Source organism: Xenopus laevis, chromosome 1L, assembly GCF_017654675.1.
Source record: "Xenopus laevis strain J_2021 chromosome 1L, Xenopus_laevis_v10.1, whole genome shotgun sequence".
Taxonomy (NCBI): Eukaryota; Metazoa; Chordata; class Amphibia; order Anura; family Pipidae; genus Xenopus; species Xenopus laevis.
Genome location: NC_054371.1, coordinates 177455032 through 177527120, shown reverse-complemented (window position 1 = coordinate 177527120; position 72089 = coordinate 177455032). Strand labels below are relative to the sequence as shown.

General features: G+C 40.3%; 1 protein-coding gene across 1 annotated transcript; it reads left to right on the top strand.

Annotated features, from left to right (window-relative positions):
- Positions 1-36535: 36535 nt before the first annotated feature.
- On the top strand, positions 36536-67216 carry LOC108716930 (transmembrane protein 116). Its single transcript, XM_018263523.2, has 11 exons — positions 36536-36947; positions 42477-42523; positions 46255-46318; positions 47759-47890; positions 53215-53307; positions 54518-54567; positions 55913-55996; positions 56303-56435; positions 56882-57026; positions 61843-61919; positions 65068-67216. The coding sequence occupies exons 1-11, from the start codon at positions 36873-36875 to the stop codon at positions 65263-65265; spliced, it is 1098 nt and encodes a 365-aa protein (XP_018119012.1). The 5' UTR covers positions 36536-36872; the 3' UTR covers positions 65266-67216.
- Positions 67217-72089: the final 4873 nt, after the last annotated feature.

Sequence of the window (72089 nt, the reverse complement as noted above, 5' to 3'; positions counted from 1 at the left end):
TAAGTATGCATTTGTTCTCAGATCATTTTCCCTTAACTATTATAGAGGACCCGTCACCCAAAAAAAAACATTCCAAATCCTATTTTATATAAATTAAATTATTTGAATATTGTTTCCTTCAATCTGGGAATTCATAATTATAACAAGCAGGCAGGAGCCATGTTGTGGACACTGTTATTAAGACAAGCCTTGTATCATCTCAGAGTCTTGTTTGTGCACCAGAATGGGGGACCTGATGTCCATCCCCATGCCGTGGCTACATAATTAAATGGTGAAGAGAATGGGGGAATGTGGGGAGAGCAGTGAGATCTAGGAAGTGCTGAATGGAAAGTGAAAGTAATTGTCTGCCCCGCCTCTATGCCACTGGCATAGAGGAGGGGCAGACAATATTTGATTGACAGCTGAGATTTTTAAATGAGCTTACAACAGCTATGAATGCTTTAATAAAAAATAGAAATTGGATTTCATGTTTAATTTGAAAAGGACTTTTATTATACAGATTTTTGTGTCTGGATGACAGGTCCACTTTAAGATGAATATACCTTAAATAATTGAAAGAGAATACACATGGGGATTCAATAATTTATTAATACATAGAAAAGAGGGATAATAATAAATATAATCAGGGATATGTTACAACAGATTATAAGAGAAAATTCGGGTCCTGATGTCAGTCCAGCGACAATGTGGGAAACAAAGAAGTGTGTGCTTAGAGGTCAACAGATGGCCTTCAGTAGCAATCTAAAGAAAGAAAAAGAAATTAATAGTTTAATTAAAGAGATACATGCAATGGAACAATTGCACAAAACAAAAATAACAGAGGACATGACAATACAACTAGAAAATAAAAGATTGCAGCTGAAAGCCATACTTGAACGAACATACAAGCCATATATGAACAGCAAACAGAGGTCTTATGAATTTGGGGATAAATGCAACAAATACTTTGCTCAAAGATTGAAAAAAATGAATCAGGCCACTCATATTACCTCGATAAAAGATAGAGATCAGAAGGTACACCATGATACATAGTATAGCTAAAATATTTCAACAATATTATAAAACATTATATAGATTACAAGAAGGGCTAGTGCAGAAAGGAAAATTAGAGGAAATAGAACAGTTCATAAAAAAAGCACAGCTGCCATCTCTATCAACAATGGAAAGGTCTACATTGGATTCAGCATTTACATTCCAAGAAATAAGTGATACTATAGACTTATTGGCGGCGGAGAAAAGCCCGGGGCCCGATGGGTTCAGTGCTATATATTATAAAACATATAAAAAAGATGTAATCCCCTTGTTAAGTTTATACTTTAATTATAAACACATGGTTTTCATAAACAAGCGAAAGAAGCACATATAACTATCATCCCGAAAGAAGGGAAAGACCTTCAGCTTTGTGCCAGTTATAGGCCAATATCCCTAATAAATATTGATCTAAAAATCTATGCTAAAATAATGACAAACAGATTAAAAAAAATACTTACTGTATATACCCGAGTTTTTCAGCATCCAAAATGTGCTGAAAAAGTCTACCTCGGCTTATACTTGGGTCAGCGGTACCCGACCTGAGTAGCTGAGATTGCAGTCACTTTTAATCATTCCTATACCAACAGTTCACTTGGGGAGAGACTGCAATATCCCACAATGCCCTCTGTTGGTTATATGAAAGAATAACAGTGCGCCCTCTGTTGGTTATATGAAAGAATAACAGTGACTGCAATATCACACAGCGCCATCTGTTGGTTATATGAAAGAATAACAGTGACTGCAATATCACACATCGCCATCTGTTGGTTGTATGAAAGAATAACAGTGCGCCCTCTGTTGGTTATATGAAAGAATAACAGTGACTGCAATATCACACAGCGCCATCTGTTGGTTATATGAAAGAATAACAGTGACTGCAATATCACACAGCGCCATCTGTTGGTTGTATGAAAGAATAACAGTGCGCCCTCTGTTGGTTATATGAAAGATTAACAGTGATTGCAATATCACACAGCGCCATCTGTTGGTTGTATGAAAGAATAACAGTGCACTCTCTGTTGGTTATATGAAAGATTAACAGTGACTGCAATATCACACAGCGCCATCTGTTGGTTATATTAAAGAATAACAGTGACTGCAATATCACACAGCACCCTCTGTTGGTTATATGAAAGAATAACAGTGCGCCCTCTGTTGGTTATATGAAAGAATAACAGTGACTGCAATATCACACAGCGCCATCTGTTGGTTATATGAAAGAATAACAGTGACGGCAATATCACACAGCGCCCTCTGTTGGTTATATGAAAGATTAACAGTGACTGCAATATCACACAGCACCCTCTGTTGGTTATATGAAAGAATAACAGTGACTGCAATATCACACAGCGCCCTCTGTTGGTTATACGAAAGATTAACAGTGATGGCAATATCAAACAGCACCCTCTGCACATGGTAGTGGGACAGTGGGACAATGCACACAGTAATCCGTTTGGCAATTCACTGTCACCATCAACTTTGCAAAGAAGTCCGGTTGATCGCTGGGGGGGTCGCTTTGGCAGAATGTGCGCTGCTGGGAGAAAGGGCTGTAGTTGTGTCTAGGCTTATACTAGAGTCAATACGTTTTCCCAGTTTTCGTAGGTAAAATTAGGTATCTCGGCTTATACTCGGGTCGGCTTATACTCGAGTATATACGGTACCTGACTTAATCCATGAAGATCAGGCAGGCTTTATACCTAAAAGAGAAGGAAAAGATAATATCTATACAATTCTATCAATAACAGCCTTCCCGGACTAGTACCAGTAGAACACCGCTTACACTGGACTCTCTCACCCAGAGTGTGCCTTTGCTATGTGGAAGAGGAAGGAAATGGTGTTGTGCAACTACACCTTTCATGCTGCTTTGCAGAGAAATAAGACAGAGAGCGCCAGAGGTTCTTGAGAGCAATAGAACAATAAAGGTTTATTGAACATCCACAGGGATTACTCACATCACAGTAGTTCAGAGACAAGTGGTACAGGCACATCACATACAGAGTGTTACACAGGCTGACACTCCCTGGGGACAGACTTGGCAGGAATCTCACTTCACCTCTGCGACATATTCCAGTAGTGGTCTGGATCACCTCAGGAAAATCCTCTATCCGGATTCCCTCTCCACTGGGATCCCTACACTACAGGCAATATGGCCTGGGAGAGATACCTCCAAACTGCCACTCCTATGATGGAGCTCAGAACTGCTCTTTTTAGCTCAACCCTAACAGACTTACACTCCTAGAGTGTACTATTACAGGAGCTACACCTGCCACTATCTAATGCCTCATTCACAGGGCCCTGTACCCTGACTTTACTGGACCCATGCCCAGGCTCAGAACACACATCCACCCTGTTCCTCAGGTGGAAGGCAAAAGAGGAAGCTGCCACTCCCTTTCAGCACTATACCAGTGTGAGGCAGGATGTGGTCACAGCACCTCCTGGCAAATAGCAGGGGATATGTAAATCTTTAACTAGGGACACATTTAACCCTTGGGGTCCCTACACTTACAACAGATGGTGAAAAAGCATTTGATAGGGTAACATGGCCGTTTCTGGAAAAAACAATGGAAGGCTTTGGTATAGTGGAAGTAACAATAAACCGCATTTTAGACTTGTACAAAGACCCATATGTGAGGGTTAAAGTGAATGGCACTCTATCTGCCCCCGTGGATATACTAAACGGTACCAGACAAGGGTGTCCGCTGTCGCCGTTGCTCTTTGTATTAGTAATAGAGACTCTACTTTCTCATATAAGGCTTAATTAAAAAATTAAGGGAATAAAGATTAGTGAGAAGGAGTATAAGACATTGTACCTGGACAGTAACCCATAGCAGCCAATCAGTGATTAGCTTTTTTCAGACAGCTGTAGGTTGAACACTGAAAGCAATCATCTGATTGGTTGCCATGGGTTACTGCCCAGATGCAAAATTGGTCAGTGTTTATGAATAACCCCCAGTGGCTTTTGCTGACAATATGTTACTATTTATTTCTAACCCAATGACCACCTTACCCAGTTTGTTAAAACTTATAGATAATTTTGGAACCCTATAAAATTTAAGGTGAATCTAACGAAATCTCAGATTTTAAATATCAATACACCAATAAATATAACAGCAAAACTGAAGCAAAACTTTCCTTTTAAATGGGCAAAGGAGAGTATCAGATATTTAGGAGTATCACCCCTAATACATCAGATCTCTCCCACACAAATTTTGTACCCTTATTGGCATCAGCTCAACAAAAGGTTAATATATGGAATAAATTGAATTTGTCATGGCTAGGAAGAATACAAGCAGTGAAAATTACGCTGATGCCTAAACTGATTTATTATATACAAGTGATGCCAATAATGATACCAGAAGCCTTCTTTAAAAAAATCAAAACATTGATCATAAAATTAGTTTGGAAAGGTAAACCATCTAGGATCCAATACAGACAACTAATATTACCAAAAGAAAAAGGAGGTATTGCCTCCTTTAGTAGATCAACAGCTATACTACATTTCAATACACCTAACAAGAATAAACTATATGGTCTGTGGGGGATAAGAAGAAGGAGTGGGCAGACTTGGAACAGCAAAGTTTAGAGAAACCAATGATAAATTACCTGTGGAATTACTTAAAATGTGTACCCAAAACTGCCATTGAACATCCTTTAACCTTTTCACTGCCAGCCAATTTGGCCAAGTTGAAACTTCTATTGCCAGACCTTTTTTGAACATTTGCTCTTTCACTTTAGGGGACTTGCCTGGGGGGGTCTTTTAGTTTACCCATGAAAACAAGGTATCATTTTTCTCAGGACAACCTAAGCTTTCAAAATATGCTAGTATTTTGTTGTCATTCCACTCCAGTAAAAAGATATGGGCTTCTAAATGTATATAAATAAAAAAAAGTTTCACATGATAAAAACACATATATCAGAAGCATAATTTATTTTATGTACAAGAACATGGCAGATTTGGAAAGTTCTGTGTCTTCTGAACGTGCCAATACCAAATATATATAGTTTTATGGAGATTTCTTACTTCTATAGATCAAAAACTTCGAAGCAGTAAACTACCAAATTTCCAAAGCACTGCTCTACAAAACTGCATACATCTGATTTCAAGGCCAAACATTCCACTAACAGTAGGTTTACCCTAAAAAAAATACACCTTATTGGAAAGAACAGATTCTAACGAGTTCAAAATGGGTAAATATATATTTGTACTCCAAATTACCAAGTTGCAATTCATTCCTAAAGTTAGCATTTTTAATAAAAATGTGTTACATTTTTGAAAAACTACCTCAAAGTGTCCAGTCTACAGCATCGTATCTCCCACATATCATTATAAACCAAGATAAAACACCCTAAATATGAAAGCCCAGGGTCCGCTGAACAGTTTGATGCTCAATATGCATAGGTACGCCTAAGTACGTGGCGTATCGGGGCCCCCAAACGAAGACACCCCATATGAGTTATCAGTTCTGGAATTCCAAATACTGCATAATCAGCACATTTACAGCATTTCTCAAGGGGCAAAAGTACAAAAATGTATGTTCACCCCAGAAAACCATATATTTTTGGAAAGTACACATTCTGACGGATCTAATATGGGTATGCATGTCTTTCTACTCCAAAGTACCAAGCCGTAAAGCGTTCCTACATTTGGCAATTTTTATGACATTACCGAAAATCATCTCAATATTGCAAATCTGAAGCATCGTATCGCCCACATATCATTATATACCAAGATAAAACACACTAAATATGAAAGCCCAGGGTCCGCTGAACAGTTTGATGCCCAATATGCATAGGTACACCTAAGTATGTGGCGTATCGGGGCCCCAAAACGAAGACACCCCATATGAGTTATCAGTTCTGGAATTCCAAATACTGCATAATCAGCACATTTACAGCATTTTTCAAGGGGCAAAAGTACAAAAATGCATGTTCACCCCAGAAAACCATATATTTCTGGAAAGTACACATTCTGACGAATCTAATATGGGTATGCATGTCTTTCTACTCCAAAGTACCAAGCCGTAAAGCGTTCCTAAATTTGGCAATTTTTATGACATTACCGAAAATCATCTCAATATTGCAACTCTGAAGCATCGTATCTCCCACATATCATTATATACCAAGATAAAACACACTAAATATGAAATCCCAGGGTCCGCTGAACAGTTTGATGCCCAATATGCATAAGTACACCTAAGTATGTAGCGTATAGGGGTCCCAGAACGAAGACAGTTCTGTAATTCAAAATACTGCAAAATCAGCACATTTACAGCATTTTATGAGGGGCAAAAGTACAAAAATGCATGTTCACCCCAGAAAACCATATACTTTTGGAAAGTACATATTCTGACGAATCTAAAATGGGAATGCATGTCTTTCTACTCCAAAGTACCAAGCAGCAAAGCTTTCCTACATTTCACAGTTTTTATGACATATACAAAAATCTCCTCAATACTCCCACATCGTATCTCCCACATATCATTATATACCAAGATAAAACATAAATATGAAAGCCCAGGGTCCGCTGAACAGTTTGATACCCAATATGTATAGGTATACTTAAGTATGTAGCGTATAGGGGCCCCAGAAAGAAGACACCCCATACGAGTTCTTAATTCCAGTTACTGCAAAATCAGCACGTATACAGCATTTTGTGACAGGCAAAGGTACAAAAAATTACGTTCACCCCAGAAAACCATATATTTTTGGGAAGTACACATTCTACCGAATAAAAATTTGCTAAAACTGTCTTTTTACTCCAAAGGTACATACTGCAAAGCAACGCTAAAGTCAGCGGTTTTTATGATATTTCTGAAAATCGCCTAAAAATATTGCAGTTGGTCGCACTTATCCCACCTAATTTCTTTCATACAAATGGAAAACACCCTAAATATTGACATCAAGAGTCTACTGAACAGTATGATGCCCAATATGTATAGATATACCAAAGCAGATGGGCACGTGCGGACCCAAAATGAAAACAGTGCATAAGAATTTTCTCAGCTGTCAATTTGCCTTCTGTTAACATAGCGCCCTGACTGCATATAATGTGCCGTAAGACCCCCTAACAGTACAAAGACCCCTCAAAACCATATATTTATGGAAAGTACACATTCTGACGAACACAGAATTGCTAAAAATGTGTTTCTACCCCAAATGATCAAAGTGTAAACGATGCTAAAAAATGACACAAGGAAAAACAATGCAAGCATAAAACTGCAATAAAAATCACAAAAAATCAAATACAATTAGGAAATCAACAAAATAACAAAATATTCAGACAGCGTGGTTAGTGGTCAGAATGCTTGATCCAGTAGTCACGCTATGAAATCTAAAGTTTTTAGGGAAATAACAAGAGGGAAACTTGAAAATGAAAAAGTACAAAAAAGTACAAAAAACCCCTATAAGTGTGTGTTTGTGTATGCATGGATGTACAGCTCTAAAAAGTGTATACATTTGTGCATATGTGTATGTGAGTGTGTAAATAAGTGCAAAAGTGCTTTCAGAGCTGTAGAGTCCAGGATCGATGAGTCAGAGCAGCAGGAAGTGCGTGGACAGCGCTGGAACACGTGAGGTCCGGGTCCTGCGACAAGGAAGCTGTTGCTGCGTCTGTGTCGCTCCTGGAGAAGGGGGTCGGCGAGGATCGGCGATCTGCTGCAGGTAAGCTCGTTGCCTAGGGGGTTGTGGCTCTGATCGCTCCTCTCTGCATGCTGATTTTGCAGTGGGTGCAAAGAGAGCGCTGTTTTAGTAAAGAACGTAGCTCCTACGTTCTTGGCACTTAAAGCCTTTTTTTTAAAAGAATGTAGGAGCTACGTTCTTGGCAGTAAAAAGGTTAATTGCTCCAACATATAGGATCTGGTATAAATATAGAACAAAGCTGAATTTGTTTGAAGAACTCTTTTATTTTAAAAACATTAGTAAATAATCCTTTATTTATTCCTAGTCTAGAGCGGGGGGCATTCAAAAAATGGCAAGAATTATATGGTAGACATACAAGAATCAGAGATTTCATATTAAAAAATAGACCGTTGAAAGAGGTTCAAAAGAAATGGGGAAGACATATAAGGAATATCTGGAACTACTGCCAATTACAACACTATATTAACATAAATAAGGGGGCAAACTGGGATAGAGAGCTAACAAGGCCTATTAGAGAGCAAAGAAAGATGTACTAAAGCAATCTCAAATATATATAAAATAATAATATCAAACATTTCCCTTGAAAATTATACAGTACATAAGGAGTGGGTAAAAGTTTTAAATATTACAATTATCCCCGTAATGTGGAATAAAATCTTGGCTTAAACACATATATCCTCCAGAGCAACAAGAGTGAGAGAAATGAATTACAAACTGGTAACAAGATGGCATCTAACACCAGTTAAATTGAAAAGGATATTCCCAGAGAGTTCAGATATCAGTTGGAGATGTGGCCAAGATAGGGGGACATAAGCCCACATATGGTACGGTTGTGTGGCTTTGAAGGAATATTGGGGAAAGATATTGAAAACAATAGCAGAATTAATCAATAAATAAAATAAATAATGTGATAGAGTTAATTTAAAGAATTTTACACGTAAATGGAAAAAGTCTGACAACTTTTGTGGCTTGATTATGCAGTACTGGGCATTTTTGTGGTGAAAAGTACCAAAACAGGTGTTGTCTGCCATGTCCCATTCATGTGAAAGAAGACCTGCCGCAAGGTTTGTCTAAGGAGCTTCTGCACTGGTTGAAAATATGTCAGCAAAGAAAAAATCCAGTGAGTTTATGGCACACCGACAGTTTGTTTTTTCCCTCAGACATAGAACAGCAGTAGACAAAACATCTCTTTTGTGACTGTCATGGCTTTGAATATGACTAAATGACAAGCACCGTACCGAACACAAACTCAGCAGTGACCAATCGATGTGAGTCAGAAGGAATGATTTCCAAGCAGTATTTGGATCAAAATCATTCCAACCCAGAATATTATTCTATTAAGGGCAGCACAGCCATGTTGTCTCTTGTAAAGGGGTCCTTGCAGCTGCTGCCATGATGCCATTTTTGCTACATGGCCAAATGAGCAGATCTCCCTGTGTATGGCCACCTTTAGAAATATTTTTTTGTTAATATAGCAATATACATGCTCTCATAAATGAATATAATATTTAAGTAATATTTTCCATGGAACTGAATTCTAACAATGCTTTTATAGATGGAGATCATAATAGGACATCACTAAGAGTAGATCTCACATTAGTAAAGTATAGGCACTCCTCCTCTAGAGTGCAAATATTAGTTCAGATATTCTATTTCCTGACAAATTTGCATTCACAAACTTCCCACCCCAGCAATGAGCTCTTTGTGCAATCTGACACCAGTCTTACAGGATTGCCCAGGCTAGAGATATGCCCTGTTATTGTCTCTTCCAATTTGTGCTTATTAGGGAACTGAGTCATAACATTAACCTCTTCAGTACTGCAGTTAAAAGTTAAAAAAAACCCTGATCAACAAGTTTAAAATATTGGTCCCAGAGATTTGGAAAATGGAAAGAATGATAGAAAAGGCACATGACTCTAATGATAAACACCCAAATCTTTATATTTATAACCACCAGTTACACTATTTTTATCTCAAATATAAACCCACAAATGTGTATGAACTTATAGGCAGTTCCTATATAAACAAATATATATATATATATATATATATATATATATATATATATATATATATATATATATATATATATATATATAAAACAAGGTACTGCTCTCAAAAGAGAACCTGTGCAAAGAAACATATTTGGAAATAGCTCATCATGCACAGTGTCAGGTACATTTTACTGTAAAAGTAATATAAGCATTTCTGGAGAAGCACCTAGTGACCCAGTGCACAGGAATCACAAAGCAGCGCCTGTTTTATAAGGAGGAATGGCTAGACTTTTTCTAGAATTCTCCAGAGAAGCTAGGCTAAATACCTAGTACAACAATGGACAGCATGAAAGAGAAAGCAGGCAGTCTGGGGAAATAACAAGTTGTTATGTTTACAGGGTGGCAAGAGGGGGAATAAAACCTTAATATCTCCAGTACCTTGTAGAAGGTGATTTGGTACAAAGCAAGAGAGCCTACAGAGTGCATAGCCCAGCATCGCTGCTAGCCATGGACTGGCAATCGGTGAGTTCTGGCAAATGCCAGATGGGCTGCTGTAAGATGCCTCTCTTTACTTGGAATGACATGGCCTATTTTGACTCCCAGACCTGATCACTGCACAATCAAATGATAATCAGAATAAGTAATACACTGTATCCCACCGCCGCACTCCATCCTCTCGCCATGACTTCAGCACAAGATCAAAGATCAATGAGAAAAGGGCGGTGCGTGGGGATCACATGTGCTGCCCGACCGACTGTCTCGCATCTTGTTAGACACGTGACAAGGCATGCAAACCCAGTGGTTTTGTGAAATAAACGCACAGAGAGGAGATGATCCTTAGTTATATATACATGGTCGTTTATGACAGTATTACATGGCATAGTACAGAAAACACTATGCATAACTTTTTTCTCAGGCACACCTTCCTAAGTCTCAATTCCCCCACCCACTGGTACTTTCACTACCATGTTTCTGTCCAAGCTACTATTTAAATTTACATTCCTACAGCCCTTTATTTCTTTGAATTTGTAGAGCAAGTACAGGGTTAATCTATGTGGGTGATTATACGCCCTAACCTCACACTGGACTGAAGCTCCTCATAACAGAAAAACATACCTGCCCAGAATATAATTCTATTGAGTACAGCACAGCCATCTTGTCTCTTGTCCAAGGTTTCCTTGCAGCTGCTGCCATGATGCTATTTTGCTATTAATTGGATTTGTGGAGGCAGTTAATTCAATTTATTGAATACCCCACACCTGCACATGGTGCAACAGTCAAAGGGTAGTTTACTGAATTATGTAACAAAGGTTTATGTCACACATATTTTTCACCTGGCAGAAAGCGGTGGGGAAAGTACTCAGAGCCAGAGGTGGAGGCAGCCATTGCTTTTAATTTCATCTGACTGTCAGTGTGCACACATGGTAGATTTGGCCTGAGAATATATGCTTGAATGTTTTTAAACTGAGGTCAACAACAACAAAGAATTTTTCCCCATAGTTGGGATTCTGCTATGGATGCTTTATTAACAGCTGTGCCAATAACAAGGCTTACTGGCTTCTAGGCAACCATAACGATGTTGTTAGCAGTGTCAGATTTCCAATGTGGACTCCCCTAGCTTTGCCTCCCACTGTGCCCCCCACACGAGCACACTGTCAATCAGTTTATTCCTACCAACATCTGGAGGCATGGGAAATTCAAACAACTCCTTTGTGCTCAGTGATCTAGGCAGGCCTGGACTGGCAATCTTTGGATTCTGCCAAAAGTCAGAGGCACTGCTATAAGATACCATAGAGAGCCATTATCTTTGGGCCTGTGAGGGGAGGCTGTTTGGGCCTCTGTGTTCTTGAAATGCTAGTGCCTATTTTCGATACCAGTCCACACCTGGCTCCAGATGTCAGAACACATGAGCGATCAAACATGAATGCAGATGCAGCTGGGCTAAAATTGCTCCTCCATAGGCCCGGGCCTTTGTGTCCATCACACAAATCCAAGCCTGGTAATTAGCAACTGTAACTGTTGTAGATTTTGGTGGTCATCAGCAAATGGATCTGTGGAGAGAACCTGTTGCAGTTGTTGTTGCTTACATGGTTCCAATTGAGTTTCCATAGTGAAGGGAGCATAAGCTCTTCCAATTTTGCTGCACATATTATGAGCTGACCCTGCCATTAAGCTTACCTGTGGTGGAAGGATGGTTCAGATCATAGCACAGTGGGACATGCTAGCACATAAAAATGCTTATGCAGTGTGGGTTGCAGTCACAGGGTGGGCAGCCTTCCTGGTCCTGGCAGTTTTTTAAGCCTGTTAAGCAGCCAAAGAGAGCCGAAGTAATGTTGTTGAAGGGAGCCAAAGCTGCAGAGGAGAACAAAGAGGCTGCTTTCTCCAACTCCAAAGAGGAAGAAGACCACCCACCAAGGTAACACCAATTTTGTTTTTGTTTTTTTAAAAAAAAACTTTTATGGGGAGCCCTGACCACCAATTTGTTTTTACTTTTTTGGGGGACCCTGGCCACCAAAGTTTTTTTTTTAATTTGTCGGAGGACAATGGCCAGGCCCTGACCACCAAAATCTGACTGTTTTTACTGTTTTAACTCATGCCTGTGTGACCTTTTTACTGTGGTGTGGGTGTATGTGGGGGGCAGAAAATGTTGTTGTATGGTATGTGGCCCTCTGATTTCTGATGGTGGCCCTGGCGGTTTTGCCCAAAACCTGTGCAGAGATTAGACTTGGGTGTTGGTCAGACTAGGGAGCTCCCAAATATTCCCTGTCTTGGAACCATAGGTGTACAGAAGTAGCATACAGAGCAGGAAGATGCAGGTACAAGTTGGGTGAGGTCCAACCATGGCAAGATTTTATGGGTTAATGTAACTTAGGTTAGGGTGCCAGTTAAGGTTTGTGGGACAGTGTTCAGTGCGGGCTGAGCTTTTTTCTGACCCACACATCACCAAAATACATAATGTGAAGCTTACTAACTACACACTCCTCTACTGGATTCATATACCTCTACCAGCAGAGAATATGTCCTACGTACCAAACGTCCTACGTACCAAAAACATTATTATTGGAGATTTTTTAATTACATTGAAGTGAGCTGATGAGCATTTTGGCTAAGAGCAGTGCATTGTAATGGGTCAGGCAGAGAACTAAAGAATGGCTATGTCTGTTTGTCAGCTGAAACATGCAAAAAATGTATTGTGAAAGTTTCCCTTCTGAGTTTACCTCATGCGACTTATCCGTGACTTTTCAAGGTGTTTTTTTTTTTTAAATAAAATGCTGGAAAACGTGTTGCTGTTTTGCAATGAGTGAATTATACCAGCCCAGAGCAGCTGGGCACAATAGGTGAAAATTTTAAAAATGTTGTAGCTTATGTCAACAAAGCAAATTGTGGGGAATAATATAGTTGCATGAAAAACTATGATAAAGGAGACTTTGTCCCAAACGCAATTTTTTTAAAAATGATTTGAAAAAAATATTTTAGAAAATCAGCCCCTTTGCGTTTACTACTTTGATTCTATTTTGCTGCTAATTGAATTTGTGGAAGCAGTTGATTGAATCTATGGAATACCCCACATGTGGTCACGGTACAGCAATCATAGGGTTCTTACTGAATGACTAATGTCACAGGGAAAGTGTTTTCCACCAATGGCTCCATTATGCACTGGTGGTATGTAGCAGTATTGAATTTCCCCCTTTGGGGTTTTCACTGGAGGAGAAAAAATGCTTTGTGACGTTAGCCTAGGGTAATTGGTGTGAAAGGCTGTATTATGAAATTGCGTAAATTCATGTAAAAAGGTGATTTTTTTAACAAAATCAGGTTGACAGTTCAATTATTCATATTTCCCAAGTCTCCTCACACTAAATTTGAGATATTTTATCTGCAATGCTAGTGACATAGGCTTTACCAGAGCTATAGCCCTTACTGTCCCAAATTTTTTGGGAATTTTCACCCTAATTTTACTTACCCACCACTAATAAAATGCATCAAGATGCACTTAAAGGGGAACTCCGGTTTCCAAAAAAATCTCCAAAGTTTGTAGTGAAACACATATTTTATCAATTGCAATGCATTATTTTTTTCCTACCATTTAGAGACAATTTAACTCTGAAAACGCTTCTAACACTCACTCAGCCTTTTTCTTCCTCACCGTTCCCGACTCCAGTTAGAGACAGCTTCAGTGAGACTTCAGCTAAAACATTGGTTTATAATACAACTGGGTTGGTGTCTCTGGAACATCCTGTTGTAGAGAACTATGGATTGTACTGCATGGGTTATTATTGGTGGGGATTTGGGTAGCTTATTGGCAGGGCCCACCATCATGCGGGGTGTTGGGGGCAGCTGACTTGTGGGCACTTGTGGGCTTACAATTGTGGTGCCCTGGGGGTGGCCTGCTAACTGAGTAGTATGGGCAGGGCCGCCATCAGGGGGGGACAGGGGGGGCAAGTGTCCCGGGCCCGGCAGTGCTGCAGTTTAGAAAGAGCCGGGCCCCCCTTGCCAGTGCTGAAGATCTTGTGGCCAGCCGAAAATGCGGAAGTGCTGAAAACCCCAATTTTTTTTAACATGTAATTGGCTGGGTGCGCCAATATTTTTTTCTTTAATATTTTTTTGGGGCCCCAATTTTTTTAACTTGTAAGGGGGGCCCTGACGCCAATGTTTTTTTTAAAAAATATTTTTTTGGGGCCCCAATGCTTTTTAAAGTAAACTTTTATGGTGGTCCCTGGCGCCAATGTTTGTTTTTTTAAACTTATAAGGGGGTCCTGACCATCAATAGCTTTTTATAACTTGTGTGCCTGGGGGGGTTACTTTTTTAGCGCTGATGTCTGTGTGATCTTTTAACTGTGATGTGGAGTGGGCGGGGTCTGGGGTGGGGCTTGGGCTCCAGGGTAGGTGCAGGGGGGTGGAGCCCAGGGGGCCCCCGAAATTGTTGTGGGTGGAGCCAAGGGGGCCCCGAAATTGTTGATGTACGGGCCCAGGGGGCCCAGAAAATGTTGTTGTACGGGGCCCCATGATTTCTAATGGCAGCTCTGAGTATGGGTATGAGTATTAGTTCCTTGACAACTCAAGTTCTGTAGATTCTTTATGTGCATTGTCCTTTCTAATCTATTCAGAAAGATGTCAGATATGCAGTGCTCTAAAGTCAAAATGTTGGGAACTAAAGCAAGTAGTTTTTTTCACAAATATGGAGAAAGCTGCACAACAAATCAGCACCAATCTGTAAAGACAAGGCATTTTATGTTCATACTAAAGAACTTTAGAAGATAAGGTGGCAAATGGGGTGAGACAAAAAGGTTGGCCTATAAGAATGGGATCAGCGGGTTCTTGGGTGACTAATAATCCTTTGTTTTCACAGAGATGGAGGGAACAAGGGACAGTGTGTGGCTATTCAGAAGCAATTAGAGTGAAATGAGTGCCTTGCTGTCCAAATGTGCAACCTTATAATAACAGTGCTGGACATTGCTAATGAGTTGTAACCATTGAATAAGCAAAATACTCAAAGGCTTAGTAATTAATTATCCTCTAATGAACAGAGAGATACCATCATCTCAATACATTACATGTCCCTGACTTGTCATGAACATTATTTCCACATTGTGCACTTGGAGTAGAAATCAGAAAAACTATATGTAGTTAAAATAAATTCTTAGAATCACTATGTATATTCTATCTCAATAAGCTTTATTAATATGCCTAAATTAGTAATTATACTTCTGAAACAATATATACAGTGCTACGTACCTAAGTAGCGCTATATAAAGGCGCTATATAAAGAAATATATACAGTATATGGCCTTTAATGCATAATAAAAGCACAAAACATTTTTGGCACCCTTAGCATTTGGCCTGGCTTTTCAAGGAATCTCTGGGGGAAAGGCGGCAAAAAATCCAATAACAGACTGAAGCAGTAAATTGGTGAAAACGGTGTTTATGTAGCCCATATACATAAAGAAGAAGACCATGTTTCCTCTGGACTCTTTATCTTTCAGGCTTGAGAAATGTCCTGGAGGGGCCATGAAACATTGCTTAATTCTGTATGTATATGGGCTGAATAGCTTGGCTTAATTAGATATTACTGGGCCCCACATCAAATTATCTTTCAGGTCCCCAAAATGTCTAGAGGTCGACCTGTTTTACCAATATTTATTGAAATTGTATATGAATTAGGGTCTCATTGGGCCACTATACCTTGTACCCCCCACGCGCGCTGCTGCAGGGTCTGCTTACTATGTAGTTCCGCCCCTGGCTGAATAAACACCCCTTTTCTCTACTTTACCATTTCAATGTGTTACTGGATTTTTTGAAACTTTATATAGAGCCCTATAAAAAGTAAGTCTTTTTTCAGTATTGACAGTTGACACCTACTGTAGTGTAACAGTGGGATGAGCTCCCCAGTTACAGCATGGAAAAGAAGGGGCACTATGATACCATAGAAAGTCTGCCAGGCTGGTGATTTTTCACATAAGACGAGCATCGGCCTAAAAAGTAAGTGGTTTATACACTAAAAGAAATTGACAGAATAGGATTTTACTTGTCCTTTTACTTGTGCTTTATTGCCTATAGCAAACGCAAGAGATGACGGACTGGTTGGTGGCTAAAAGTGTCATTTATAAATGAGTGTGCAAAGTGCAGTTGTTGTCTTTGTGGCAGTGTGAGAAGCTGCAAATGCGTTCAAAATATTGTGGCTAACATTAGCAAATTAAGTACATGCAGCATGCGCCATTAAAAATTTAGAATAGATTTAGCAGAAGAGGCAGGACACACGCATGAGCGTTGACACCTCTGCACCTTCCCCTGCCCTCTTTGCCACCTGCCCATCCCTCGCATTCATTCACACTCCCCGCCAGCTCACAGGTAGGAAAGTGGTTGGGGAGAGGGGCCAGCCCCCTCTGTTCTCCAGGCCCCCCTGAACGACAGTGGGGTGTACTTCCTCTGTAGTTACGCCACTGATTTTAGTGCAACTACAAGTGCATTTGTGATTATGAATGACCCATTATGTGTCACTGTTTGTGTCATGTCTGCCACACTGATCAGTTCATGCAAAAGATTATTATTATTAAAAAGAAAAAACCAACACCTGTAGCAAGAAAGCTTACTGCTTGTGACTATGATGTTTGGGTAAGTGATTTGTGGGTTAGGAAGAACTCAACACGCACCCAACCCTAACCCACAAATCATTACGTACACTGTCCCTAATCCGCAAAAAGTTGCCGTTGTAATGACCCGTACCAGTATCTTCTCGCTCTGTACGCTAATTCTGTGCACACTGGTTTCAAGACAGGGAATCTTTGGGATCAGGAAGGAGGGTACATCCCCAGTCCCACCCTGCAATGGTCACCTAAATTTTAACCTGAACTCACCTCACCCACGAATTTTGGTTTAACCCGAACGTCACTGGTTTGGACGTACCATATATTTGAAACAAGAATTGTGTGCGTACTGTAACTACTGTTGCTATTAGGAGGAAGCCTGTTGATATATTTTCCTTGAAGTCACATGCTTTTGTCACAGGTGAGTCATTTGTATAGAACAAATATATCTGATTGGTTTAGTTTGGCAGGACTTTCCGCACTTTCATATTTCTGTTTATGAGACCGCTTTTGTGTACTAGTAAATTGGGTGTGCCATGGAATTTACACCTTTGCCATTTTTTTCTTTCTTTGTTTCCTTTAAGGTATTCCCTTATGAAGCTAAAGAAAACTGATGCCGGTGAAAGGTTTCAGACATACAAATGATCTACAGAACATTACACGAAAGTGTAATTCACAGGGGGTGCCAATGTGTGGATTTCCCAGGGATGCATTGTGACAGCTCAAGAACGTTTGCATTCCCTCACAATATTGTTCCAGTATTGATAAAATACTGATAAACCATTTGGATAATAAGTTGAGTAGTGAAAGGGGCTCTAAACCCAAAAATGAATTAATGTAAACTTACTCAATTTGGTCCATTTGAGCATTTTTGCGATTTACATTGATGTTCTGTTTTACAGGTTTCTGAGATAGTAATCTCATTCGTTTTACACTGCTAATACCGAGTCCGACAGCTAAAACACCCTCGGAACTCCTTACAATATCCTTATATTTGACGTTATATTTTAAAGTTAATCAGAATTTCACTGTCTACAAAAAGATAATTTCAAGATAAACTCTTTTTAATATAACTTCTAAATAATTATCTCTAGAGTAAATGGCAGCATTATCATTCTATTTTTACAAAACCCAGTTGATGAGGTCATTATTATAGAGAATAGAATGTATGCCATTCCTTACAGAAATAAGAAGAGTTCTCAGGCTGTCCATTACACCTGGCTGCTGGACTAGCAGACCACTGGCCAATTTGCCTGCCAGTGTGGTCATTTTATCTATACACACCAGTATCCAAATGAGCCCATACTTGCCCTCATCCCATTGCTTGGCAGTCACCTGAATGGATGAATTATCATCTTGCCCATTAATCCCATTTTTTTTTAAAACTTCAGTTTTATTTGCAATATTTGAAAAGAGAAATGGTCATGCAATGACATTTATGACAACATAGGGATATGATTTCTCACACGCAGGTGACATCCCAATATGAATAATACAATTGCAGATAAAATCAACCTCAAACAGATAAACATGTCAGCTATCAGTTCAAGTACAGAAAATAAATGGGAAAGGAAAAGAAAAAAAATACACAATGTGTTAGCAAAAACTCGAGATGCTATCAAGGTTGGTTATAGGTGTCCATGAATGTGTACCATTCACCCCAAATAACATAATGCAACTCCAAAGAATTATCTCTCTCTGCCGCCCCCCTTTCCATGTTACCTCTAGTGCTGATTTGATTCAAGCATTCTTGCAGCGTTGGTGTTGAAAACATGAAACAGCACTTTCTTAGTGGTTTTGGCAATGCGTATAGGATAAATTTGTAGCAGGGCCATTTCAGGAACCATAGGGAGTTGTTGTGTGAGTAGTTGAGAAATCACCCGAAAGAGATGTTGCCAAAAGGTGGAGATTATGCGGCAGTCCCACCACATGTGGAGCAAAGTACCCTCCTGTCCGCACCCTCTCCAGCAATGCTTGGGGTAAGTTGGTCCCATTAATCCCATTTTGACTGAAGATCATATATACAGTATTATTATAGCCTTATAGATTTACCAAAATATCCATTCACAGTCTGCATGATTCTAATCATAAAACAGGTCATTAAGTTTCATAAACACAAGCAAAACGTATCTAGTATGGTTGTAAACTGTAACATTACCTGCATGCGTGTAATGTCTATATTATGGAAGTTTACAAATAGTCAGTATTATTCAATGTAAAATATCAGGTTATTTTAGGGCAGTAATATATGCCCATATGTTCCAGTAAATGTATGCGGAAGTAAGGCAAAGTAAACTTTTCTTATTTGTTTATTTATGTTTTATAATAACCCAAAATCAATGTTCATGGTGGAGCTGTCAAGACTAGCTTAGCTTCATAATGCCTTCTTTAAGTGTGTGTGTTTTCAGTAAAGTGTCATCTGTTTTTATTAGACAAGTAAAGGTACTGTTTAATGATTCAACCTTGTGTCACTCTCCCCTACCAGCTGGCATGTTACATACTAGAATCCTGAAGGAACTTGAACAGTTGGGGAGCTCAGATTATATTGCAAATTTCTTGAGGCACTGGCACATTTAATAATTTCAAAGACTTTTACTCAATCAACTTTTTATATATCTGTCATCACAGTAACATTGTATAGCCACAAGCACTACTGTTATATTAGGTCTCTTATGGGGGCATGCCAGGAGTTCACTGTTCTCTACATAAATGTGATGATTGGTGGATATGGAAAGACTGGGTAGCATTCTAATTGCTCGGAGCAGAACAAAAGAGATAGAAGCCCCTTTTGTTACACAACACTATGATGTTTAGGACCTATAATTGCCCCTGCTCTATTCAAATATCAAAAACAATGGCATACACGTTTTTCCTTCTTGCTGTTATTTTCGTGAGCCACATATGTCATGATGTTATTTCAGTTACATGCAAGAGCAATGGTATATGATGATCACATGTGTTTGATCTTAAAAACCAAATTAACATTTTTGTCAGCTCAAAATAGCACCCCATAGACTTCACGAAAACTATCACCTGACCAGAGGTGAAACAATCATTTTACAGTCAACTCTACTGGCGGCTGCTTTGCCCGCGTTGGAGCCAGATTTGTAGGCTTTTAATATCCAATATCCATTCTAAGTGATGAATTAAATGTTGTGTAAAATGTAAAATATGAGTTTATTAGAAATACATAAGTTATTAGAAATACAAACTTTTGTATATAAGTGCTTAATCTATATTACAATAGGGAGTATGTTACGGAGTCTGGTGGATAGCTAAACTCAATAGAAGTCAAATAAAAGTTACCCTGCAAGAGAGGAGAAAACAAAACTATAAGGAAGTACATTACTGTTAATACACAATGGGCTTTTGCTGTAATCTGTAAAATGTTTCTCCAGTGCAGTAGAGCTGGGCACACAGGCAAATAATCTGGGTATTCTGGAAAGTTTTTAACTATAATGATCAATGCTTCATGATCCTGACATTTTGGTCAAAACAATGTCCTACTGAAATCTCCCTCAGAACTTAGCTTACTCTGATCAGAACTGTTGGTAGAAATGTTTGGTCAATGATCTGATCTAAAGAATGTGCTTATGAACATCAACCCAGCAGAGAACATGGCTCCAATGACACATCGAATTCTTCTGGAGATTTCGGGAAGAATAAAAATATGGACTGCCTTGGCCAATCTGACCCACCATATGTGTAGCCAATAATAATCCTTCTACTTAACTTTTTCCATACATAGGATAAATTGGTATGTTTTCTGAGGTCACATTTTTAACAGATATTTGTCCTATTTGGCCTCCAAAATGGCGAGCCAATATACTCCTGATACAATCGGGTATAGACCATGTGATAGGAGCTTTGTGTCCTCCCAATCAATATGTTATCCTTCTTTGGTCAGATATTGATTGGGAGGCCATAATTTTGGACCAATATATTACTTGCTATTTGCTAAAGCATGTAAAGCATGGGTAACTGAACTGGGGCAATTCATCTATGTCACAATAGAAGTCTGAAATTACTGCCAAGAACTTTCCTTTGAGCAACGTTAATTATCATTTCAAGGAAATGGTTTCTGATATCTAAATCTTTGTTTGCATATGCTGTTTTTAAGGTTGCTGTAGATCAATAGTTATTAAACTATTTGTATGGTTAATAATAACACATACAAACAATTTTAAAACCTTTTGTTTTATTTTAATTGTATATAGAATTGCATTTTCTTTGATTATGTTAGAAAAAAATAGTTTTTGTGTGGAGATCCCCTTTAAACAGAAACTCTGGTAGAGTGAAAATCATGATACAGTTGAAACTGCGGCAAATCAAAATAAATCTGATGACAAATGGCATCCTTTAAAAAAAACTATAGAAATGTTTGTTACCTTACTTGAAACAGAGACTCTCCTTACTCCTTAAAAATCAATAAACATGACTCATATCAACACTTGCTGTACGATACCATTGATACTATATCACATGCCCAGACAGAAAAGATTTATGTTTGAGCTTCCAGTACCATAAAAGTTTTATAAGTCATAAAAAAAGCCTTGATACACCCACTCTACGTAAAAGCAGCAGATGGCCTCCCCTGAACTGCTCATGCAAATGTGTCATTGCTCTGTTATATTACTACTCTAAAACATTCATAGTAGTTTCATAATGTAGAACTAAGGCAATTCTATGCCCATATACAGGTGATTATCTAATACACAGAGTCATCTCATTCCTGTCATTGCTGTTTCGTTTCCATAGAAAAAACTATCTAAAGGAAAATTATACTGGTGAGAACCAATATACTTGTAACATTTCTATATAAAACCAACCCTGGTTCCAGTCTTTAACATCACTGAAGGAGAACATGCAAATGTCTCCCTATTGATATACGTTTGTCACTTGAGAGGCATTGGGAGACAAAGGACATGCTATGTATGAGGAAACATTCCTTACTGTCTGATTCATACAGTACCTCCCTGCAATGGTTTCAATTACAGAAATGAACATTTTATAAAGTGAAATATTCCTGTGTTATGCTAAACAGTACGTATTGCATTTACTGTAGTGTGTACAGGGATGTGTCTGTCCTGTTAGGTTCTTGTCCATCACGAAAAGACAGAGAAACTGAACAGAGGAATTTCCTTGGACTAAACTTAATTAAAGTCATTTTAAAATGGAAAAGTAATTCTTAGCAACCACTCAGAATCTGGTTTTCATTAGTTTTACTGCAATTGAACAATCAGAGCTAATAGCTGACTGGTTGCTATGGATTACTTGCATTATTTGCAAGTGCCCCGTATTTACAAGTGTGCCTGAAGATCCACAATTCCCACAACAGCTAGCATCAATAGTCACATCGTAATTGCACCTAAAGAATGACGCACAGATGCCATTTTGACACAATGTGTTGAAAAGTGTTGTAATGCAAATGCACGTGTTTTGACAAATTAGGCACAATTGCATCAGGCGCATCTGCTGGATAAAAACTAGGGCTGGAACTAGGGGTAGGTAGAAGAAACACATGACTAGGGCGCCTACTTCGAGCCCTCATCCCAGGCAACCAGCTGATCTCCTGGCTGCCAGTTTGTCTCCTAATTCTTTAGCCGGTGTCAGCATGCATGCATGCTCATGTGCACACTTCCCTTTAGCTCCGTTACCATGCATGAGCTCTCATTTGCGTGCATGCCGGGTAGGGGGCAAGCTGCCCTGCTTAGTAGCCTAGAATGCCCAGCTGGCTGGGCCTGGCACTGATAAAACCCATGGACACTTGCATCTGAAAATACACTTTTTCACACTGTACTTGCTTGATATTTAAAAGGAAATTATCCATGATAAATATGGATTTGGAACGTAACATATGTTGTCTTTTTTGTATGTCTTTTCTTACTATGTATATCATGGCTACTCATATTTCTGACAGATACCTCAGAGAACTGTTATTAAAGCTTCTGCACATGCATAAATACCAATATATACATGTGCATATATTTATGTGTGGAATAACATGCCTATGTATTTTCTGAACATTATCATCATCATTAGTGGCTTACTGGTGTGCTGATACAGAACTGTCTGGACCTGAAATTGATTCCTAATTATCCTAACTATCATCACTATAACAATTATCAATCATTATTGTCATAGTGAAATCACATTTGCTCTCTATGGTTCCATTGTGCATGTCTAATGCCAGAGACACATTTAATAAGCAGAGCTTTAAAATATGTAAAAGCGATCAATTCTTATAAATAGGTTATAACTCCCACAAATCTCTTCCACTAACATGAATAATGATGGACTGGCAGGCATGATACAAAATACAAAATGAGAAGGGACGTGGGTGCACTCCAAGACTAAGTAAAAATGTGCTTAAATACAATTGAAGTGCTAATGATTCGGCCAATAAACAGTGATGGGTGAATTTATTGGCCAGGCGCAAATTCGCTGCAAATTCCTGCGATTCGCCGTCAGGGAATAATTTGTGAAACCGCCACAAAAATTCGTCAACAAAAATTCAGTGGCATCAAAAGAAAAATGGACACCGGCGTCTGTTTTTTCAGACGCCTGCGCAATTTCGGCAAAAACGGACGCAGACGTCAAAAAAGGGACGCCAGCATCAAAAACGGAAGCTGGCATCAAGAACGAATTTCGCAAATTTTACGGCCAAGTGAAACACCCCAAATTCGCCCATCACTACCAATTAATCAATGCGCACTCACTGGTCCCCTGTCTCATAAGTAATTCAGTATAAATGCAAGTTTCAGTCTGAGGCCTAGGTTCTCCCTCACCAAATGCTTTTGCGACTTTTAAGAGAGAGAGACTGCCCAAACCAACACCCATTTTTTAAAAGCATTGGACCACCATTTGTTTAAAGAGGCGGGTGTGGGGGTGCTGTAGCCTGTAGCTGCAGGCTACGCTTCCATGTGGTTTGTAGCACCCTCACAACCACCCATTTAAACAAATGGTGGTCCTATGCTTTTAAAAATGGGTGTTGATTTGGGCAATCTCTCTGAATGGAATTACTAAATTACTTATGAGACGGGGGACCAGGGACTGTGCATTGATTAATTGGCTAAATCAGTAGTACTTACATTGTATTTAAACATATTTTTTACTTAGCCTTTGAGTGCACCCACAACTCTCCTCTTTTGTATCAGGCTGGGCATGACCAAACCGTCTAGGTATATATTGGCACTAACCCTATTTACCTGTGAGCCACAAGCAAATGTAAGAAGAGAGGAGCAACGCAAGCATGAAAAAATTCCCTGGGGGTGCCAAATAAAGGCTGTCATTGGCTATTTGGTAACCCCTATGTGGACTGGCAGCCTACATGAGGCTCTATTTGGCAGTACACCTGTTTTTAATGCAACCAAAAGTTGTCTCCACACCTGGCTTTCATGTTTAGTTTTAAAGGACTTTTATTATACAACTTTTTGGGTGACAGGTTCTCTTTTATACACAGGTTCTCTTATATATAAACCAGGCAGGTGAAATTTTGTGGAAGCTGTTACAAAGGAAAGCTTTGCGCCATCCCAAATCTCAAGTATGTGCCAGAAAGTGGGACCCGATGCTAGGTAACACAATTATAGATAGTGCGGGAGGAGGGGGCATATGAGAAGGGCAGTGACCTCAAAGAAGTGCAGAAATTAAATTGAGGCAAAGAGGTCGGTCAGGCAATATATGATTGACAACTTAGGTATTTAAATTAATTTATAACAGGTAAGAATGTTTTAATAAAAAAAATTGGGTTTCATGTTTAATTTGAAAGTGCCTTTTATTATACAGCTTTTTGGGTGACAGGCCAGGCCTTCTTATTTCCTGACAGAATGTTTAGAAGCTCTGTGTTAGGAAGGAGCTATCTTGCAATGATGGCTTCTCGGAAAGTGCACAGTTTCCTTAAGTTGTACTGATTAGAAGAAAGCACAGTCAAGACCACCCAACTATATAGGGTTAGTGAACAGTAGTGTAACTAGAGGGGGGCGGGCCCTGGTGCGTGACGCGCAGCCGGGCCCCGCCCCCCGTACGGCCACATTTTCTGTGGCGCACATGCTGCCAGAGGGGCCCTGGCCCGCTTGCACCCCCTGCTCCCCCGGTAGTTCTGCCTCTGTTAGTGAACATCCTTTTAATTACAAAAATATGATGTAAGGAGTGTAATAAATGTTCCACTATTTTCTGCCCTGTGTATGGGGCCCTCCAATTTATCTGCTCATTTATGAGGCCCTCTGACAAAAGTGTGATGCCCGAGGCCTGGGAATCTGGCATCTTGACTGAGGCTAGAAGTAATTAATAAAGTTATTTCCTCTTCTATCTCATTACCTGAATTGTGGAGGAGATGCTTAAGCCTATTGTCTCCACACACATATTTTGTTGGACTTTGGGGAAATGATGGAATGACTGATTGCCACATTTTACCAAACAAATGTTTTTACCCATGTCCCAGACAATAAGATTGCTGCAAACATGCAGCATGATGTAAGGAGTGTAATAAATGCTTTGCATGATAAAAGAAAAAATGTAATTCTGTGAAACATCCCAAAATACAATAACGGGGTATTATCAATGATTTTAGATATTGTATTGTACTTGTAAATGTAATTGCAATTGATAGCAGTATTTATTTATGTATTATCTAGCAGAATTCAGTTCTCTTCCAGGTCTACTAATCAACTGGCTTCTGCTACATTGTTTCATGGGTCAGAACCAGAAGTGCCAATATGACAAAGAGCCAGACAGATTCTGCTTTTAATAAAAGCAGAAAATATTTAATGTATATTGGAATTTTGCTTAGTAATACATTTTCTTTTATTATATAAAAAGCAGGTTTTGAGCAGCAACATCCTTTAAATGCATGTGTCTAGAATTCCCTGGTTCATATTTCACTTCCTTCTAAAAAATCAGAACCACTTCTGCTTAGCATCAGCATAACCCTAACAAACATGATTAAAGCTCGCCATACATTTTTTAAAAAAAATTTGTTTCTTTTTAACGAAAAAAAACCACCAACACAGGTTAAACTTTTAATTCGCAAAGCTTTTATTAAGAAATGACTTAACAATTCTCTGCATGCGCTCCTCTTCTGAAACAGCGACAGGGCCATTTCAGAAGAGGAGCGCATGGCAACATGGCGACGACCCATTGGGCGGCGCTCGATTTCTTCTCCCTGGCTATCTCCTATAGAAGGCAGGGAGGAGAAATCGAGCACCGCCCGATGGATCGTCGCCATGTCGCCTTTTCAGAAGAGGAGCGCAAGCGGAGTATTGGTAAGATATTTCTTAATAAAGTCTTTGCTAATGTAAAGTTAAATGTGTGTTGGTGGGTTTTTTTTCGTCAAGGGCAAACAAATTTTTTATAAAAAAAAAATTCATGTTACTGTTCCCTTAAGCTACCGATTCAGCCCAATCAGACCAAGTCGGAAGCTATGTTATAAGCAAATGTTATTTTTCTCTCCCTAACCACCAATTTTCTCTCCCTAACGACCAGGGGCTAAATGATCAAATTAGCCCAATTTGGCCCAAAAGATAGGTGTCCAAATTGTGCAAAGATCGTTTTCCCAAGTCGCCCGAATTTGCCTCATGAGGAAACTTCGGGTGACTTCGGAATACGAATCGCCGCGTGTGCCATGTTGCAGGCGATTTTTCATTATAGCCGGCAGAAGACAGGGGGAAGCCGTTCGGGGAGATTAGTCGCCCCAAAGAAGAGATGATTAGTCGCCAGGCGACTAAATTTCCCGAATCACCAGGTGTGCCCTGACCCTTACAACCTGCTTAAGTTAAAGTTACAGGGTTTAGGGTTAGTCCACACGAGCAGATTCAGGAGATTTAGTTGCTTGGCGACTAATCGCCTCTTCTTCTGGGCGACAATATCCCCGAACTGCCCAGAAGAAGAGGTGATTAGTCGCCAGGCAACTAAATCTCCCCGAATCTGCTCATGTGGACTAACCCTTAGGGTAGGGGCACACTGGGCGATTCAAGGGAGATCTAGTCGCCTGCGACTAATCGCCTCGTCTTTGTGGCGATCAATCTCCCCAAACGCCTTCCCTCTGTCTTGCACCGGCTATAATGAAAAGTCGTCTGCGTTATGGCATGCGCGGCAATTCGTATTCTGAAGTGGCTGAAGTTGCCTCACGAGGAAACTTCAGGCGACTTCGGAATACTAAGCGTCGTGTGTGTCATGCCACAGGTGACTTTTCATTATAGCCGGCGCAAGACAGAGGGAAGGCGTTCGGGGGGAGATTGATCGCCGCAAAAACAAGGCGATTAGTCGCCAGGCGACTAAATCTCCCCGAATCACCCAGTGTGCCCATACCCTTAGGGGCACACTGGGTGTCGCCTCACTGAGACAACTTTGGGCGACTATTGAAAATGCATCGTTGCATGTGCATTAGCGCAGGCGACTTTTCATTGTAGCCTATGGGAAAACACGCTGAGGCAGTTAGGGGAGATAGTCACTCAGAAGACGAGGCGATTAGTCACCAGGCGACAATCTCCCCGAATCTCCTCATGTGGACTAACCCTTAGGCTAGGGGCACACGGCGCGATTTCGCCGCGATTCTGCGCTGGCGAGTTGTCGCTGCGTTTTTTAAGCCGAAATAGCTTTGCTAACTTTGGCGCTGGCGTCAATGCAAATCGCGGCGAAATCGCTGCGCTAATTCCCACGCGGCGATTCTTTTTCTACTGTCGCCCGGAAACGCCCAGCGAGGCAACTTCGGACGACAATAGAAAACGAATCGCCGCGTGTGAATTAGCGCAGCGATTTCGCCGCGATTTGCATTGACGCCAGCGCCAAAGTTAGCAAAGCTATTTCGGCTTAAAAAACGCAGCGACAACTCGCTTAGAGCAGAATCGCGGCGAAATCGCGCCGTGTGCCCCTACCCTTAAAGTTAGGTTCCTGAGGCACTGGGAGATTAGCTATCTTGACCAAAGCTACAAGTAATTGATAAAGCAATTTACTCTTCTATCCCATTAGCAGAATTGTGGAAGAGCTGCTTAGACCTATTGTCTCCACACACAGACCTACTAATGGTTCCTTTTGTTTAGCCTATAAGCCCAGTTGTTAGATCAGTGAAATGATCACATAAGTGGATGGCCACATTTTACCAAATCAATGACTTGACCCATGGCTCAGACAATCAGATTGCTGCAAAGATACAGGCCAGTCCTGCTCCAGATTGGTTGATGATTCCAAACACATGCAGTTGATTAGATCAGAAAGATACCATGTAGATCATTTATAAACAATGGGCAAATCTGCACCTGGCCAGTTACTCCTGGAAACCAGATGTTACCTTTTAATGATCAAAGTGCAGCTGTCTGAAAAAAATGACCCACTGGTTGCTGTGGGTTTCTTCCCATGTGCAAATCTGCCCAGTGTTTATAAATTAATCTATTTTTGGTTATATATATATTCATAGCCAAAGACCAGTAGTGTACAGTCAGCTTAATGAGCAGGGGTTTATCTGGAACTGACTGCATTCATGTTCACCAGTGCATAAGTGATGCTAACATTACCCCAGGGTTAATAGTGCTCTGACTATGAAAGGCTATGGTTCACTTGCCCTATGACGTGTGATAAGTTCCTTCTTACTGATGTGTTTGGAAATCTGCCACCAAGTCATGTCATTTCATTGTCCCTACAACTAAGGTGCCATAGCTGTAGTGTAGTTTGCTCAGTAGTAGGACAACTTTTACTAGACTAGACCACATAGAACATGAATGATGAATGAAACTATTGTTTTGCAAATACTGACTGGTGTAAAACTATTTGGTCCATATATAACACCTGATATACCTTACCCCATCCCAGTTATATCACGGCCACGAGCTCCTTCTCTCTGGTGCAAATTCAAACAGTACAGAACTCTTACTCCTATACCCAAAAACCCAGTTAATTTTTCCTGTGCTCTCTGGAATGCCAGATCTGTCTGCAACAAGCTCACCGCTATACATGACCATTTCATTGCAAATTCCTTTAACCTACTCGCACTTACTAAAACCTGACTTTCTCCTACTGACACCGCCTCACCTGCTGCCCTGTCCTATGGGGGCCCTACACCTTACTCATACTCACAGACCTGGAGGTGGGGTAGGTTTGCTTCTCTCTCCCCGCTGTACTTTTAAAGTTCTTCCACCTGTTCCCTCCCAATCATTCTCCTCATTTGAGACTCACTGCATTAGGCTCTTTTCTCCTGTTTCACTCTGCATTGCTGTTATATATGGACCACCAGGACCAACTGCACAACTGCTGCCTGGCTTCCTTACTTTCTTTCATCTAACATCCCATCCGTCATATTAGGTGACTTTAATATACCCATTAACAACATTAACAACTCTTCTGTCTCTAAACTTTTTTCACTAACCTCCTCCCTAGGCTTATCTTTGTGCTCAGACTCCCCCTCTCACTCCAATGGTAATGCTCTGGATTTCATATTTACCAGACTCTGTTCAACCACCAATTTTACTAACTCACCATTTCCCCTCTCTGATCACAATATGCTCACATTTCAACTCTCACTAACTCCCTCCTCACCCCCTGCTATTCCCCAAACATGTACTTACCGTGACTTGCAAGCTGTAGACGTGTCACATCTCTCTTCTTCCTTTGACTCTCTTCACTCTAATATCTCAGGCATCTCATGTCCTAATGTGGCTACCTCTGTCTATTATAGTACTCTCACCACTGCCCTTAATGAGCTTGCTCCTATAAAAACTAAACATTCTAGACCCAAACCACTTCAATCTTGGTATATTGCTAATACAAAAGTGCTCCAAAGACACTCACGTGCATTTGAGCGTCGCTAGCGCAAATCCTGTTCAGAATCAGACTTTTTGAGCTACAAATCTGCCCTGCGCTCCTATAACACCAGCCTCTTCCAAGCCAAACAAACATACTTTACTTCACTCATTAACTCCCTTTCTAAAAAACCAGCACAACTTTTCTCCACCTTTAAGACTCTCCTTTCCCCTTCTCCACCCCCTCCATGCACATCTGTCTCTGCTCAAGATATTGCTGAGCACTTCAAAAACAAAATTGACACTATCAGAAGGGACATTACACTACTCAACCCCCCTAGACTTCCACCACCCTCCCTCCACACTCCCCAGTCTCTCCTGTGCTCCTTCACCCCTGTCACTGATGAGGAAGTCTCAATTTCCTCAAAACTTCTCAATACCAATCCTTGTCTAATCAAAGCCTTAACTCACCTATTTAATCTTTCGCTCTCAACTGGACTGTTTCCTTCTCAACTAAAACATGCTCTTGTCACCCCCATTCTGAAAAAAACCCTCTCTTGATCCCTCCAATCTTGACAACCTCCGACCTATCTCTCTGCTACCTTTCATCTCTAAACTACTTGAGCGCTTAGTCTACAACCGACTAACATCATTCCTCACTGATAATAACCTGCTGGACCCCCTACAATCTGGTTTTAAGCCACAACACTCCACGGAAACTGCCCTGACTAATGACCTCTTAACCGCTAAAGCCAACAATCATTTCTCACTACTAATACTGCTTGATCTCTCAGCCGCATTTGACACTGTAGATCACCCTCTCCTCCTCCAGTCCCTCCATCTGCTTGGCCTTCGTGACACAGCCCTGTCCTGGTTCTCTTCTTACATCACCAATCATTTCTTCAGTGTCTCCTACAATGGAGTATCATCTTCTCCCCTACCTCTTTCTGTTGGAGTTCCTCAAGGCTCTGTCCTGGGACCATTACTATTCTCCCTCTATACTTCCTCCCTCGGCAAATTAATCAACTCGTATGGTTTCCACTGCCACCTCTATGCTGACGATACTCAGATCTATCTCTCATCTCCTGATCTCAACCCAGAACTCCTAACTCGCGTCTCCTCCTGCCTGTCCGCTATCTCTACCTGGATGTCGCAACGCTACCTTAAATTAAACCTCTCTAAAACGGAAATGGTTCTCTTTCCTCCAACTAACACCAGTAACATCCCAGAAGTATCCATCATAGTTAACAATTCCACTATCACCCCCTCTCCCCATGGCTGTTGCTTTGGGGTTATCCTAGATTCTGCCCTGTCATTCACTCCTCATATCCAGTCACTTATTAAATCATGTCACTTCCACCTAAGGAACATATCCAAAATATGATTATTTATCAACCAAGATGATGCCAAAATTCTTATTCACTCTCTCATCATATCGCGTCTAGACTACTGTAACTCTCTTTTAATTGGCTTTCCCCTCCAGAGACTGCCACCTCTCCAGTCCATAATGAACACTGCTGCGAGACTCATACACCTCAGCAACCGCTCCTCCTCTGCCATGCCATTCTGTCAATCTCTGCACTGGCTTCCGTTACCTTTCAGAATAAAATTCACATTAATGACACTGACTTTCAAAGCACTTCATAACTCTGCCCCACCCTACATCTCTGAACTCATCTCTATATACTCACCCAACTGCTTACTGCGCTCCTCTACTGACCTGCTACTCAACTCTTCTCTCATTACCTCCTCACATGCTCGCATTCAAGACTTTGCAAGGGCTGCACCCCTCCTCTGGAACTCTCTCCCACGGTCTGTCCGACTTTCTCCCAACCTTTCTGCTTTCAAGAAGTCTCTTAAAACACACTTCTTTCGAGAAGCCTACCCTCACTCTGCTTAACTACCAAACGCAACACCACATACAGTACCACATTTCTCACCCACTTAATTCGATCTTGCCCACTCCCACACATTGTGTATTACTCCCTTCCCTTTAGAGTGCATGCCTATGCATATGGCCTTCCTCGCCTTTTTGTACCTGTATTGATTGTGATGTATGTAACTCCATATGTTCTATGTATATAATTCATTTGATTTAGTTGTAAAATCACATTTACTTTACAGTGCTACGCAATATGTTGGCGCTATATAAATACATGTTTATAATAATAATAATAATAATAATAATATTCTGCAGTCTTCTTTATGGGTTATATTAAATAAGATGGCCAGTAATTACTCCTTTTAGCATGTAAGGTGGCCATACATGGGCCGATTAAAGCTTCCTACAGACAGTCTCCTCCAAGGGGCCTACCCAACATGTACATAATAATCTATAGTCTGGTCATTTCCCTATGGGACCAGACTTTAAATTATATCCTTATAAACAGTGCGTTCTGACGTCAGAACGCGCCTTTTATAACAGGGGTCCCCGGACGCCGAATATGACACAGTGTGTCCAAATTTGACGCCGCCGCGTTCAAATTGACGAGCCCGAATTAGATGCCAGCGCACCCGATTTGGACACCAGCGACCACAATTGGACGCCGACCCCCCTCCCAATATTTCACACAAAATTGAGATTATAATGCATGGTCACATAACTCCTCGCTGACATAATATCTTCATAAATTACAGTAGGGGGTACATTATCCACTATATAAACTTGTTTATAGACTAAGCTCTTTGAGTGGCATGTGCCAATTACACCTACATTCTGCTTCTATTTGCTTTAACACCATAGGGTTAACAATCTCTTAGCTATTTAACTTTCACTTAAATTTCCCAGCCATGACTTTATTGGCTGTTTTCCCACTTTTACAGTCCCTAGCAGTCATTAAAACTGTTCCTAGCTCTTGATGATTAGAACTGTTTTAGGTTCCCATAGTAACGCCTAACTAGGTGCCACTTCCTTTAAAATGGAGTTGATTGACAATACACGCTCCCACTGTTATTTGTTAGTTTCACATAACAGGTGGTGTTTACACCATTTGTTTTCACCATATTGCTAAAATTGTACTCTATCTGGTGTTAATTACACAGATGATGGGAAAACAAATGATGGGAAGCAGATTGAGACGTGCTCTTGATAAAACACTAATAAAGATTAATGTCACTAATAAAGAAATGGCATGCCTTATAAAGATTTTTTTTATTCAAACTGAGATTTTGGCATTTCAGAGGAAAGCACCTCCTTTTAGGTAAACTTACAGGAAATACTAGCAGACATCTTGCCTTTGGTCTTTCTGTTTGATACACTAGTCAGATGTGCAGTGTATCCTGCTAATATGTTTGTTTTTACATTTACATTTATAGCATGTGTTTGTCCCAGTTCCTGTTTCATTATCAGCTGCTAATCATCTTTTTAATAAATTTATCTGTTTTTTTATTTTATTTATTGCTCTGTTAAATGTTAACCCGGTCAAATGCTAACCTGGTCAAACTGTATCCCATGTAAGTCACTAAACTCTTGCCAAGAACTGCATCTGCTGGGATCAGGTATTGGCTGGGGCTTATGGCAGCAGCTCTCAAAATATGGTTTGTTTTTTTTTGCTTTGACTGTTCAGCGCTGTGGACACCTGCGAGCTGGCGGCCGGTAACTGTTCAGTGCTGTGGACATCTGCGAGCTGGCGGCCAGTTACTGTTCAGCGCTGTGGACATCTGCGAGCTGGCAGCCGGTTACTGTTCAGCGCTGTGGACATCTGCGATCTGCCGGCCGGTTACTGTTCAGCGCTGTGGGCCAGGAACATCCCTTTCTTCCCGGATCTGCACCTAACCGACCAGGTGGCTCTGTTGCAACGAACCCGGAGTTAGCTGCTCAGTTCTCCATGCCCCTTCATGTGGCCCCTCTCCTGGCTGCTGAATACACACCCTGCGGCAGCAGCAGCGCAGGAGGAGGAGTAGGTATCGGCACCGGTTCTTCAAGGCAGGAATGGACGCACTGCCCTCCTCTACTTTCCTGCACCCCTCGTGAATCCAATGGGGAGCCTGCCGACATTGCATTCCTACTGCTGCTCCTGCGAGAATGAAGAAAAGCTGGAGAATGAGATGGCTGCCAAGGACACGCTGTCAGTGAATAGCCAGGGAGGAGAAGTCAAGTGCCGCAGAATGGATGGTCGTTTCTGAAGAGGACAGGAAGTGGAGTTTATGTAAGTTATTTCTTAATAAAGGCTTTGCTATTTTAAACTTTAATTTGTCTTGGTGTTAATTTTACGTTGTATACTAACGAATTTTTGAAAAAATTTTTTTGATGTTACTGGTCCTTTAACATCTGCAAATGATCCACAGTAAGCATCTAACGCCAAAAAATTTTTGGTAAATTTACTACTATACCAAGATATATTGAAACTGGTCCCTCCACACCAGTGCCTGCCAACTTATAGATGCACCCTAGACAGAGTGAGCTCATGTCTAGGGTGCATTTACCCAGTTTTTGTTTTTACACTGAACTGTTGCTTTAACAGCAACAATTAAAAAGGATCTTTAAAGGAGTTGTTCACTTCCCAACACCTTCACCCTCCGTTATTTTCAGATTGTTCACCAGAAATAAAAGCTTTTTCAATTACCATTTTCTATTTGTGACTGTTTTTCTAATATTGACATTTCCATTTTATTTTTCACCTTCATATGTCTTTCAGAAGCAGTTGTGGGAGGTAGTGATGTGTGGGCCGGGCTGATACCCACGGGTCGGTCAGTTTCGGGCTGACATGCATAAGGAATTTGGGCCACGGGCATAATGGGCTGCAGCAAGAACTCGGTCCAAACCTACAGTGCGCTGCTTGAAGCGGTGTCTATTTATGGACACATGCCTGCCTGCCCCATCAGGACGGGGTCACTTCAGGCATGGTTATATAAAGGGAAGCAGAGCGCCGGGTTAGGGTTGAATGCGGGTGCAGAACAGTGGGTTAAGATCGGGTGCAGGTGCAGATAGCCGAGTTAGGGTGGAGTGTGGGTGCAGAGCAGTGGGTTACAGTCAGGTGTGGGGGCAGAGTGCTGGGTTAGGGTCAAGTGCGGGTGCAGAGCAGTTGGTTAACGTTGGGTGCTGGTGCAGAGCAGTGGGTTAGGTTCGGGTGCTTGTGCAGAGCAGTGGGTTAGGGTTGAGTACGGGTGCAGAGCAGTTGGTTAGGGTCGGGTGTGGGTGCAGAGCAGTGGGTTAGGGCCGGGTGCAGGTGTAGAGCAGTAGGTTAGGGTCGGGTGCTGGTGCAGAGTAGTGGGTTAGGGTCGGGTGCAGAGTACTGGGTTAGGGTGGAGTGTGGGTGCAGAGCAGTGGGTTACAGTCAGGTGCGGGGGCAGAGTGCTGGGTTAGGGTCAAGTGCGGGTGCAGAGCAGTTGGTTAGCGTCGGGTGCTGGTGCAGAGCAGTGGGTTAGGTTCGGGTGCTTGTGCAGAGCAGTGGGTTAGGGTCGAGTACTGGTGCAGAGCAGTTGGTTAGGGTCGGGTGCGGGTGCAGAGCAGTGGGTTAGGGTCGGGTGCAGGTGTAGAGCAGTAGGTTAGGGTCGGGTGCTGGTGCAGAGCAGTGGGTTAGGGTTGGGTGCAGAGTACTGGGTTAGGGTTGAGTGTGGGTGCAGAGCAGTGAGTTAGGGTCGGGTGCAGGTGCAGAGCAGTGGGTAAGGGTCCAGTGTGGGTGCAGAGCAGTGGGTTAGGATCGGGTGCAGGTGCAGGGCAGTGGGTTAGGGTCTGGTGTGGGTGTAGAGCAGTGGGTTAGGGTCAGGTGCAGGTGCAGAGCAGTGGGTTAGGGTCGGGTGAGGGTGCAGAGCAGTGGGTTAGGGTCGGGTGCAGGTGCAGAGCAGTGGGTTAGGGTCGGGTGTGGGTGTAGAGCAGTGGGTTAGGGTCAGGTGCAGAGCAGTGGGTTAGGGTCGAATATGGGTGCAGAGCAGTGGGTTAGAGTCTGGTGCGGGTGCAGAGCAGTTTGTTAGGGTTGGGTGTGGGTCTACAATTTGTCGACTCGCACATCACTCCTGGGAGGGGGTCATTGACTGTTCTAAATTGATACATTTAGTTGATACATTTCTTATCTTTGTCCCTGCTGAGCAGAATCTCTGGGTTTCATTAAGGGTAAGGACACACTGGACGATTTGTCGCCAACGTTTTAAAAAAGTAAATCGCGGCGACAAGACGATCGTCTTTTTTGAACAGGGACTCACAGCGACTATTGGCACAGAACGATTTGTATCCCATTACTCTGTGCGGTACGTGCTCCACCCAAACCGGAAACGGTTTGTGCTTCCCGCTGTAACCAGGCGTCTTTACGTTCTTGCGTCATTGCATTCCCATTATAATTTGAATACAATTGCTGCTACTTATCTGTATGTGTGTGCTTGTCTAGGAGATTTCAATGCTTTTCTAAGTACATGCTATTTCTGATAAATCGCTCGGAAAAGGGTCTCAGTGCGTTTTGGAGCTACAGGCGATTCACAAACGCGCTGTGGGCACAGGAGCTGGCGTCTTTCATTTGGTTTTATTCAGAGACAAAACGAGCGATATGTCGCCGCGATTTGCTTTTTAAAAACGTTGGCGACAAATCGTCCAGTGTGTCCTTACCCTAAAGGCAGCTGTTAGAATTGACACAATAGTTGCTAATACTCTAGAGATGCTGCTGAGAAATGTATCAGCTAATGTAGCAAATTGTACCAGAATCTGCTCCTGAATTACTGATCCACCAGACTGAAACAATAAAGACAAAATTAAACTTTAATAATAGAAAAACTGTAAAGAATAAAACCTGGTAAAGCAATTGAAAAAAAAAAGTCTTGAATCCTGGGGAACAATCTGAAAACAACTGAACTGAAAGAAGTGTTTGGAAGGTGAACAACCCCCTTTAAACTGTTGTAATGGAATCACTGGGAGACTTCCAAGTCAGAGCTGATTGTATATATTTCCCTGTTGCAACGTTTTCTGTGTTTCAATGTTTACAATACAGAGTGAGACGTAGTGACAAGTACATGTGCGGGTCTCTTGGCAAAAGTGACGCACAGGGGAAAGCGCAATAAAAACAGGGCGCAACTAATGGAGACGTTGGGGGGGGGGCTGAGGCTGACAGAGCACATAGTAGCAATGGAAAGAGGATGAAGTAGCCGTGTAACAGGGAAGCTCAGTGAGTAACACGATAAATGTACTTTTTGATATTCTGGCAGGCAACCAGGGAAACAAAGGCTTTACCCACTCACACTGGCTTTGGTTATTTCCCCGGGGCGGCCACTTTTTATTGTTAATGCAGACTCAGCCTTATCCCCTCCTGCTTGTCCCCTCCCACTTCATATTTGTAACAGACTCACACTGCAGCCCGGACACAAGTCACTGCCCCGCTGCTGGACACAGAGCTTGCACTCGCTGCTCACTATAGTAGTGTAGTAACACTTAGCGTCCACTTAGCGTCCGAACTGCTGCTGCTGACACCGAAATGGACTTAGTGACTGGGACCGAGTTGCCTCATATTGTGCCTTTGAATGATTCCTCTGTGGGCAGCATGTCTGAGGTGAGTACAGCCTAGTGCCTGGGGAAGATCTATGGTGGGACAGAGGGGCTGCCAACTCCTTCCTTCCAGCAACATGTTCAGCTGCTCTAGACACTTTCATTGTTTCTGTCTGTCTGTGTATGTGTCTAGATTCATATGTGTGTATAGTAATATATGGGTTTATGTATATTAAGTGTGTGTGTGATGTATGCATTTTTATTTATATAGTGCTACTTATGTTTGCAGCACTGTACAGCAGAACAATACATTCATAGAACAAACGGGTCATTACAATAATGGAATGTATGGAATGATATTTCGCAATCGCAAAACGATTTCTGCAACGACATATTTAAACGAAACGCAACAGCAGGTGTCAACGCTAAACTTTGCTTAGCGGTAATGAGTGATGTAATATTCAGCAGCGAATGATTTTACGTTGTGAGCAAAGCTAAACACTCGCAAAAATATAATTTCAAACACTTGCAATTTTAATTACCTTCCCCCTTTAGTGTGAAAGACACAAGAGAATAGTGGTCCCTGCCCCTTTAGAGCTTTCAATCTAAGTATGCGCGTATGTATGTTAACAAATAGGTGTGTGTATGTTTATATGTTATATATATGTGTGTGTGTGTGTGTGTGTGTGTAGAACAGCAATGATCCAGACTACAGCCCAGTGCTCTACTGGGACACCATCTGCTACCCATTAGAAAATTCCCTTTGTTTCTCTTTAATAACTGTTCAGTCCATCTGATGCTGATTTTATCATCTGAGGAATCAGATCTTATCACTTTTTGGATGATTGATATTAGTAATGAAGCAGCAATGCACTTAAGACAAGAGAGCTGCTCGTGTTATATTGTACAGCTTTATTAGGATATGAAGGAGCTTTTAAGAGAAAGAAGAATATATCAGGAAAGGTTGGAAAAATAATGGAACAAAGAACCTAAGTCACTAAACAGGCAAAAGAAAATACGGTACTCCCATGCACAATTGGAAACAGTCCCAAAACTTAATAACATATGTAGATTGTTAGTGAGCCCAAGGCAGAAACCTCATGTTGCTGGTACAGTGGATGTTTGCTAAAGTGCTTATGGGGAAAATAAAGACATTAACAAACAATTAAATGATATTTTATATTAAATGTGGAGGCATTGTCTCCAATAAAAATGTCACTTTGCCTACTGCTTGCTCAGTCCCTGGGGAAATGACAGCTGGAAGGAAGCAGCTCCAGTACAATTCCCATGTCTCCCTATTACTTGCAGGAGAGCCATGTTAGTCTTACATGGACTTACAAGAACGCTCTGGACAAGTTATTTTAATTGTCTTTTTTTCTCTTTCCATCCCGTTAGGAAACATTCCTAATTTTGTTGGAAAACATTTAGTTCAGGCTTTAAATTGCAGTGCAGAACATTGAACTGTATCTGTCACAAGTGCTGCGTTTGTGCATGTGTAAAGTACATTTATAGTGTGCCTTGTAATGGATGAAATGCAGATTAAAGTAGGGCAAGTGCAGGGACATGTATAGGGTGGGGGGAGGAAAGCGGCTGTTGTGCTGTTGCCTGGGCTTGAATGATGAGATAAAGAGAGAATGGAAGGGAGGGGGGCAGGATAAGAAAATGCACAAGGACAAAGTATAGCATACCCTGCAAACTGGTAATAATTATATTTTACTCACTATCCAGTTATTGCTCTTATTTTTATGGTTTAGTTACCAACCTATTCCACAGCACTTTACAGCATTTGTCCTGCCCCAGGGAAGCTTACATCCTAAGGCTAGGGGGACATGGGGTTGTATAGATGACCTGCTTTTCTCATTGTCCTGTATTCAGGATGAGAAAACTGGATCTCTTCCCATCTGCTCCTCCGTGTAGCTCCACAAACAGGCACAGCATTGGCTTGTGTGCAACTACACAGAGCAGATTTTGGTCTGAAAAAGCATATTGGAGTGTTTTTCAGACCTACCCTAAGCCTTATTAGATTCCTACACAATCATACACTCGGGTCAGTTTAATCAGGAGCCAATTAACCTTCCCTATGCTTTTAGGGTGGTGGCAGATGGGGAGATTAGTCGCCCAGAGATAAATCTTCTCTACTGCGGAAGACTAATCTCCCTGAAATGCCTTCCCGCCGGCAAGGATACAATTTACCAGCGGGATAGCATATGAATCAATTCAGACTTCCGAAGTCACCCAAAGTTTCCTCATGAGGCAATTTTGGAAACCTGAAGCGATTTGTATGCCATCCCGTTGGCGATTCGGATTCTTGCCGGCGGGAAGGCATTTCAGGGAGACTCCTGACAGATAATGATCTGGTCAGAATCAAACTGAGGACAACATAAAGGTGACCATACACTTGCAGATTTTAGATGCTAATTCAGGTCCTTTAGATTTGGCAGGTTATCTGCCAGTGAATGGGGCCCTCCGATGAGCCATCTGCTATTTCACATGTTTGTGGCCAGAATATATATAATTATAGATTTTAACAACCCTGTGGAACAGTTTTCCATTACTTGGAGGACTGCATCTGGCACATGTGCTTTGCCCTCTTTCTTTTGTATTAGGATTCCTTGTAGCCCTATCTAGATGTTTGTACAATCTATGAAGACATTTTGGAATGTAGTTAAGCCGGCTCACTGTTGAGTGCCTAGTACTGCTGTGTCCATGCTGATATTGCTTCTGCAGTAACTTCCATTTGTCATTTTGCCAAGTACTGACATGTTAAAAGCAGGTTTTAACCACTGAAGACTGTTTGGGTATTCATTTATGAAGAAGATTATTTTAGCAATATATTAACATCTGTGTCTCAGCTGTTAAACACAACTCAGAGCCTGTAGGTTTGAAAAAGGTTGCACACTTTGTACTTTTGTATCAATATGCAAAAGCATATGTAAAATTTTAAATGATTTTTTCACATCTTTTCATGTACTTTATGAAATTAGACAGATAACTACACTAATTCTGGGCAGTGTCATTCTGTGGCTACTAAAGCAAATAAAGTTCTGTCTTGCATAAAAAAGTGCAAGGGATGAAAACATAATTATACCTCTTTATAGGTCCCTGGTGAGGCCTCATCTGGAGTATGCAGTGCAGTTTTGGACTCCAGTCCTTAAGAGGGATATAAATGAGCTGGAGAGAGTGCAGAGACTAAGTGCAACTAAATTGGTTAGAGGGACGGAAGACTTAAATTATGAGGGTAGACTGTCAAGGTTGGGGTTGTTTTCTCTGGACATGATTACACTTTACAAGTACATTAAAGGACATTATAGACAAATAGCAGGGGACCTTTTTACCCATAAAGTGGATCACCGTACTAGAGACCACCCCTTTAGACTAGAAGAAAAGAACTTTCATTTGAAGCAACGTAGAGGGTTCTTCACAGTCAGGACAGTGAGGTTGTGGAATGCACTGCCGGGTGATGTTGTGATGGCTGATTCAGTTAATGCCTTTAAGAATGGCTTGGATGATTTTTTGGACAGACATAATATCAAAGGCTATTGTGATACTAAGCTCTATAGTTAGTATAGATATGGGTATATAGAATTTAATTAAAAGTAGGGAGGGGTGTATGTATGGATGCTGGGTTTTCATTTGGAGGGGTTGAACTTGATGGACGTTGTCTTTTTTTCAACCCAATTTAACTATGTAACTATGTAACTATTGCTGTGTAGCTAAGAGGTAAATGCACCTAGCTTATCACTGTTACATAATTTCAAGAGCAAGTGCTGACGTTACAGAATACCTGTAGCAGTACATACATACCAGTGTCACAACGGGGAATTCTTAGTGTTTTGAACTGCAGACTCACTGGAAAGCTTGAAAAATAGAATCAGCCTCAGGTACTGGTCTATTTACGTTAACTGTCAAGTTACATCTTTTAAGAGTGAAGATATTTGAAGAATATTAGCATAGTCACAGACTTTTCTAACAATTCTGGCCTTTATTTATGTCCTTTTTCCATTTTGTGTTGCTTCTCAAATTAACGCAACCTTTCCAGACAATAATAAAAAAGAAGGATTTTTGATTTGTCTTATAGGGAAAACTTCGGCAGAGTATCCAAAACTTCTGCAGACGTTTTCCATGTGGGGACTATGAGGTTTACAGACAGTGGAGATTACAAGACATCAGAGTCCTTGCCCACTACATGCTTCTGTCTGCTATAAAGCTGGCCATAGACACAAAGATCTGATCGTACGAATCGAGGATTCGTATGATTTTCGGACCGCGTGTGGAGAGTCCCGACATTTTTCGTCCAGCAGAGATCGGTCGTTTGGTCGATTTCTGTCGGCTGCCGATAATATCTCTGCATGTATTGCCGATCGTACGATTTTCAGAGGGAGACTGTCACTAGCTTTTGTCAGACATAACTTTTGTACGATTGCTGTCAGGGGCAGAACATCGGCTGATCTGTTCTTATGTACTTTATTTGATCGGAATGGTTAGTGGCAGGTCGGAAGATGGGAAAGTCCGATTGTACAATGATTCGTATGATCGGATCTTTGCGTCTATGGCCAGCTTTAGCTTAAAGCTGAGTAGTAGTAGTGTGAGTAGTATGGGAAGGGGGCTCTTGGAGGGTCCAGACCAGTAATCCCCAACCAGTGACTCATGAGCAACATGTTGCTCACCATCCTCATTGGATGTTGCTCTCAGTGGCCTCAAAGCAAGTGCTTATTTTTAAATTCCTGGCTTAGAGGCAAGTTTTGGTTGTATAAAAACCAGGAGTACTGCCAAACAGAGCCTCCTGTAGGTTCCCAGTCCACATAGTGACTATCAAATGGCATATCTCAGCATTTATTTTGCATCACCCAGAACCATTTTTCATGCTTGCTCCCTAACACTTTTTATATCTGAATGTTGCTCGGGGGGTAAAAAAGGTGAGGGATCCCTTGTTCAGACAATAATAATTACACTGGGCTTTCCCTAGAATACTGTGGCAAGCTAAAGGGCTTATCTGACTTATCTATAAGGCCATTTGCCTTCTAAAGCTCTTTGATAGCAGTTTTAGAGAATGATCTGTGCTTTTGGGACACTGTTAAGGTCCCCATAGAAGCAAATACTTTTCGTTGCCAAGCGGCCGATTTTAACAAAATCCGTCAAATTATAGTGAAGTTAGTGGGATTCGAACGATCGTACATCTTACGATTTTTCGTCTGTCATCTGTCAGAAAATTGATCGGCCAGGTTAAAAAATCTTTATCGGTCCCAGTGCAATCTATCTATGTTTGCAGGGCCAAGCAGGCAGCTACCCTCAGTTTTGCTGGCAATATCACCTGAAATGGTCTTTTTAGTTGATGGACACATCGTACATTTAAACGATCATTTCAAGATAATAAAGAAAAGATCTTTTAAAGATCATTACATCTATGGGCAGCTTTATACAGCTTGAATTTTTAAAGCTTTGGGATGTTGGGAACTACACTTATGGACTTTTTCTCAATCTATAGAACAATTGTAGTTGCCATTTCCCTACATTCCTTAAAGTCATAATTCTTACTGAATGTTATTTCCAGTCCTTCCTTTCAAGCACCTAATATTCCTTTCTCTTGTTCTAGATCTACAGTGCTGTCAAATGGACACAGTTTGTCACTACTTTACTAAGGTATGCACATATATTGGTGTATATATATATATATATATCTTTATAAATGTAATGAGATAATATCTTGCATTATATGAGAAGAAATGTCCTTCAACAGATTTCAAACAAGGAACTCCTCTTGTTTATTTACTCATTATGGAGTGTGTGTTAGCACAGCATATAGCCGCCTCTGACTTTATTGTACATGTGAGGAATGGTAGCTTCATTTCCACACTCACTATGATGTGTGGATAAAGGGTTTCTCTGTTTGAAATTTGGTATGTGAACTATTTTTTATTCCATGCATGTGGGGATGCAGAAGTTGACATGTTGTCTGGTGTAGCAATGAATAGTTCTTTAATGCTGTGGTCAGAAACCTGCTTATGTGAGCCCTGGCCTTTCTTAGTTCAGGGCAGAGCTGCCATTGTCTTATCATGCAGACACTTGTAGATCAGAAGTTCTGACAAAACAAACACTTGTGATCAGATGACAATGGAAAACAGTCTGTTGAAATTGTTCCCAATGTACATACACAGATGGGAAGGTAAAAAAGTCCAACCCAGCTATGCAGGTATATGGTTAATAAATCAAGTTGCTTTGTTTTCCGAAGTCGCCCGAAGTTTCCTCGTGAGGCAATTACGGGCGACTTCGGAAAACGAAACACTCCAAGTGCCGGCCCCCAGGCGATTTTCATTTTAGCCGGCGGAAGACAGGGGAAGGCAGATTGGGGAGATTAGTCGCCACGAAGAAGAGGAGATTTGTTGCCTGGTGACTAATCTCCCCGAATCTGCATATATGGTCAGACCCTAATGCCTTAGAATAAATAGCTGAGCCTATGCTCCTATTTTAAATGTAGCACCAAAGAAAAGACACACAGTTTGCCTCCACTTATTGTAACATTTTTTAAACCCTATGCCATGAACCTAGGTGAAATGTGATGTTCTACAGATTCCACTTTCTGTCAAGTCTATTGGAGCTGTTAAGTACTGTTGTAGTCCCAGTAATTTTTAGTTATGTCATTGATATAAAAGGCAACTTTCTTGCCTGAAATAATCATGTAACTCAAGATGTTACGTCTGATGTCAGTAGAAGACTTAATTTGTGCAGTTAGCTGCACATGTTCTAATAATGGCCATTGCCCATGTTTCCTGCTAAAGCGTCATCTGCACCAGAATGTATAGCTAGCATTGTGGTAGGTCTGCAATGATTGTATTTGTCTCATCCTCACATGCAACTAATCATGTCATTACAAGCTTTCTAATATCCTATAAATTGCTTAACAATGTACAGAATGTATAATATGCATTATATAGTGAATAAAGTACCCCTCCTGTAAAATATAAGGATATTAAAAGTTACCAAGGAGTTCCATGACCATTCAGTGTTAATGGGAAATATGGTTTGTCCTGCTTAATGAGAAGTAATGATTTCTCCGTATTGCATACAGGACCGTATGTTTTCTAGTAATGCATGCCTTTTCAAGGACAGAATGCAATCAACTTGTTTTTCATTTAAAAAGAATGAGGGGCATTTTCTCCCTCTTCCTTGGCATGAGGACATTATCGACAATCCAATATGGTGCTCGCCCCGATGGGATTCTTTAACAAACCTGGTCAATATTTTTCCTTGTACACTTGCCACGAAGGGCTGCGTCTTTGGCTTTTTCAGCCCATGTATGGGCAACTAAAAGTGATACTGACACTTAAAAATTTTATTTTCAAAATATTAATCCACATTAAAAGTTACCTATAGGTTATTTGTTTTTAGCTGATTGTTATGTTTTTGTAAGTAATTGTTGCTAAACCTGACTGTTTTTCCAACTTGACTGTCCCTTCTCAACATGTCAGTTAGAGTTTCTAATGGTAACAGACTCCTGCTGCACAAATATGGCAGCCCCCTCATAGAGGAACATAAGAAAGGTAATGTAAAAGCATCAGGCAAATACTTTTATGGCAACATTATAAATAGCATTCACAGATAATGTTATGATAGATATAAAAAAGGGGTTATTTTCTGATGTCAGTATCTCTTTAAGTGTTTAACACATTAGTTGTAGCTAGGCAAGAATGACTACTGTCTTGTTTATCTGCAAAAAAACCATCAGAAGACACACATTTGAGATTGAGGGGTTTTCTTACACGTTATATAGTTTATTTGAGTGGACTACCAGAACGGACTGGCAAAGGAAGCTGGAAAATTCAGTTTGGAACTGCTGGAGTGCTTTAAACTCGACATGCTTCTAATTCTAAAATTGGATGATAAATGTGGGTGCCCTCAGGGATACTATATTGGTTAAATGGACAATGAAGCTATAGTATTAGTAAGGGGGGTGGCTTGAGTTAGCCTGAAAGACTAATGCCTAGGACTTAAATATTGACATCCAGGCAGATTATTTTCATTTGGCTTCTTGCAGTAATCTTGTGATGGTATTATATCTGGTGTGTCAGACGGGCTTGTGAATAGATAACCCACATTTTGCCTTATACTGTCTAGATCACACAGACAACACACTAGTGGCACTGAGATCATTCAGCAAGTTGTGTCTGCAAGCAAGTGCCCCATCAGTCACTCACTAATACATTTTGAACAATGGGTTTAGTCACAGTTCTTGTGCCATCCTTTGGTGGCTAATTACTGTGGGAAAGTGACTGAAGCTTGATTAGAAGAATGGACAAAAATCCTGTTACATTCACAAAGGTGTTTTTAAATGCAGACCTCGTACCTAGTCTGTGTTTCAAGTACACATAAACCTTTCTTTAGATCTATTTTCCTGTTCATAAATCTGCTCAGGAAAAAAACTATATGGAAATTAATATTAAATTAAGTGCACAGTATGAATTGTAGCCCCTTCTATGTCCTTATCCGAAGGTGCCACATCAAAGGGACAACGTGAGGCAACTAAAAATCAGATTTTTTTCTCAATATAGATTACCTGGAATTTGATCTCAATGTAGGGCAGTCTGCCTCCAAATAAACCTGTACTACAATGATATTTGAGAAGAAAGGCTGAAACTGGCCAAATTGTCCAACCACATTTCTGTCAGAATGACAGTCTCTCTTTACCCCTATATTCTATTCCTCTGTCCTGCTATAGACGGTGTCCTCTAATGTCATCTGTGTTCCATAGCAATTAACATAAACAACACATAATACACTTTTCTTAAAAGGGCTGTTGCTAAACACTACACCTACTAAATAGTGACATTCTATGGTTTTAACCAGCCCCTATGGTATTTAGGCTTGCTGCTTATACATTCAGTTGGTGTGACATTGTTTTTTCTAGTTTTACATTAACAAAATTATTAGTTTGCACTTACACAGTGAAATTTAAGTGACTAAACATGGGCTGATTTTAGTAATTTTCAACTAAACTGTTCAATCAAAGGCTTTATGTGTGCCTCTCTATAACAAGCATTTTGGTCAGTTAGATTTTCAAGTGATTGCATTACTGCCGATCTGACAAAATTAAACATAATCGCCTACAAGTGTGTTAAGGAGTAATGAGCCAGTTAAAATTTAGCCAATTCAGTATGAGCGCCCTGATTCTGCCTGGCAAACACTTAGGTTTCTAGTTGTACTTCGATTCTACTTCTATTGTGAGATGTCAATTTGTGCTGTTATTATTGCTGATATCATTTAGATATTGAAGAAATAGAGTTCCATAAAGCGGCTGAAGTTTCTTCTTATATCCCCACTTGTAATTAGACATGTAATTGGGTATCAGCATATTAATGTAGGCTTTCTCTTCTCAGCGTTTTAGGTTCTGGATCAGTTATCGGCTATGCAGTGTTTCAAAATGCAGTCAAGTTTCCAGAGGTGAGAAGCTGATAACAATGAACTAATAATCACTTCCTTGGGGCAAAATCCATCATGTTATTGAATATTTGCCTTGTTAATGCATCTCTTATTGTCAGGGTCGGACTTGACCGGTGGGACACAGGGAAAAATCCTGCTTGGCCCTGGCCCTGGTGGGTCCCACTGGCCCAGACAGTGTCGGACTGGGACACCAGGGGCCCACCAAAAAACCTTAGTTTTTAAACCAGGGGCCCATTCTCAGTACTATTTTCTTCCTCTCCTCACTCAACCTCTATTCACCTAGTCTCTTTTCTTTACATACTATAATCTATTATTCCATCTATTTAGCCTTTGTTCTCATAGAAATAGGGAATGGCCTTGAAATAAGCTAAAAGTTTAGCAGCCTGAGGGCCCACTGACACCTGGGCCAACCGGGAGTTTTCCTGGTATCCCTGTGGGCTAGTCCGACACTGGGCCAGACCTGAACCCCCCAGCCGCTGATCTCCCTCCCTGACACGCTGAAAATAGGTTTAATTTGCCCCTTGGGCGGTACAGGGGCCCCTGGGGCAGCAGCCACGGTGGGCCCTGCACCAACCAGTTCAACCCTGCTTATTCTATATAAAGTAAAGGTAAGGCTGTTTGGCTTGGAAGACTCGCATCTATACATTGAGTAACATTATAGTAGTTAGTATGTAAAAACAGCCTCTTTAGTATACTCAGCACAAGATGCCTTAAGAGCTTATGGCAGCAGTAAAACAAAGGCAAATAATTACAATATTAGGCGTGTCATGAAATATCTATTCTAGAAATACTCGTATTTGTATCCTTGAAATCTGTCATGCAGAATTATGCAGTAGAATACATCCAACTTTGTGCAGGCAAACTCCAGCTATTTAGAATAGAGCTGTTGAGCATGCAGGGAGTTGTAGCCCCAGCTTATTCTACATGTAGGAAGCATGTTAATTAAAGGTCTGCCCCATATCTGCCAGCATTGTGCTCTGCATCTTGAACAGTAATACTGTACTTACAATGGGAAGGGGCCAAAGTGATACAGGGATCCCCAACCTTTAGAACCCGTGAGCAACATTCAGAAGTAAAAGGAGTTGGGGAGCAACACTAGCATGAAAAATGTTCCTGGGTGCCAAATAAAGGCTGTGATTGGCCATTTTTTAGCCCCTGTGTGGATTGTCAACCTACATTGAGGCTCTGTTTGGCAGTGCACCTGGTTTTTATGCAGCCAAAACTTGCCTCCAAGCCTGGAATTCAAAAACAAACACCTGCTTTGAGGCCATTGGGAGCAACATCCAAGGGTTTGGAGAGCAACATGTTGCTCACGAGCTACTGGTTGGGGATCACTGTAATGTATGGGCTCCATAAGATGCTCTGACCATTAATAACAGAGCACTGACTGATAAACATTTTCTATTCACCAAAACTGATTCTTTCTATTTTATTTTCCAGGTTCGACCTCTTTTCTACCTCAGCTTGTCAGACCTTTTTCTGGCCATATGTTGGCTTGTAGGGGCAGTTATGTACAGGAAAACATCTTTTAACAAAAACATTGCGTGCTATAACCTCCAAATATTGGGCCAGGTAAGTGTTCATGCAGACTAAAGTGAGGGTTGTAATATACTAATTTCACATTGTAATAACAAATAAAAATATGTGTCAGTGCAAACACTATCCTGCTCAGAAGCAATTCTTGTGCAGTGTGTGACATTTCTGCTTGGGCTACTCCAAATGCTTGGGCCAGGAGCCTGCTGTGCCATTGGTACCATGGCATGCCTTTTATCTATCAAATAATATTAATTCATTAAATTAATTTAAAGGTAAACAACCACTTTAATAGAAATCACAAAGCTACAGCATGGCAAAGAGGTGCACTGGCTGGTAAGAAGACAGGGGTGCAGTGCAAGGGGGTGCCTGGTAAAAAATTTGTATCCTAGTTACTATGCTGATGTCACTCCAGGCATTTTCTCACCTGTATATTTTCATCAAAGGAAAAAAATGCCTTTGCAGGGGGTTTCAGCCCAAAAATGCTCATCGCACAGGCAGTTGGGATTAAAGGCAATGGGATGAGCAGTTTCTAGTGTTTTTCTGCTGGCAGAGAAAACACATTAACCTTAGGAATACATATTGGAAAATAAGGAAAGGCATGTAAGAGTAATATCACTATACAGGTTTGGAACCTGTTATACAGAATGCTCGGGACCTGGGGTTTTCCGGATAATGGGTCTTTCCATAATTTGGATCTTCATACCTTAAGGCTGCTAGAAAATCATGTAACCATTAAATAACCCCAATAGGCTGGTTTTGCTTCCAATAAGGATTATTTATATCTTAGTTGGGATCAATTACAATGTACTTCTTTATAATTACAGAGGAAAAGGAAATTATTTTTGCCTTTCCGTAATTCTGAGGTTTTCGGAGCTTTTATCTATCAAATAATAAAAACAAATGTTGTTGACTTTGACTTTGAACTCAAGGTTGACATTTAAAGCCATGCTTACTGTATACCTATATTTTTCTGAAATGTGGCCAAGTGACACTTGGGAAACTTGTTTTGCCAGTTCCACGTCAAACAAGGAGTATCTGCAGTCACATGCTGGCTAGTCTGTTGTTGTCTATTGTTTACAATACTCTGCTCTGCTCTTAGCCTAATTGCAGTGGATGTCATGGATAATTACTTGAAGGGCAAGCTAAATACTAGGCACATTGAAATAAGGAAATCTATTCAGATTCACTAATTCTAAGCCCAGCCATCTGTGCCCCAGTGCCTCACTGTTCCTTATTCAGAAGCTTACCATGCATTTTTGTACACCTTTTAAAGGACCAGTAACATTTTTTTAAAATGCGTAAGTTTACAAAGAAAAAAAAAACACCAAGAAAAATTATACTTTAAAATCGCAAAGTCTTTATTAAGAAATAACTTACCAAAACTCTGTTTCTGCTGCTTTTCAGAAAAGGCGACAGGGCGACGATCCATCGAACGGCGCTTGATTTATGCTCCCTGGCTACCTGCTGCTGGATCCTTTAGCTCCCACTTTCCGTGCTACTCTCAGCTTTTCCCAAGAAATACAGCCAGGGGCGCAGAGACGCACAATCCTTCTTCCTTATAAAGCTGGAATAATGTTGTTTATAGGAAAATTGTATACAAGGATTGGTGCGCTGATAGTAGCACAGAAAGTGGGAGCTAAAGGATCCAGCAGCAGATAGCCAGGGAGGATAAATCGAGCGCCGTTCGATGGATCATCGCCCTGACGCCTTTTCTGAAAAGGAGCAGAATTTTGGTAAGTTATTTCTAAATAAAGACTTTGCGATTTTAAAATATAATTTATCTTGTTGGGTTTTTTTTCGTTGTAAACTAACGCATTTTTAACAAAAAAAGTTTTGATGTTACTGGTCCTTTAAGGATATTATCATGCCAATATGTCCCTTTTTACATATTTTTGGATATGTTGTGCACTTATAATTAGTTTTGGTCCAATTCTTTCATACTAAATATTAAATATATTCTGTTTTATTAAACATACACATTGTGCACATAGTACGGTGGACTTGTTATATCCTCACTTATCTACGCTAAACATTCTTATCTCAGTCCCACTGCAAATTAATCGTTATAGGTTAGTGACACAGTCTAAGTTTATATTTGCATTTGATATTAGCAGCAGTCAAATTGTTGTACTTGTGGCAGTGGTACACAGTGCTTTGTTATTCTTTGGAAATCATCACTTTGGGGGCACTAAAGCACCCAAGAATTCTTTGGGATGAATGTAAATTGCTGATTAGTCTGAAGATTTCTGGAACTGTATATAACACTTTTAAATCTGCTGTATCTTCTTTGGTCCTTCTTGAAGGGGTAGTTCAACTTAAACTTTTAGTATGTTATAGAATGACCAAGTCTAAGCAACTTTTCAATTGGTCTTCATTGTTTAATTTTTATAGTTTTTTAATTATTTGCCTGACTCTTTCCAGCTTTCAAATGGGGGTCACTGACCCCATCTAAGCATGGTGGCAAACATGGCTAATGGAGGAGATTAGTCGCCCAGTGTCAAATCACCTCTTCTTCGGATGACTAATCTCCCCTAACTGTCTTCCCGTCGGCTCCAATGTAAAACGTCTGCGGGATGGCACTTAGAATGCTTCGGGTGGATCCAGGTTCCATCCCGCCAACAATTTACATTCTAGCAGGCGAGAAGGCATTTAGGGGAGATTAGGTCCGAAGAAGAGGTGATTTGTCGATGGGCGACTAATCTCCCCCAGTAGCCACGTCTGCAACCACCCTTAAACAAAAATTGCTCTGTAAGGCTGTAAATGTATTGCTATTGCGACTTTTTATTGCTATTCTTTCTATTCAGGCTTCTCCTATTCTTATTCCAGTCTCTTATTCAAATCAGTGCATGGTTGCTAGGGTAATTTGGACCCTAGCAACCAGATAGCTGAAACTGCAAACTGGAGAGCTGCTGAATAAAAAATATAACTCAAATACCACAAATAATAAAAAATGAAAACCAATTGAGAATTGTCTCAGAATATCACTCTCTACATCATACTAACAGTTAATTTAAAGGTGAACAACCCTTTTAACTGGAATCACAACGCTACAGCATGGCAAAGAGGTGCACTGGCTGGTAAGAAGACAGGGGTGCAGTGCAAGGATTAATTATATCTTAGTTGGGATCAAGTACAAGGTACTTCTTTATTATTACAGAAGAAAAGGAAATTATTTTTGCCTTTCCATCATCCAGAGCTTTCTGGATAACAGATCATATACCTGTACTATGTTCTCTTAATATTTCATTAGAACAATGCTAAAGAGAAAAGCAAAAAAAATATTTGTGTTCTTTAAACCTGACCTTTTCTACCTGTTGAAGCCTGTCCCAAATGAAGTATTTTTTTTTTTCGTAAGTGCTATGTATTGCTTGAGGCCATAAGTTCACAGGTTTTTTTTTTCCACTGAGATAAAATCTCCCTGGTGTTTGTCTGACTAGATCTATTTTCCTGGCAGTTCCTTTGTGTGTTGAGACTTTGAAGATGTTGTTTTAGGTTTTTATCAAGAATGTAAATGTATAAGCCAACTGTTTTATAAAGATTTACATCCACATCATTATTTTTTTATTTATATAGTACCAACCTATTCTTTGCTTTACTGAGAATTTACTCCATTTGCATCAGTCTCTGCCTCAGTAGAGGTCTAAAGCTGGCCATAGACGCAAAGATCTACATACGAATCATCGTATGATCGGACTTCCCCATCTCACGACCTGACACTAACCATTCCAAACTAATAAAGTACAAAAGAACAGATCAGCCGATGTTCTGCCCCTGACAGTAATCATATGAAAGTTATGTCCGACAAAAGCTAATGATAGTCTCCCTCTGAAAATCGTACGATCGCCAATACATGCAGAGATATTATCGGCAGCCGACACAAGTCTTTTAACCTGTCAGATCGACCAAACGACAGATCTCCGTTGGACGAAAAATGTCGGAACTCTCCACACACGGTCCAAAAATCGTACGAATCCTCGATTCGTACGATCTGATCTTTGCGTCTATGGCCAGCTTTAGTCTCAGTTCATCTCACACACTAAGGTCAATTACTGTATGTCTGAAGCCTGTTAACTTTCATGAATGTAGGTGAAAACCAAGGAAAACCCACCAGGCCTGAACTGGCAGTCTGGAAACTCTGGCAAATGCCAGATGGGCTGCTGTAGGCTGCCACACTGGTGCTTTATACTGGACCTATGTAGGCCTATTTTAAATCTCAGTTCAGACATAAAACCCCTGCAAGCTCTGGTCCAATGCCATTTTTTGAGTTTCAGCTTTCCAAAAAAAGAAAAATTATAAGATATACTTGCTTTGTTTGTTCTGTATACATTTAAATTCTTGAATGCCTTAGCTCATACAGACTAGAGAAAGGCCTCTTACTGTAATATTATTATATAATGTCAGCTTATAATTAGCAAGGTAAAGTTGATCAAAGGTTTAGCCTTTGATCAACTTTACCTTGCTAATTATTAGCTTCACTGCAAAGCGCTTTTCTGTACTGTCTTTGATTATGAAGTGCAATAATGTAACTAATTTATTATAATAAGTCAACAGTCTTTTTGTATTAACAGGGTATTGCGGTGGGGTAACAAATGCATTTGTCTTTATAACTGCTATGTACCGCATCTCGATCTTAAATCAGTTCATACAATTCTAAATATATTTCCTTGATTTTAAGACATTTAATTACCATTAAAATCATTATAAATGAACAGTGTATAAGCTCCTGTGAACACTGACTGATTTATTATGTGGAATGAAATTTGTTTGGGCCGCGACAGAACAAAATGTGAAAATCCATCTAGTTTAACTTTCATGGACATTTTCATTTGTCACTCTAATTTTCTCAGAAATGAAAATGCCCAAGAAAATGTTTCAAGAATTGCACATGGATTCCATACAGTAGTAGGTTAAACAACTCTAGAAGCCTGTCAAGAATTGTGTGGAGTGATTTACATGGAACAATAATAAATATCAAAAGTCTCAATCTGTGCATATCATACTTGCTGTATTAATAATGAGAAAATTTCCATAACATTGTTTTTCCCATTATTTATCAGGGCAGAAGTACAAATTAGCATCTGCTTTGGTAAACTGTGTGCAAGTTCCAAGATCACTTTTCCAGTTTGTGTGCGGCAGTGGAGTTAGCATGCAAACTGTTTAATGCAACGTTAATATACCAGTAGCAGTTTCTTTGTAGGGTGGCAAAGAATAGAACAGGTAGTTCCAGCTAGGAAAAGGTAGTATGTATAGGTCTGTATGTCAGAAAAGCTGTTTTTTGTTTTTTTTAGAATAGATTCTGCTTGGCTAAAAATGCAGTTAATAAGCATTTTGTACTTCAACCTTATTTTTTTCCCCAACAGATGTTTTATTTATCCACCTTTCTCTACACGCTAAATTATATGTGGCAGCTCTTCTGCAACGTGAAGACAAAAGTGGACGGAGACACGAAGAAGGTTAGTTCAGTAGCAGAGTTTTGGAAATGCGAAAAGATCACTGTCTCTATATATAATGCTCTTCTCAGTTTATGTAGCATTGTGGATAGAATGTATTCGAGAAATTAGAGTAAATACATTGCAAAGTTCTTTTACATGAATGGAGCACTTACAAATGTATTCTCCACTTTTAGACATCTAAACTCATGTGGCCCTACAGTAGTAAATTATATATAAAAATAAACAAAGCAACTTGTTTGCCAACATTTGCTCTGTGTAACTTGCTGACACTATATAAATAAATCATGAGGATAATGAAAAAAAATTCCACTGTACTCAGCCCCCTGCTCCAGGTGCAACGCAACTGCCCCCCCCTCCCTGTCTCTAGTTGTGGCAGTGATTGGGACCAGAGGAGCAGATTGGGAAACAGCAGGGGCAAAAGAAGGCAGCAAATGGGTGTGTGTCTGGGTCGGCGGGGCCCATTGCTTTTTCACCCAATGTCCCGCATGCCCAGGCCCATCAGGGCTCCTGTCTTAGGGGCTCCCCTCCGACCCAGTCCATACTGCAAAGAGCCCTCTAGATCTCTGGTGAACACACACAACTCCCGCACATGCTCGTACCCACCCCCTGCTTGTGCGTGCACCCTTTAACAAGCGAGACCGTGCTAGGAGGACAAGAGGTTCTGGGCAGCAGTGACAGGGAACTGACCTGGGCTGGCGGGCCCACCGTGTTTTTTTCCGGTGTCCCGCCGGCCCAGTCCAACCCTGGATACGGTGATTGGAAATATTTAAATCTAAATTGTAATCTACAGCTTTGTTTAGACCAGACTTGCAAAAATCAAAAATAACAATAACAAAAAATATATATATAATTCCTTAATATGAAACTGCTTTCAGGAAGCTCTTTTACTGTTATTTAATCCTTTTATTTAACTGTTCTGCAGTTCATGGTCTGAGGTCAAGGTGTTGCAGCAGGGTGGGGCATGGAATAAACAACAGAGCTGCTATGGGAAATTAGCTTAGGTCTGCAGAAATCAATCACTTACCAGGTGCTCTACTCTCCCCCAGTATTTTGTGAGGAATTCAGTAAGGGCTGAGCTGTTTCCTTTAATAGTAGATTGACTGGGAAGTCTTACATTTTCCCTTATCATGCAAGCACAGCCAAGATGACAAGATCATTTTATAGGATGCCTAAAAACAATGATAACAGATTTCCTCTTTCTCCCCTACAGATCTCACACAGCAATTGCCATATAAGGAGAGCACTGACGATACTCTCAAGGTAAAGCACACTCCATTCTGTCATTCTATTTTAGGAAAGTAAAGGATTCCAAAGTTGTTCTGGGTTAAAAATACATTTATTCCAATGTTGAAAGATGTACATTTATTCCCATTCTGTTATGCAGAGTATATATTGTTTAGGATGGCTTTCTAAACCAAAACATCAGCCCTAAAGAGAGAGAGAGAGAGTGACAGAACAAGAGAGAGATATATCTTGACTTTCCCTATTATTCCATATTTTTTGTACTTTTTAAATCTTTTTTTACAAAAAAAAAATATAATATTAGACAAAGAAAACCTAGTAAACATATAACAGTTTTTACATTATTGCTGCATTCATTTAAGGAAAAAACTTTTCCAAAACCCACCCTGGATGTAATGTTACATAAGCCAATTTCTTCTAAATGAAATGGTCTTAGTAATGGTACCTACCAACTATGGAAAAACAAAATTTAGGAGACCTATATTTTCTGCCAAAACAAAACTTGCAAGGCAGTGGATTGGTAATACCCCTCTACTTATGTTTGATCCTCTGACCACTCCAGGCTACAATGCTATTGAGTAATTATTTATATAATTTGTAATGTCAATTCAATGTTCAATTTGTACCCTTTTTAATAAATAGTTATCTAAAGGATTATCAAAGTATGGAAAAAGTGTAAAAAAGTAAAAAAAAAGTTTAAAAACATGTTTTTCACTAAGGGGGTTATTTACTAACACTCGTATGTATCTAATCTTTTTATTAAACCAAGCTCAACCAAACTCCCATCCACGATTTTATCTTATTTATCAATAAACATATCAATAACTCGTTGGGTTGGGAAAAGACTCAATAAAATCGATCCCGATTCGTAGAAATTTTTCGGATTTGACGTCCGAATCAGACAATCTTTTTAGGTTATCTCCCAAAAACCCAATTTTTCTGATTATCAGAATAAATCCAGCACCGATCACAATATCTTCAACTTGTAAAAGGGACATCTGCCATTGACTTCTACATGACCTTGGCAGGTTTGAGATGGCAGATTTTCGGATTCAGACTTAGCAGTTTTTGCTCAGAAAACCAGATAAAAATTGAGGTTTAGTAAATAACCCCCCTAAGTATATGGATTTTTACCATATAGCTGGCCAAGCCTCCAAAATGTTTGCTTATTTGGTCATCTGGTTTTTAACCATATAGTCCAGCCATTCACTAGGACTAATATTATAGTTTGGCAAATGTGCCACTGACTGCACCCAGGTTAACTCTCCCTATAGCATGACATGTATATTTAATTTGCTGTCTCAGTAACGCTCAGTCCTCTTCTAGATCTAATGTTATTGTTTGTACTTTTCCTTCTTTCTAGTTTGGTGCCTGTCCTTCTTAGTGTTCCAGTGCTCTGTTTTGGGAATAGCAATAAATGTTATGGAAATTCCACTCACCCACACAGGTAACCCCTATGGACCCCATGCTGTTAAGAATTGTTAGCTCTATCCTCCCCTCTTCTATTCCAAGCACAGGAAATATTAGACATATGACAATACCTTGAATAGTCATGTAGTTTTTTGATGTTTTCATTGACAGCAATGTATTTGCATATTCAATTAGAAGCAAAATGCTATCGTTTACAAAAAGTTTGACGTCAAGCTTTCCGTTATATTAAGAATCTGAATTTAGTTCAGATGAAAAAAGAAGATTTGGGCATGTCTGAACCTTGTAAAAAAATGCTGAGCATCTTATCCTGTTATTTTGGCAGCTGTTTAGTACTGAATATTGGATCACAAATTACTGCTGACCAACGGAATTACACCAGCACCTGTACAGCCATTTACTACTACAGCACAGTGGTGTTTCTTGCCATGTTCCTCCTGGCAGCTGTTCTTATTCTGGTAGGTAACCTTTTGGAGTTTCTTATACTAGAATGAGATACACGTAGGGGGCTCTGTACAATGCAAACTATGTCTAGTAAATAACCTGTACAAAGAAGCCAAGCGCTCACTCCCAGCATCCTCATTCAGCACTTTCTCAATGTTTACAACTGTCATGGAGAAGCATTGTTTGCATTGTAATTGAAGCCATGGGAAAACGATGGTTACTTCCAAAGATCTGATGTAATATAAATGCACTTGGTGAAATAGTAACACATGTATATACCATTTTTGGCAAGCTGGAGGGGACAAACCTTTATTTTACTCTGTACCTTGGTAGAAACCTGGACTTTGGTGTATTAATATGGCAACATACATACAGCAGAAAGTGATGAGAGAATAATTTGTTTCATTTATAAGTCTGATATCCCTGGTGCCTTATTACAGCGTAACTTGTTTCTTCATAGGTCCTGATGGGGTGCACCTATATTCTTTGCAGAAGGTATCTGACAACGAGGGGACCGTTTGTGTTCCAGCAATGGGCAGCAATCAGTGTGGCAAAACAGAACCTCATCTTTATACCATTTATCTTCTTCTTATGCTGCATGCCAGGTTGGTGCTCACTATGTCCTAACTAGCTACTTTGGTGTTCTCCAGATAATCCAGTTCTCCTATGATACATCCAAGTTACTTTTTTTACTAACCAAACTTCATGTTTATATCAACTGTATATATCCAAACAATATCAAGTTACAGCCTTAAGCCTCTCCAAATAGTTTCTGACTGCTAGCAATAAAAGGGGTTGTAGTTGGGAAGCTGTGACTTTCCTGGTTCAGAGATTATTTCAGAGTAGTGATCAGGAAGAGGAAAAAAGAACAAAGAGTGTAGTTGGAGAAAAAAGAAAAGGGAGAGGCAGATTATTAGCATTTTTCTGCATTTCTTTTCTTTGACTGCAGGTAAACTGCATAGGTCCCTCCAGAAGTTGAACACGGAAGTTCAAGTGTTAAGTGTTTTGCTTTTTCTTTATGTTCTCCAAGATCTGACTGTGACACCAACACAATATTACACATTCCCCTTGCCAGACAGACAGGCTAGCAGAAATCCATATCTATGGCTTAAGTTAAAATGGATCAGGTGGTACTTGCAATAGAGTTTGGTTATAGGCATATTGTTGATTGGTGGTGAGTTGAAGGAATATAGACATAGAGGGATAACATCAGTAGGCATCTTTCTGCAGCATGATGGTGCACATGGTGTGGGTTTGCTAACAGACATTTAGGCTGAATAACTGGCTCCTGATAAAATGACTGCAATTTGTATGTGTGTAATAGGGACCTTAGATTGTAAGCTCCACTGGGACAAGGACTGATATGAATAATGTATCATTTTTGTAAAGTACTATGGCATATATGAGTATAGACTTTGAAATGTTACTAGTAAATGAGTATTTTCTCCTACTACTTCACATTGTATTGTATAGAACACTTCCATACACATTTCCTCTCCATTGCTGCATATTGGCATTCTCTCTCCGCTGCTCTGCTGATGATCAGAGTGCGCTGGGCCCCTCTGAAGATATTTTTGCAGGGGGGCCCAGCGCACTCTAGTTACACCACTGTTCTGATCAGAAGTCAGTTTTTCCTTTAGTTTTTTTAGGCAATTTGTTTGAATGCCCAAACTCAACTCCTGGTGCACCATTAAGTAATATTTATTGAAATGCTTCAGATGCCAGTGCTGCCTGTTTTCAGCCTGAAAATATACACAAGTGTTTTTGGGTTAAAAGCTATAGACAGGAGCTAACAATTTTGGTAATTTTGACACCATGCTGAAACATGTAGTGGGCAGACTAATTCTGAACTATGTTTAATAGGCTTAAATGTATTGGGTTTCTAGCTACTGTTGTAATAACTTCCACTTGCTAGCATAGCTTGGAATGAATGTGAGAAGTTACAATATCAACAGATAAGATTAACTATATGATATAAAAAGAAGTGTCCGTGATTAATTATTTGCTTGCAAGCTCCCTCGTTATCATTCATTACACATTTGAACAAACAGCAGCTCCATTAAACAGGAACCAAGCTTTGTATTTCTAGCTAAGTAAAGGAGAAGACTGGGTGGAACTTACAGTTTGCTATTGACTGGACATAAAATGGCAAAAATGAGTTATAAAGTGTAGGGGTTTGAAGTGACTGTGACTAGAAACCCTTGTATTCCTTGTAGTGTTTGCACAGGAGTAGGAAAGTACTGTGTGTATTACACCAACACATTACAGGCAACATCAGCCGGGATAAAGACTTATTTAGGGATAGCCAACGGTACAAAAAAAGTTACTGAGTTTGCTTTTACTTTTACTACTTGCTTTTACTACTGTAGAAGTGGGGACATGGGTTGTTCAAACTATGAAGTATGAATGTGAGCTGCCGAATAGATTCCCTAGACATAGAAAAATCATATTCAGAGAAACAACTGGAAACATATTGCCTGGTTTAAATGAGCAATACACATGCTCTAAGATAGTTTGATTGTTTGGCTGCCAGTAGGTACAGTTTACACGGATGATAATCTTTGTATATTGATGGCCAGCCTGAGAAATAGGGATGCACCGAATCCGGGATTCGGGCAGGATTCGGCCTCTTTCAGCTGGATTCGGATTCGGCCGAATCCTTCAGCCAGGCCGAACCCAATCCGAGACCTAATTTGCATATGCAAATTAGGGGCGGAAGGGAAATCACGTGACTTTCTGTCAGAAAACAAGGAAGTAAAACATTTTTCCCCTTCCCACCCCTAATTTGCATATGCAAATTAGGGTTCGGTATTCGGCCGAATGTTTCTAGAAAGATTCAGGGGTTCGGCCGAATCCAAAATAGTGGATTCGGTGCATCCCTTCTGAGAAATGACAGTTTCATAGTTTATTGGTGCCTCCTGCCAGGATTCCTTCTGCAGTGTCCCTAGTGTTTAACTCTCACAACTCCCAACAGTCTAGGTATGGCTGCCAAGTTTTCTTAACCGCTCCCATGCAAGCAATGTCTTTATGGATTCTAGCATGTGATTTATAATCAGTGTATTTAAAGGGGAATGGAATAATTACTGGGATGTGTCCTAATATTAGATAAGACCACTTACTGTACCTGATACCCTGGCCTATGCTCCTGTTTGCTGAAAAGTGCACCAGCCCGGGGAACTACTGCGGGAGCACCATCTTCTTCTGCATCTCCCTCTATGTTCTGATCTGGATAAGTATGCACAGTAGAGTGAAAAGCTGAACTTAGAGAAAAAAAACAACTTTTCACCTTGCTGAGGACACACACTGTCCTGGGGCAGAGGAGAAGATCTGAGAAGTGGAAGAAATTTAAAACTTATGATCCTATAGAAATATCCCTGCTCAGGGTATCAGTAAAGGATTATAGTCATCACATGGATACCTAACATTTGGCACCCCTCCCGGGCATTATAACTTTCCTTGTCCTTTAAAGGTTCTTTTCTTTTTCCAAACTCTTGTACTTTTCCCACATTTTTCACCTAGGGGCACATTTACTAAGGGTCGAAATTAATTTTTGGATTTAAAAACTTCGAATTTCAAACAAATTTTTGGGTACTTCGACCATCAAATAGGCCTAAATTCGACTTTGATTCGAAGTAAAAAAGTTTGAGTTCGAAATTCGATGTACTGTCTCTTTAAAAAAGTTCAACTTCGACACTTCGCCACCTTAAACCTGCCGAATTGCTATGTTAGCCTATGGGGAACTCCTAGAACCTATAACCAACATTTGGCTAAGTTTTTAGAAGTCAAAGTAAAATCGATCGATCGGTTAAATCGTTCGAATCGTTTGATTCGAAGGATTTCATCATACGATCAAACGATTTTACTTCGACCGAATATGGCCAAATTTGATTAAAAGAAACTTCAACTTCGAATATGGAAGTAATGCAATTCGATGGTCGAATTTCGAAATTTTTTACACTGCGAAATTCGACCCTTGATAAATCTGCCCTTTAATGTATTAAAGTAAGTAAAAAAATGTAACCGTGCATTAACATTAGCAATTACGTTGGGTATTTTTTTAGCAAACTGACTCATGCCGTAGTTGTTTCCTACTTTTCACCTTCAAAATCAGCTAAATGAACTTTTGCATTCAACTGTGTATCTTACTGCAAAAGATTCAAGTAAACTTAAGCCAATCTGTATTCACCGAGAAACTACCACTGATCAATAAATACCACTCAAAAGAACAAACTGTGAGGGCACCCAGTGTTGGTGTAGGAAGGAGTTAAAGACAATTCCCTACAGAACAGTACTATGGTTCTCTCTTTGGTGTTTTTAATAAGTAGAACTTAGGATCGTATTCACGTCTTCTGGCTCTCTTATTAAATAGTTTCTCTGTTTGGACTTTGATAATAAGTTGTGATAATAGGTTTCACTTGTCTGGGGTGGCTTTAAATCTGTGTATTGCAATGTGAATAAATCAAGGAGAGTGCTTTTCTACCTTGTGCATGTAGTGGGCACAATATATAATTTGGATTTCAATATAAGGATGTTATGCAGTGTATGACCGAAGCATATTACTGCGACACGGTAGTTCTGCGGTGAGGCAGCCTGCGGTACACATGAAGGAACATGTGCAAATTAGTGTACATTGACTGGCTTCCTAGCTCTTTAAATTACTGCTGGATATTTATTTATTGTGAATGTATCCTAAATCTGGCGAAACACACAGTAAAGGTGGCCATACACGGGCCGATAAAAGCTGCCGGCAGACCAAGTCGGCAGCTTATTGGCCTGTGTATGGGGCCCCCCGATGGGCTTCCCCGATCGAGATCTGGCCGAAAGTCGGCCAGATCTCGATCGGATGGGACAAAAAAATCCCGTCGGATCACAGCCGCATCTGTTCGTTGATGCGGTCCCGCGATCCGACCGCCTATTCCCATTCATTAGGATCCGATCGCTGGGCCCTTGGGCCCACGATCGGATCAGCTCAATATTGCCCACCTCAAGGTGGGCATATCAGAGAGAGATCCGCTTGTTTTGCCAAATCACCAAACGAGCGGATCTCTCCGTGTATGGCCACCTTAATAAGTTCCACTCCCAACTGACCATTTAATTGGATGGGCCTGTGCGATAATCAACAGAAAAAATATCCAATATGATCTTTAATACAAACGGCACAGGTGGTTTCAAGTGCCATATCACACACATATGAGACCATGTCATTTTATTACAGGATATTACATAGTAAGTTAAATTGAAAAAAGACACACCCATCAAGTTTAACCTTTTAAATCTATAAAAGGTTGAATCTGATGGATGTGTCTTTTTTTCAACCAAATAATTATTAGTAATCATAATATATGTATGGCTTCTAGTCGTATAGGGAATTCCGCAGAGCAAGTGTTTAACTGTTACATTTCCCTTTATTGTTTTCTACAGCTGTTGTACTTACTGCCGTGAAACTGTACAAGCCCCACGAGGAATATGATGTCTTCACCATACTCTATTTTATTCTGGTGAGTTGTGTCTCAGTCCAGTATTTTTATTGGCTTTAAAGGGGACGTGTAATGCCAAACTTTTGTTTGAAATCAACGGGGGAAGCTGCAGAAGCTCTTTAACAGTGACAATTTGGCATTATAGTCTGTAAGGTGCATTGCTATGTAATCTCTGCCTGATGCTGAGATGCACTGAAACCTAAAGCATTTTGGGACAAATTAACCAGCATAGCAGCAGTCACAATAGCCCCACCTGTCTGTCACCCCTTTCCTTAGTGATTTGGGGAAACCCACTGCCTAAGGTGGACTTTAGAATTACAAGACAGACACTGCTTTCTGCCAGCCAAGGCCTGTGGGCTATAAATCTAATATAGTCACCAAATAGTCAGTAACAAGAAAGGAGCTTTTCGCCCGAAATTAACTTTTAACATTAGTATCTGACTCTGTGCAGGGGGTTGAATATGAAGATGAATGGTAATCTATAGTAACCGATAAGCATATTTTTAAATCAGTGCCCAGTAAATGCATTCAGCTGGTTATTATTATTATATATTATATTATTATTATTATTGGTTATTATTATGATTAGACCAGTAGCAAACATTGTACCCGTTAATCCACCCCACCCCCCCCTTTAATCTTAGCCAGGGCACACTGAACAGGGACACTGGGCTTGCAAACTATATAAATACAAGAAATTAAATCTTAAAAGCAAATAAAATACTTTTAAATCTTGTGTAAAATATGAAAACATGTTATAATAAAATAAAAGGGGATATTCATGTCTCTTTAATTGTTTCTAAATGCCTTATTATTGTATCATTCACTTTTGGTTTAGAGATTTATTGATGCAGACAATGTGAATTTGAGACTCACCATAAAACCTCAACGTGATGCAGTATTTTTCTCAGTGAAAGGTTTATGGTTGATACACCATAAAATCTCTAAACCAAAAAGTGAATCATATTTGCATTCCGCTTTGAAATAAAATTTGGAAGAATTCCTTTAGTCCTGTGTGCCATCGGATTTTGTTAAGTGATACACCTCATGACATATAATATGCTGTGCCAAGGGAAAGGGCAAAGCAAAAAGGGAAGAGATATCAGTTAGAGGCAGTATCGGACGGGCCTACAGGGATACCAGGAAAACTCCCGGTGGGCCCAGGTGTCAGTGGGCCTCTTGCTTCTAACCATTTGGCCTATTTCCTATTTCTTATGGGAACAAAGAGGCTTAATAATGGAAGAATAGAGTACAGTATGTAGAGAAAAGAGACTAGGAGAATAAAGAGGTTGAGTGAGGAGGTATAGTAGTTTGAAAGTGGGCCCTCAGCCTAAGGTTTTTCTAGTGGGCCCCTGGCATCCCAGTCTGACACTGGTTAGAGGAGAATGAAAATTCCCTCCAGGGGAGATCCATAACAGGCCCATTTGCCACCTGTGAATAAAAAGCTGGTGGCTGCCATCTTGCACTGTTTGATGCCATTTTCCCAGGGTTCTCACCTCAGAAGCATGTGTAGTTAAAGCCAATCCAGCTGTGATGTTAACTGTGCATGGTCCTGGTTGGCAGTCACTGATGTCAGGACATTAACTGGCATGAGAGGGAAGTTGCTAGACTCTGTTGCGCTACTCTGCTTTTTATTCATTTAGTATTGCAATAAATAGGGGTCTGCTGTGTTACAGTTCTTCTTTAAAATACTGTTGTAGCCAAATAACGTAATACAGGCAGATCATATTAACCATGAGCTTCTTTATCATTTCCTTTATAAAGGTAATTCTTTAACCTCCATTGCAATATAAAAGGATATTAGATGTCTCCAAGGAGTTCCTATAACCATATATAGGGATCCATGAATAAGGCCTTAGAGCTGTTTGCAATATACAGCAATAATGTACCCTTTATTGTAAAATATAAGGATATTACAAGCCACATTTTCAGGGGGTACAATATTTATTGTAATACACAATCATAAGTCGTGAGACAGAAATGACATCACTAAGCACCGTTATAAGCGATGACATCACTAAACATAATTTATTATAATTTACGTGATAATTATGACTCTGGTGTATTATAAGAATTTATTGTGCCTTAAAGTTCATATAAGTCTGCAATTGAAGTAATGCACTGAATGGAACATTGGATAGCATCCCACTGTATATCCAGCTTGTTTTAATTAAATATTGGGCTCAGTGAATTGACGGCGTCTCAGAAGTTTCTCCACAAGTCACGCAAATACATTTCCATTTCTATTCCCAGTGTTAATCATAAGAGCACAGGGGAAAATGTTACTCATACAAAGCAGAGCTGAGGGGTTTGGGCAACAATCATGAGAAGGGAGCAGATATTGTTCAGATGTTCTTCCAATAACCACATATCCAGGGCTTTTGAGAAAGCTTTTTTTTTTATTTTAGACTACCCTCACTTTTTCTTAGAAGAAACAAGGCACTCAGATAAACCATAACCCTAAAGAGCAAAGCTGATAAGATGAAGATATGACCCCCTTTTGGCATGAGCTGCTTCAGTAGAAAATGTGTATAAACACAGAATTCCCAACTGTCCTGTTTTTCGTGGGACAGTCTCGATTTTGACAGCTCAACCCGCAGTCCCGGATTGTTGCTGAAATGTCCCAACTTTCTCTTTGATAGCCTGCACTGAGCAGCCATAAAAAGATACAAAGTTTCTAACTTAATTGTTGTTTGCCAGAGAGCCCAGAACAGCCACCAGGTGCACTTAGATACTTTTGTAATAATTTAAGATAAGCAAATAAGTAATTGTAAAGATTTAAGATGAGCAGGTCTCTTGGGGAAACTGACTTGCAGCTTAAAGGGCAATTCACCTTCATTCGCAAAACTGTCATAACACATAAAAACCACAGAAATGTGTTCAAACTTTCATAACCTGCCAAAGTTTGTAAAATGAACATGGTAATTGGGGGGTGTGGCCTCAACAATGGGCGTGGTCAAACATTTTGCCGCTCAAATCTTTTTGTCCCTCGTTCTATTTCAAAAATGTTGGGAGGTATGTAAACATGTATAAATATATAGCTCACCTGGGTCACCAGCCTACCTAGTAATGCCCCTTAATGATGCCTTTTCTTATATTACCATTTAGAATTCAATTTGTCATTGTAACACCAGACTTAATTCACTTACCTTTTCCTGTCTTTATCTAGGCCTTCACAGCAGTATCACAAGGCTTTTTTAACTGCCTGGCATATGGTTGGACACAGAGGATGCTGCGCTACTTAAAACAGAGCACTTGCCGTGACGTGGACACACAGACTCCTTTACTGCGTTCACAGAAGAAATGCTATGCCAGTGTACAAGTCACAACAGAGACCATGTTGCCACAGAAAGTCTCTGCTTTATGACTAAGTCAAGGAGTCAATTTCTGAAAGACTTCTGGGTGAGCCCTGGCACAGTGCGGATGAAGCAAATAACACAGACGTTCAGCAACATTGTCTGAACCTTCCTCAACTCTTATAAGAGACACTAGGAATTTTAAACCAAATTGTAAACATTCATACTGGCCCTTGTTTTTTTACTGATCTTGGAAACACTGCCAGTATTTCCCTTCTGAACACTCAAAGTATCTAATGAGAGCCAGTGCCATCAGGTGCCAACACCTTCTGCCAGAGTCTTCTTTTCAGTCTTGGATTTAAGGCCCAGGAGCTGATAGTATCCTATTGTCTTCATCACCTTCATCTTCTGAACTAGACTGGAGTGTTCTGTGGATATTTTATAGACTACGGTGCTGTAAATGACTGTGTATCTACATGAAATCATTTCTAGGGTCTTTTAAAATGGGAACCTACAAAGCACTACATTTGAGCAGATGTCTGACCAGACCAAGTATATATTTATATATTCTCTGCTCAGTCAATCAATTTATTATGTGGAAACCCCTAAGTCCTCGAAGTAAAGCTAATGATGGGATATTATTATTATCATTCTCCTTTATTTATATAGCACTGACATATTACATAGCACTTTAGGGATTATACAAAATTCATCTCAGTTTGTGCCTAGTGGAGCTTGCAATCTAAAGTTCCTATTGCTGTCAAACTAGGATCTGTTTCATCAGGGGCCGGTTTTTTAGAGGAAACCTACACACGGAAGACATACAAAATTGTTGCAGTGTTGCAGGACAGTGTTACTACCTAATATGCCATTGTGCAGCCATGTGTTCACTTGAAGCCCAGTGGCAGATAATCAAGGTTCCTTGTATTGCCAGGATGACAGCAAATCAGATTTAACATAGTTTACACATACATGTAATAGAGAGTAACTTCTGTGAGCTGTCTGTTGTCATTCGGATCAGGATTCAACAGGATAGAATCTTTTTTGGTCACATTATAGATGGGCAGGCTAACTTTATTTGGTGTCAGGATGGTATATGATAATCTGGTTTCACTCTGGGACAAGATGAGATTTGGTCTATTTGGTTTAGGATCAGAATAGCATACTGACCAGAGTGGTTTCTCTTTGAGATCAAGATGGCATGTCATATGTCCCTAGTCATTAATCTGTGGAATCAGGATGGCATATGGACCTAATCATTCATTTTTGGGGTGAGCATGGCATATGACCCAAGTGGTTTCTCTTTGGAATCATGCTGGTAGAAAGAAAATCTAATTCTCAGGTTTTCTATGGCAAAATCACATAAGTAATATGATTTCTTTGCTGCAAAGAGTTTGATGAATCTCACACGATTTAGGTTTCTTTTGATTGGGACTACACTAGACTGGCCATACACTTAAGATGCTAATTTTGCCCTATAGACCAAGCTGGCAGTTTATATCCCAACAAAAACTGGCCAGGTATCTATCAAGCAGATTTAAAAATCCTGTTGATGAAGGATGAAATTATTGTGTCATCCATTATGACCAAATTGTTGGCCCTGGGGCCAAATGATCGGATCAGCTCGATTAGGGCCAGAATATAGGTGGCCAAATTAGGCAAAGATCCTTCCATTTGCTAACCTTGCCATACGAGCAGATCTAATTGTCTGTATTGTATCTATGGCCAGTCTAATGTTTAAGTTTCATTTAAAACAGCTAATGAAAACTGCAGGTAGTTTAAATGTGATCTCTGCTTATGACTTTGTAGGATGATCAACTGTGATTTTAGTTGCACATGATTAGTGGCTTATGTAGACTAAACCTGAAAGGAAGGTTTTGCCTTTTCTTGGTATTTATGTCTTAGCACAAAAAGTGAAGGGAGAAAAGTGTCAATTTTGTAAATTTGGAGCATTATTTATTGTTACGTGTTTACACTGTGATGTATAAAATGCAATAAAGACCTAAAACCATTTGAACCATACATGTTTTATGGCCCCTGGGTGAAATTTACTACCGGGTCTTCTGTTTCTGTTTGTCCAGGAGGAAAGAAAATATACGTTCTGCTCACAGGGCTCAATATTTCTCCTAAAACTCTGGTGATGCTAGATGAAGCAATATGAAACCCAAACTGGCTGGAGAAAATACACTTTGTACCCTTATATAATTAGACTAGGAATCTAATAATGAGAAAGGGCTTTGATAATAGAGCTCAGTGCTATCCAACTAGTGAGGTACTGAGGGCCGGAATTTTTCTAGCCTATGTGGTGGAGGCCTGATAATGGAAGCCAGTGTTGGCCATTCCCTTAAAGGAACAGTTCAATTTGAAAATAAAAACTGGGTAAATAGATAGGCTGTGTAAAATAAAAAAATGTTTCTAATATAGTTAGTTAGCCAAAAATGTAATATATAAAGGCTGGAGTGAGTGGATGTCTAACGTAATAGCCAGAACACTACTTTCTGCTTTTCAGCTCTCTAACTCTGAGTTAGTCAGTGACTTTAAGGGGGGCCACATGGTACATAACTGTTCAGTGAGTTTGCAATTGATCCTCAGAATTCAGCTCAGATTGAAAAAGCAACAGATGTGACCCATGTGGCCCCCCCTCAAGTCTCTGATTGGTTACTGCCTGGTAACCAGGGTAACCAGTCAGTGTAAACCAAGAGAGCTGAAAAGCAGGAAGTAGTGTTCTGGCTATTATGTTACACATCCAGTCACTCCAATGACTATATTAGAAACATTTTTTATTTTGCACAGCCTATCTATTTACCCAGTTTTTATTTGTATACTGAACAATTCCTTTAAGCCACACCCAGTTTAAACCACAGTACAGGACCACAAAAACTTTTAACACTATGTCCACAATGATGGTAGAAAAAGAACACACCGGCATATCATAGGTAATGCTAGCAGGAAAAGCCTTGCGTAACCCCTTTGTCAAGCATACCGAATATTAGTGCACTTAGTATTTAAAAGTAGTGATGGGCGAATTTGCGCCGTTTCGCTTCGCCGAAAAATTCGCGAATTTCGCGCGAAATTCGCGAAACGGCGAAAAATTCGCGAAACGGCGCCGGCGTCTCGTTTTTGACGCCGGCGCCCGTTTTTGACGCCGGCGCCCGTTTTTCCGACGCCGGCGCCCGTTTTTGGCGCCGGGGTCCGTTTTTCGAAAAAAAAATTTTTTGACGCCGGCGAATTTTTGCCGCGAATTTTCGCCGGCGTTTCGCGAATTTATTCGCTGGCGGCGAAACGCGCAAATTCGCCGCGAATTCGCGCCTGGCGAATAAATTCGCCCATCACTATTTAAAAGCGTAGCAATTAAGCTTAATTAGTGAAAATGATATTACAATATCTAAAGGGTATAAGAAAAATTCATAATATAGATACAAATGCAGTTATTTTAAGGCCAATAAAGAAAAAGAAAAAAAAGAAAAATAAATAGTACCTAAATAGAAACTTTCACTAATTCACTAGCTTAATTGCTACGCTTTTAAATATTAAGGGGCACATTTACTAAGGGTCGAATATCGAGGGTTAATTAACCCTCGATATTTGACCCTCGAAGTAAAATCCTTCGACTTCGAACGATTGGACTATCGAATGGTCGAATAGTTCCGACGATTTTTAGTTTGAATCTTTCGAATCGAAGTCGTAGTCGAAGGTCGTAGTAGCCTATTCGATGGTCGAAGTACCCAAAAAAAAAAGGTTTTTTACTTTTAATCCTTCACTGGAGCTTAGTAAATGTGCCACTAAATGCACTAATATCCGGTATGCTTGACAAAGGGGTTACGCCCCAAAACATTACATCCGCAAGAAACGAGCAAGGCTTTTCCTGCTAGCATTACCCATGATGTGCCGGTGTGTTCTTTTCCTACGTTGTATTTGAGGCTGCCAATTCCTCTATCACCGAGCACCTGGGATTCGCGGTTATTTGCACGACCAGGGTGTGCGAGGGTAATTCTTCCCTTTTCCACAATGGTGGTAGCACACCAAAAAAAAACAAATGGTGGGCGCTCACTGCAGGGATATCACTCATCACTTATATGTGAAAACAGTTTATTAAGGGGCACATTTACCTCGATATTCGACCGTCGAAGTAAAATCCTTTGACTTCAAATATCGAAGTTGAAGGATTTTGCACTATTCCTACGAACGATCGAAGGAATAATCGATTTGAAGGATTTTAATCCATTGATCGAAGGATAGTCCTTCGATCAGGAAATTGTTAGGAAGCCTATGGGGACCTTCCCCATAGGCTAACATTGGCCTTGGTAGGTTTTATGTGGCGAACTAGGGGGTCGAAGAAATTTTTAAAGAGACAGTTCTTTGACTATCGAATGGTCGAATAGTCAAACAATTTTTAGTTCGAATCGTTTGGTTCTAAGTCAAAGGTCGTAGTCGAAGGTCGAAGTAGCCCATTCGATGGTCGAAGTAGCCATATTCGACCATTCGAAATTCGAACTATTTTTCCTCTATTCCTTCACTCAAACTAAGTAAATGGGCCCCTATGTCTTATTAAGAAATTCCCTAAAATTCATATGCCTCATCCCCTGTGGATAGCACAGCAACTCCGGCACATAATTATACACCTTACGTACCCCATGATAATTAATTCGACATGCTAATGAACCCTCAGGGTATGCTACACATAGACAGAGCAGGGCAAGACAGGGAAGATAAAGATAAACTGTCCCACGACACAATGTCAGGGTTTCTCCTACAGTCTGTCTGAAGTATGAACAAGTGAACCATCCGGGCAATTCCAGTCTGAGTATGAGGAGTGAACAATGCAGGGTCTTACAGGTGGGAACCATGCAGGGGCATTTTTATTGTTAGCCAATATAGGTATCACTTCTACAATACTTTTTGTATTTGTTTGTTTTTTATTTGCTATTTTTGCTACTGGCTAACACGTTAGCACCGTTTTTGTTTTGTGCAAATTAAACATGAAACCAAAATTCTTTTATGTTTAATTAAACATCCATACCATTAAAAATTCATTTAAAACTCTCAGCTGTCAATAGGCATAGAGGTGGGGCAGGCAGTTACTTTGACGTTCTATTCCGCTCTTCCTAGATGTAACTGCCTTCCTCACATTCCATACCTCCCAACATTTTGGAAATAGAAAGAGGGACAAAAAGATTTGCTGCATGGAGAGCGGTGAAATTGTTTGACCAACCCCATTTTTGTGCACACACCCCCTAATTACCTTGCTCATTGTACATTTGGCAGGTCATGGAAGATTGAAGACATTTCTGTGTTTTTTATGTGGTATTACAGTTTTGCTAATGAAGGTGAATGGCCCTATCAGCTGCAAGTCACAGTATCCCCAAGAGACCTGATTATCTTAAATTGTTACAATTGTTTCTTTGCTTATCTTAAATTGTTACAAACGTATCAAAGTGCAACTGCCACATATTCTGCGCTCTCTGTTTAAAGCCAATTCAGTTTTAGAAACTTTGTATCTTTTTCTGGCTGTTCAGTGCAGGAGATTAAAGAGAAAGTCGGGACATTTCAGTAACAATCCGGGACTGTGGGTTGAGCTGTCAAAATCGGGACCTACCCATGAAAAATGGGACAGTTGGGAGGAATGCATTCCCCTCCCTCCTTTCCATCTAATTGTGTAGCCAGTGCATGCGTATTGGAGCATAAACTAGATTTTGGGATGATGCAAAGCTTTGCCTTAATAACAGTGTCCACAAAATGGCTGCTGCCTGCCTGATGTGATTGTGAATTCCAAGACTCAAAGAAACAAGATTTATATCATTTATATAACGAGTAAAGTTTAATTTTGCTTGAATATAAAATAGGATTTTGAATTGTTTCTTAAGAAGACAGGTCCCCTTTAAGAATGGAGAGAAATTATTTCCATTAATACAATTGCTTGATTGTGATTGTGCCTCAAATAAATACTCTGCTGCCAAATCACTGCTCGGTTTCTACAGGCAAACATCTAGAAATAGACCCGCCTGAGGCATGTGTGATGTCACTGTACTAAGCAGGGTCCAGAGGTGATAACTTTGTTACCACTCCCTGCAGAGAATGAGGAAACAATACTTGTGACTGTGGTGACATCAGCAGTCCCATGTACAACATGTATGTGACGGGGGCCTTGGGCAGTAGCCAGTTCTACCATGTCTGTGAATACAGTAGGTGATCTCCCAGGGTATCCAGACACTGACCATGAGCAGATGGGAATTCTTCCAGTCACATGTGAGAAACTGAGCAAAGAATAAGGAAGCTACATTGAACACAGTGTATATGAGAGTTTCCCCGCAGAGGGTTATTTTCCTGTTTAGAAACACTCTATTAAAGTGTCTGCTGTTGATATATTACAGGATGATTCGGAGAGTAGAGATAAAATGCATTTTAGACAATTCTTATCTCTGTGTTGTTACTCTATGACTGGCAAATGTAAGGCATTCAGGAAACAGGAAATGCTTATTTGTGTTGATGTGGGGGATCTAATAGCAGGAATGGGTATGGGAAGGGGCAATGCCATGAGGTGAGGGTGGTTTACAGATGGGGGGGCAATTATCTGAGAGATGGGGGAAAGACTAAAGCTGGCCATAGACACAAAGACAAAGGTTTGATCATACAAATCCCTGTTTCGTACAATTTTCGGGCTGGGTGTGGAGAGTGCTAACATTTTTCGTGCCACGGAGATCGGTCGTTAAGACGGTCGGACAGGTTACCGATAATATCAGAGGGAGACTGTCACCAGCTTTTGTCAGACTTATCTTTCGTACGATTGCTGTCAGGGGCAGAACATCGGCTGATCTGTTCTTTTACTACTTTATTTATGATATGATATGATTAGTGGCAGGTCGGCAGATAGCACAGAACAATCATTCGCGTCTAT

Excerpts from the sequence above, each read along its gene's own strand:
- LOC108716930 (XM_018263523.2), top strand. The coding sequence starts at position 36,873 with ATGGACTTAGTGACTGGGACCGAGTTGCCTCATATTGTGCCTTTGAAT. Across the intron at positions 57,027-61,842 it reads CTTCTTATGCTGCATGCCAG|CTGTTGTACTTACTGCCGTG; the intron begins GTTGGTGCTCAC and ends TGTTTTCTACAG. Across the intron at positions 61,920-65,067 it reads CCATACTCTATTTTATTCTG|GCCTTCACAGCAGTATCACA; the intron begins GTGAGTTGTGTC and ends GTCTTTATCTAG.